Source organism: Petaurus breviceps, unplaced genomic scaffold (assembly GCF_028583685.1).
Source record: "Petaurus breviceps papuanus isolate PSGF00001 unplaced genomic scaffold, PetGlider_PUasm1.0 90721, whole genome shotgun sequence".
Classification (NCBI taxonomy): Eukaryota; Metazoa; Chordata; class Mammalia; order Diprotodontia; family Petauridae; genus Petaurus; species Petaurus breviceps.
This window is the reverse complement of record NW_027187322.1, coordinates 4,393,915-4,454,488: the sequence shown is the minus strand read 5'-3', so window position 1 is coordinate 4,454,488 and position 60,574 is coordinate 4,393,915. Positions and strand designations below refer to the sequence as shown.

Below are 60,574 nucleotides of genomic sequence, written 5' to 3'. Positions count from 1 at the left end.
ACCCTGAGCAGTCAGGAAGGATCCTTCGCAGCTTGGATGCTGGCTGAGAAAGTGCCCCCTCACCCCACTCCTAGAGGGGGATGCAGGGGCCGCGGCCAGAGAGCTAAGTACTGCACCTGCCATCTCCCATCCTGACTGGCCTCCAGCCTCCACTCTCCAATGCCCTGCCTCCCCGATAGCCCTCATAAACCTCCAAGGCACATTATGCAGAATTACTCAAACCATTTTTACAAAGCAAGAAATCAAGCCTTGGAGTAGAGGGCCTTGTTCAGGGTTTCACAGCTAATGTAGGTCTCAGTGTTCCATCTCCTCCCCATGATACAGTACCTAGCAAGCCAACAGGCTTCAGACCTCTAGAACTAAGCAGCTGAGTTCTAACAGATGCTGGCAAACCTCCATTTAGCCCCCTCTCTGCTGGCAAGGCTCAGATTCCAGTTCTGCCCCCAATTCTGGGGGTCCCTGGGCCAAAATCATGCCGGGTCATGCCTTTAGTAACCATGCCTCTTGTAAAGATGAAAAGTTCTGGGTCAATGAAGGTCATTGCCTCCTGGCCAAGGTGTGCAGATGCACGGCCAGGGTATAAGAGGGGATTAAGAAACACTCAGCTGGCACCTGCCCAGTGACAACCTTGGTGCCTTACAGAGAAGCAAACAGGTCGAGGGGAATGTCATTACCGCTGGTGGGGGGAATCTGAGAATGGATGGGGAAGGGGCCCTTTGCCTTGGCACCAATTCAACAGCCAAAGCTGGGAAGGGAGGCCCTCCTGGCCAGTAGGTGGAAAGTCCTGCAAGGGGCCCATTTAAAGGACCAAGAGCTAACTCGGACCCCATTGGATGTCCCTCCACTCCTTGTCACTGGTCACACAGCTGAGGCTTCGACACCCAAACAGCCCAGGCAGACATGGGCCCCCCACCGCCAACCGATCGCACAAAAGAAGCTGGGCCGGATGCTGCGATTCTCCTTTATTGCTGTTTGGTGACCCTCTGGGGGGCATCGGGCACAGCTCTACAGGCCACTCTCCTCCACTTCAAAGGTGAACGGGCTCAGCTTGTAGCCAGTGCCGGCATAAAACTTGTTTTGGAACTCCACCCTGTGGGCCAAGCCAGGCCATGAGAGGGGCAGTAGGGAGAGGGCTCCCAGGCCAGGCCTGGCCTCAGCAGCCCTTCCCCCCCACTCACCAGTGCAGACGCAGGGCATGCAGGAAGGCAGACAGCCCCTCCATCACCAGCAGGATGGCCACCGTGAGCACGGCAAAGGCGGCGAAGACGGGCACCAGCACCACGCTGGTCACGCCCATCTCCCGGCCCATGCCCAGGCCGATGCGCATCACCATGGCCCACAGCACCTCCGAGAGCTCTGCAGGGGGCACAGAGGTGTTTGTGCGTTTGGCCCCCCGAGCAAACGTCCTTCCCGTTCTGATTCTGCAGAAGGGGAAACTGAGGCCCCAAGCACCCACACACATCAGCCATTTACGCTCCCATGTCCTTTGTCATCCATCCACTCCTTATCTTTTGTCCCTTGGTTTTCCCACTTGTAAAATGAGGGAGGGGATCTCCAGGTCCCCCACAAACCCCTCTCTGACCAGCCCAGTCACAGGGATCCACCCTGGCCAAGGACTGGGAGTCTCTACTGGGCAGGAAGGCCCATCTCACCTCCCAGCCTCTGGCCTCTAAGCCCTTCACAGGCTTTGTCTCCCCCTAACCACTTTGAAGAGCCTGGGAATTCCCCAAGGCTAGGGAGGTGTCTCCTGGTGCCTGGGTCTGCCCACACACAAAGCCAGCCAGCCAGTGCAGGGCACAGCCAGGGGCCAGGACCCAGGATGCCTGGGCCTTGGGGGCAGCTTCTGGACCCCCAGCCCCTGCAGGGCAATGGTACTCACGGGCATGGGCCAGGCTCAGGGCCCAGAGACGAAGGTAGGAGGCCGTGTTGGAGATGCACCCCAGACAGTACTCGATGGTGTGGATGGCCTGGTGCATGAAGACATCCGAGAATTCAAACTACAAAGGGTGGGAACAAGGAGGGGGGCTGAGGCTCCTGGAGCAGGGAGAATGACAGGAGCCCCGTCCAGGCTTGGCAAGCCCACGAGTGCACCCCCCCCCCCCCGGATGGGGACACTGACGCTCAGAAAAGGCAAATTCCCTGCCACGGGTTACACGGCTATGAAGTGTTAGGTGGGCGTCAAACCCTGATTGCCCGGCTCTGAGCCTGGGTCTCTGTGAAGCCCAGAAATCAGAGGCTGGCTAGAATGGGCCTTGATAGGGGCCCTGAGCCGGGGCACCACGGCTCGTCTGCCCCTTTTTACACACGAGGATACAGGTGTTCAGGGGGCTCACACAGCTGGGGGGCCCCAGGGGGAGGGGCAGCTGACGCTGGACTCACTGTGGCCTCCGCATGCCCTGCTTTCTCCTCATCTTCCTCGGCCCCATGCCCGTTGAGTGAGGGCTCATCCTCTGTTGCCCCCAGAAGGTGGGTCTTCTCCGAGGAACCCTGGTCTCAGGGAGGAGGGTTAGGCTGCATCAGGTGGGCAGCAAGCCTGGGCCCCCCACATCCATGCCCTCTGTCCATCTCCCCCACCACAGTGCCCACTCCCAGCTCCATACCTGCAGCTGGTGGCCAGGCCGTCTCCTCCGACGGTGCTGGGAGCACAGATAGAGGGGTGTCCCCAGGAGGAGGACGGGCACAGAGGCCAAAGCCAGGATCACCAGGAACATCTGCACGGGCTCCTGTGGACAAGAGAGCCAGGCAGTTACAATGCAGAGACCAGAGGCAGGGCCCTGGCCGTACTGACACCCGTCCCACACCTCCAAAGTCACCGGCGAGGTCATTTCAGCTGCGGTGGGCCCCCCGATGAGAGGAACAGGCCCCCAGATTCCCTGCCCAACCCTGGGGACCTGTCTGCCAGGCGGGAGTCTCCTGGCCCTGGGACTGAGCTGGCTGATCTCCCCAGTCCAGAGAATACAGCATCATTATGCAAAGGGGGCCTCAGCCCTCCCTCTCCTGTCAGATGTGGGCTGTCCAATGCTGAAGATCTGCTTAAGGAAAAGGAATTGTACTTTGCACCTCAGCCCACCTGATGATGGACATCCCCCGGGGAGCAGCCTCCCTCCTCTGGTCCTGACTCAGACCTCCAGGGCAGGACGGGGGGCTCACTACCCGCCAAGGCAGTGCATTGCTCCAAATTACTGGGGAGCTTTTTCTTACACCAGCTCTGTGATCAGGGTCTGTGGTATGGCATACCACAGGCATGCACGCCCAACTGTGTATAGATTGATGGTCGTTTGATGGACGGACCAGGTGGTTCTGCTGACTTTTTTTTCTTGTTAAAGATTCCTCAATGGGGAGGGGAGGAGGTGATTTGGAAATGAAGGTGATGGAAGACAAAAGGGGAAGGTGCCATGTTTAGCCTGAGAACTGCCCTAACCTTCCTGAAAGGCTTGGGGCGGAGGCATCAGCCTGGGCACAGTGTGGGGAGAGTCTAAAGAGGCCCCTCGGAGTCGATGTCAGGGGAACCTCCCTTGAGGAAAGGGGCTGCCCTGAGCAGGGGCAGAGGCTGGAGGTCCCCTTGTTGGGGATGCGCCTACAGGCTGCACTGAGAGTCTCACTGGTCCCTGCCAACCCTCAACAGGCTGTGATTCTTGTTTCAATAAAAATTGGTGTTAAAAAGGAAATGTGCCTGGGCTCCCAGGAATCAGCTGGAGGGAGCCCCAGAGACTGTCTAGCCCAGCTCCAAAGGTAAAGTGACTCATGGCAGAAGGAAGACTCAAACCCAGCTCTCCTGACTCCCCCCCAGGCTCCTCCCATTGCCTTCTGCTGCCAGAGCGCCACTTGGCTCTCACTGCCTGCCAGAGACCAGAAGCTCCCTGCGGGCAGGGACTCTTCTGTCTCTGTATGCCCAGCCCTGGCCTCGAGACCCCAGAGCAGGCCCTTGGAAAGGTGGTGGGCAGCCCGGCTGGGGGGCTCCCTCCAGGCTCACCTGGTGGGGGTACAGGGGCTTGTTGGTGGGGCTCCGGGAGAAGAGGAACATGTTGATAAAGTGAATCAGGATGCTGGGTGCCCAGGACGAGCTGTCAGCTGAGAAGCTCAGCCACTTGTAGGCAATCATGAACACCAGGTAGCCAAAGAGGCCCAGGAGGAAGAGCATCTCGGGCAAGAACTCCAGCAAGAGGCGGTGGGTCTGTCGGAAGTGTCTGTGGGGCGGGGGGAGGCAGGAGGCGCTGCAGGGGCTGGCCACTCCTGTGCCCCAGCTCTTCCCGCCAGCTCCCCGCTCAGCTCCCAGCCTGGCTCCGCTCCTGCCCCCGGCTCCCAGCCTGGCCCAGAACTGCCCCCCCAGCTCCCTGCTCAGCTCCCAGCTTGGCCCCGCTTCTGCCCCCAGCTCTCCACTCAGCTCCTAGCTCCCAGCCTGGCCCAGAACCGCCCCCTCCAGCTCCCCGCTCAGCTCCTAGCTCCCAGCCTGGCCCTGCTCCTGCCCCCAGATCCCAGCCTGCCCTTGCCCTGCCTCCAGCAACCAGCCTGGCCCCGCTCCCCCCAGCTCCCTCCTCAGCTCTCCACTCAGACACCAGCCTGCCCCGCCTCAGCCCTCACAGGTGATTGAAAACGCCCAGGATGACCCCAAAGGTCATGTGCAGGATGCCCAGGATCACTGACATCTTCATCTTGAAAGAGTTGAGAAAGCTCAGGTGGTTGATGGCCAGACTCCAGATCTGATGGAGATGAGAAGGCACAGTCAGAGGCTCTGGGGCTGAAGGAGGGAGCACGTGGGCGGGGGGGAGGGGCGCTGACAGGGCTGGGGGGGCTCCTGGCACCCCGGCCTCTTCCTGGGCCTCTCCCTCACCTTTTTCCTTTTCCTGCCCCAGCTCCACCTCTTAAACACCCCATTTCCTAGGTGACCAGTCAGGCAAGGCTGTATTTATAATTCTCTCCTAGGCTGTGACCTCCATGAGAGCAAGGACTGCATTTCTCCTGGTTCCCAGCATAATGTGTGGCATACAGTAAGGCTCTGATCAGTGCTGGGCCCCCTGAATCTTCTCTCCTCCTAGTGAGCACCCCTATTGCCTTCAGCAGTCCCTCCGATGGCACAGATTCTCTGGCGTCCGCCCCCCCATGACTCCAATGACCTCAGGTCATCTCCCTCTTTGGGTCCATCCTACACAGGCTGCCACAGTGGGCTTCGGGAGCAATGGGTCTGACCCCACCACTCACAAATGTCAGTGGCTCCCCATCACCCCTCAAGTCGGGCCTGACTTCCTGCCCCTGCCTTGGGTGGTTGTAAGCTTCTCCTCAGCACAGGCTGGACGTGCCTTTGTCAGGGACATTGTCGAGGTGCAGCTTGGCCAAGACCCCTCTCAAGCCCCTTCTATCTACGGGACTTCAGCACCCCAGAGACCTGCCTAGCCTTGCTTCCACACATGCGCTCCCCTAACTACCCAAGAACATCCTCTTCCCATCCTCTGAAGCCCAGCTTAACTGCCACAGTCACCATGAAGCCTGCCCTGGTCATCCTAGCTGGGAGTGGGGGTCTCTCAGCTCCTACAGGGTTTCGTATTTTGCTTCCTTCCCCTCTCTGGCCTCAGTTTCCCCATCTTAAAAACAAGGTGGTAAGGCCCTTCCCACTCTAACACTATGTTCTGTGACACATTCTAGCTCTGATATCCCATGTTTTAAGCCCCCCCCCCCAGTCCTATGGGGACATTCTAACCTCTAATGGCCCTCCTAGCTCTGAAATTCTCAGTTCAAAGGTTCCTCCCACCTCCGCCAGTCTGTGTTCTAAAGGCCCATCTGGCACTCACAGTCTAGGACTTACTGGGTCGATACCAAAGGGGTAGGCTCCCCGGAAGACATCAGTGACATTAGGATCCAAACTGAGGATGGGGTGGTCGGCCAGAAATGCTGAGCTGTAAGACACAAGATTGTCAGGGGGCGTGAAGAGGTAAGGGTGGGGATGGGGACCAGTGGGGCAAGGGAGAGCTTCACCTCCAGTTGGACTGGCTTGCCATGGCCCTGACACTCCAGCCCGAGGGGAAAATGGTGGTGGCCCGACTGAAACATTCGTTGTAGATGAAGCCAGTGTAGATAGAGAAGGCCCCCATGAGCAGAAGCAGGTAACGGCCTCCGAAGAAAGTCCTCCAGATCTGGGGAAGAGTGGGGGGCGGGGCTCTAGTGTCCAGGGAGACCAGCCCCCAGCCCTCCCCTGGCCCAGGCCCCTCACCTCATTTTGTGAGGCCTTCATGCTGGGCCGATTCTCTCCAAGTACCATGGCCAAGGCAAAGAGGAACATGAGGAGCCCATGCCCCACGTCCCCGAACATGACGGCAAAGAGGAAGGGGAATGTGATGATGGTGTAGGGGGCTGTGGGAAGAGGAAGGCCACAGCGCATCAGCCCAGGGCCACTGGCCCTGCCTAGCTGCTTCCACATCCACCCTCACAGACCCACGGACGGGAGATCGCCGAGGCATGGACGTGGTGAGTGGAGCCAGCAGGCACAGCTCAGACCCAACCCCAAATCCAAAGCTCTTTCCCTCTGATGCTGTGCTGGGTGGAGAGCCCAGCATCCAGCATACTCCCTAGGGCACTCCCCATTTCTCAGCACGTATCTGCCCTAACTCTGCACATAGCCGGTCCCAACAGGGGTGGCAGTAAGTGTCCCCCACTGAGAGAATAAGAGGCACTCTGGGAAGCCGGAGAGGACCTTGGGGCCATCTAGCACAAATCCCACATTTTACAGAGGGGGAAACTGAGGCCCAGGGAAAGCAAGAAGCTTGCCCAATGTCACACAGCTGGTGAAGCTGGTTAGGAGTGAGGAAAGGCTCATTGTCCTTCAAGATAGAAACACCAGCCGTTGGTCACTCTGGGGGTGTGGGGGTGTGGGCAGGGGATCCAGGCTGGAGACATGAGGAGGCTTAAGGACACAGACAGTGCCTGGCTGGTCTACACTGACTGTGCCTGGTCTACACTGCTCAGTTTTTAGGTGGCCCAGCACTTGTCTAGATTACATTCTTTGGAACAGTCACACCACTGGGTCCATGGACATGGCTGTCCTCATTGCAGCCAGAAAGTTGGTTTGACACCTACCCTTGGCTCTGGCACTCACTACTAGGTCCAGTCAGCTAAGGAAGACTGAGCCCCACAAACACAGTCCCTGTTGCAGCAAACACCTTGTGCTGTTCTGACCCACACTTCTCCTCCCTCCAGCCCCAAAGGGTGTCCCTTATTTGTGAATTTGGGGAATCAGTGTGAACCCCACTAATCTTTACCATTCAAACTTTGTAAAGTTTCCTTTTTACAAAAGAGAGAGATAGACAGATACAGAGAAAGAAACAGAGACAAAGAAAAGGAGAGAGAAAAAGACAGTGAGGTACTTTGGTCTAAAAAAACCAATCCATGCAGGGGCAGGGAGGCCTGGCTGAACACCTGTTTGTGCAAAAACCATCTGGGAGTTGGTGGGTGGTGGGCTCAATGTAGGTGACCAGGGTGACCTGGCAGCCATATGAGCTAATTAGATCCTGGGACAAAAAGTCCAGCTCAGACCCCAGCTAGAGGATAGTGGTCAGTCCCAGTACCACTGATGCAGGTAGGGAGGCCCCCTAGGGTAGCCAGGAAGGGCCTGGAGAGGATGTCATAGGAGCCACCTGTGGGAACCAGGACGTTCGGCTGGAGAAGAACAGGCTTTGGGTGGCCATGACTGAGGGTGCCCTGAGCTCCCTGGAGGGCTGTGCTACTGGAGGGAGGCTTAGCCTTGCTACTCGTGGCCCCTGAGGGCAGAGATGGGCTGCCAGTGACATGGTGGTAATTTGGCAGTAAGTCACATGGCATTCCTTTTTTTTTGGTCATGACCCCTGTTTCCATTTGTTTTAAGTGAAAGAAGAGAATTATGGGAGAAATGGTGCTGTGTATGACAGGATGATCCAGGGAAGCAGGTTTCACCAGCTCCGGGCAGGGATGCCCTTCCTAACAATGCATCTAGCATAGGTGGGGCTGGGCTGATTTGTCCCACGGGGGCTTCCCCATCCATAGCTGGAGGACTACCTGTCCCAGAAGCCAGAAAGGAGATTTCTTAGTGGGGGAAACTGGATTCTTTTCAGGTCCAAGGTCCTAGGATTCTACCAGGCCCTACCTTGGCAACCCAAATCCAAACCCAGTGAGTGAGAGCAAACCCGGGGAAGGATGCTCGGACCTCAGATCCAGAGTTGGAAGGGTCTTCAGAGGTCACAGAGTCCAGCCACTCATTTTACAGATAAGGAAACTGAGGCTGGGAGTAAAGGAATTGCCCACCCAATGTCACACAGACCATACTTGTCGAGTCCAGGTGTCCCTGACCATGACCTACACCATCCTGCCCCAGGGCAATCTGAGCTGTGTCAGGACATCACTGCCCAGGACTGTCCCTATGCCCCCAGCAGTCAACTGGCCCGACCTCAACAGATTCCTGACTGGGAGCGCTCACCTGGGTTCACCTCCTGGTAGCGTCCCACCCCGTAGGCATCCACAATGCCTTGGAAGCTGGCGGTAAAGTGGTTGGTACGGACGAGTGTGGGGGGCAAGTCTCTGGAGGGGATTCGGTGTACTACAGTTCCCACACCTGCCCCACTTCGGAGCTGGCAGAAGAGGAGAGAGAATGGGGAAACAGATGATTTGATGAGATGTGGTCACTGTGCTGGGCACCATAGATTTGGAGATAAAAATGACCTTGTCCTCACAGAGCTTACATTCTGTTGGGGGATATAACCTATACACAAAATACAAAGCATACACAAAAAATGCAAACTGGTGCCATGATGCTGGGCCTACAGTCAGGAAACACTGAGCTCAAATCCAGCCTCAGACACCAGCTGTGTGACCCTGGGCAAGTCACTGCACATGTTTGCCTCAGTTTCCTTATCTGTAAACAGGAAATGACAAACCACTCCAATATCTTGCCAAGAAAACCCCAAATGAGATCATGCGTAAGGACAAGATTGAAAAGAATTGAACAACATTAAATAATTTTTTTCAAAAAGGAGCTTCTGATCTTTAAAAATCATGCCCTGAAGGCAGAGGAGCTTTTTAACAGCTCTGTTAATTACACAGATGAAGGGGTTCATGGGAATAGAGACTGACAGAATCTGGAGAGAACAGTCTCTGCTCCAGTTTTCACTGTAGACCGTCTTAAGCCCTGACATCCAGCAAAAGTGTCTACACTTTCCATTGTTGGCAGGGAGGCACCACGGACAGAGTGCTGGGTCTAAGGTGAGGAAGACCTGGGTTCGAATTCTGCCTCAGACACTTATTAGCTTGTACAACTATGAACAAATCCCTGAAATTCTCTGAGCCCCAATTTCCTGTGAAAGGGGATGATAGTACCCACAGGATCTACTCCACAGGTTTGAATGAAATCATATCTATAAGGTTCTTTTCAAACCTTAAATCACAATATAATTGCTATTATTAAATTTATAGTAATAATTATGAATTAATAGTAATAAGCTGCATTATCACTGTTGGCAGTGAGAAGCAAGGAGGACTCTGAAGCAGGGAGTGCCACATTAAGAACCATAGAGGCACGCTGTTATAAGCACTGCGGTGGACGGGAGGCTTTGACCCTCTGAGCCTCAGTTTCCTCCTCTGTAAAATGGGGTAATAATCCCTGTACTGCACATATTGGATTGTTGTATGACTTAGTGCTTTGTTGACCTTAACGTGCTCAAGAAAGAACCGCCATTCTCTTTTTCAAACATGCTCTATAGAGGCACCTTCGTTTAATCTTCACAGCATGGACTGTCAGAGGCAGAACAGGGGAAGGGCTATGCCACCCATTAGAAGGATGAAGAAAGCAAGGCCAGCAGCGCTGCCTGACCATATGACCCGCTGAAGTTGGTGGGAGAAGGCGGCCTTGGGTGAGCTTTAGTCTCCCAGCTGCCTGAAGCTTGCCCTGCCCAGGCCGGGGACTCACCGAGCTCTCGTTCAGGGTCCGCTGCAAGGTTATGAGGTCGCGGGTGGGGCACCAGACCTCAGCAATGAGACACTTGTCCGTGACGCTGAGACTGCACTGGTTGAGCATTAAGTAGACGGCCTTCATCTTGCGGATCTGCACTTGCCATAGGGGCAGCAGGCCTTGGACTCGGTGAAGCACCTGGCCCAGGAACTGCTCTGTCTCCTGGAGCACCTGGGGAAGGGAGCCATGTGTGGACGGTTGCCGTGAGTCTGGGCAGCTTCCCCAGCTCCCAGACTTCCCAGGCGCCAAGCCATGACCTTCCTTCTCTGCACAAGGAGGAGCCTGCACTAGGTGCTCTTTCAGCCCCAAATCCCCCCCAAGAGACTGTGAGCTCCTGGAGGGCAGGAGCCGTCTCATTTCTGTCTCTTGATCCCCAGGGCCTGGCATGCAGAAGGTGCTTAATAAGCGATGGTTGGTTGATTCATAGAAGAGAGGGATTGGGAGGCAGCAGGAGCAATGGCGCGGCAGTGACATTGCATACAGGCGGATGGAGACCTGACGACGTCTCCCGGTGACATAAGCCACCCCTTCCCCTGCAGGTTTCAGGCAGAGGCTGGCCAGGCAGAGTCAAGGATGCTACAGAGGCTAGCTGGGCCCAACTCACCACACTCAGGTCCTGTTTCTGCTGCTGCAGGTGCTGCAAACTGGCCAGACGCTCCTCCTCACGCTCTGGGTACGGGAACACACTGCAGTGAAAACTGAAGGCACAGCGGGGTGGGAGTGGGTGACGTGGACGGGCTGGGGCAGGGGGCGAGAAGAGAAGGGCTGGGGCAGGAGCTCACTCACCAGTCTGTGATCTTGTGGATTTTCTGCCCAATCTGCTCTCCCCAGTAAGAGATGAGGAAGATCACCCAGGGCGTGCTCTCCCCCTGCAGGAGAGGTCACCACCGGGAGTTACCTTCCTCCTGGCCCAGCCCAACTCGGGGCTCAGATGACACTGCCCCTCATTTGCCGTCCTCAGGACACAGATCGGAGGCTGGGCAGGCCCTCCAGCCCTTGTCCCGGCCCCAGAGGAGGCTGAGTCTGTACTGGATCAGCCATACTGCCCTACAGTCAGGAAGCTACTTGAGGGCAGGAGCTCTTTCTGTGTTTTTGCCTTTCTTTGTGTGACAGCTGAGAGAAATGTGTAATACGTGCTTGTGGATTGCCCGATTTAGATCCAGGCATTTGTGAGCTAGTTGTCTGGGTCAAATAGTCCAGCTAGGCCTGGGGTTGAGGGTCACTCAGTGACTAGGTTAGTCAAGGACCCAAGGCCAAGTCAGAGTTGGTTTGGGGTCAAGGGTTAGTCAATGGTTAGGGTCAGGGGTCAGTAAGGGTCAAAGGATCCTGAGCTTGGCCTCATTAGCACCCTGCTGTGACCACAGAACCCTAGAGCCTCGGACAACCCCCCAAGGAGAAGCGCTAGGCCCTCATGTGACTGACTGGTCTAGAAGGGCACCCCAGCAAGGGCAAACAAGTCCTCTTGATTTGGTCTGGTCTCCCCAGGGCCTGTGCCAGGGCAGCAGAAAGGGGAGGGTGGCCCCTTACCGTCAGAGGGTCCTCAAGTGGCTCCTCCATGTCCACAAAGCTGGAGATGAGATAACCACGGCATGCCCGCCACAATAGACGCTCAAGGGCACCGGCTCGCCAGGGCTGGACGGCCCCTGCCACAAAACTAACAGAACACCCCATGAGAGTGGGAGGACCAGGGGCCCTGTCCTGCATCCCTGTTCACTCCTGGGGGACAGCTAGCCAAGTGGAGGCACAGATGCATGCCACCCACGGTGGGAACCCCCATGGCAGGTGCCAGCTTCCGAGAAACCAAGCTGGGGGTGGGAGGGCTCCCAGAAGCTTCTGCCTTGTTACATGAAACACCACAGTGGCAGTCAATGGGCAAGAGCCCTGCACCTGATCTTCAGCCTGACTGCCACCAACATGCCAAGGGCCATGGGCATTGGCTCTTCACCTTTCAGCTTCCTCTGCATGGAGGTGGTTTGGATTAGATGATCATCCCTCCCAGCCCTGACATTCCCTGTTCTAAGGGCCCTTCCAGCTCCCCTATTCCAGGTTCCCTTCAGGTCCACATCTGCCCTCTCAAGTACCTAATCCTGAGATCTGTTCGAGGTCCAATCGGAGGGTCAAGTAAAGGAGTCTCTTCCAAGGGCCAGTTGGGTGGGGCATCTGGAAACTATGGGACCCAAAGGACACTAGATTCAGGGGCCCCACCCCTAGGTATGGGAGCCCCCACCCCACTCAGCCCTGGGAGCCCCACTCCAATGGGGAGAGTCCACCCCCACCCTTGCTGCCCACTGTGGAGCCCTGGGAGGCAGGGGAGCTCTAACATGCTGGCCTCGAGTGTAGGGCCCCTGCCGAAGGACTGCAGTGTGCTGCTGGAGCAGGTGCATCCGAGTGCGCATGGCCTGATGGTTACTCCGGACTTCCCGAAGCTCCTTTGCCACCTGCTGGGTCTCCTCCTGGATGCGCAGCAGGTCCTTAGGAGGTGGGGCCTCTGGGTTTCCCTGGGGCTCCAGAAGAGTCAGGCCAGCTCTTCTCACCTCCTCCTGCAGGAAGGCTGGGGACAGAGTGGCTCTAGCCAGCTCATCCTAGTCCTGAGCCTCACTTCCCTTTGGGCTGAGAATGCCAGGTCACTCCCTGAGTCCCCTCGGCTGAGCTCCCGGACGCTCTGAGGCCAACAGACCTACTCCACAAGCACCCACTATGTGCTGGCTCCCAGAAGCTCTGAGGCCAACAGACCTACTCCACAAGCACCCACTATGTGCCGGCTCCCAGAAGCTCTGAGGCCAACAGATCTACTCCACAAGCACCCACTATGTGCAGGGTTCCAGACTGGGCTCCAGAGATACAGAGCCTAGAGAAAACCCTTACAGAAGTTTGATTCGTCAGGGCAGAGGAGACTCTTCAGCCCAAGCCCTGTGCTGCCCCAGCCCCCACCAGCATGGCCATCCCTCCCTTCCTCCATCTGCCCAGGCTTGCTCTCACAGACCACTCTTCTATTTCCTTCCTAACAAGCACCAAACCTGTCATGACCCCTTTTAAGGTACGAGTGGTTCACGTCACTAAATTGGCTCTGGACCATGCAGTGCTGAGACCAGACCTCAGAGGAGCCTTTCCAGGCGCTGTGGGCAATGTGTGATGTGTGGTGCCCAAATGCCCACCTTCTTCTGTCCAGCCCCACCCCCAGCCCTGACTGCCCCATCGCAAAGGGAGCAGGGACTCTAGGCATCACGGTGGCCAGGAGGGCTTTGGGGCTCGAGCCTCAGGTCCCAGAGGGAGCGCAGACAGTCTGTGCTGCCTTCCCCCTTCCACCTCCCTTTGCCTCTAGCCCTGCCTGGCTTGGCCCCAGCCCCAGCTCCCTTCCCGCACTTACAGAAGGTCTTCTCCAGGTCCTCACAGCGCCGCACCTCGCCAACATAGCGCCTCTGAAAGGTGCTCACCGAAGCATTGAGCTGTAGCCAGAAAGGCAGGGGTCAGCGATCGAGGGGGCCTGGGGACTGCCGGCCTGCCCCCAAAGCCCTTCAGGACCGGAGCTGATCTGGGGGTCTCTAGCTGCTTCATAGACTTAAGGGCTAAAGAAACTCAGAAGCCCCTTAGTCTAAAATCCTTATTCTACAAATGAGGAAACTAAGCCCTGGAGAGGAGTTCAGGGTCACACAGGCGTGAAGCACTGGAGGCAGAATTTGAAGCCAGGGCCTCCGACTTCCCCAGCACTGCAGTGACTTTCCTGAAGCTTGGGGACAGTGATGCCAGCTGGTACTGGCTCTGCTGGCTCCCTCCCATCCCATCCCCCATGAGCTGAGCCAAAATTCAGCAGTGTAGGAGCAAAGGCGGGGCTTCCTAGAAGACAGGGGACCTCGCTCTAGATGTGGCTGCATGACCTAGCATGAGTCATTTCCCCTCTGTGGCCCTTAGTGCTTTCCCCTGCAAAATGGGTATCACATAATTTATATAGATGCCAGTTATATAAATGTGTGTGTGTGAATATACGCTAGCTATTACTAGAGCTGTGCTTTAAAAAAAAGGCGAGGCATGCCTCCGACCTCCCAGCAGAGGAGGGCAGGATCTCAGCATGAAGAAGGAGGCGCATTTGGGGACACGGCCAATGTGGGAATTTGTTTGGCTTGATGTGTTTATCTGTTGCCCAAAAGGGGGGGGGGAGTAGAATCCAATGGACCTCACACCACAGAAACCAAGAATTTGGGAGCTGGAAGGGACCCTGGCGGGCTGCAGCCCCGAGGTTTGCAGAGGAGGCTCACAGGCTCAGAGAGGGGGAGAGACTTGACCAATGCCACAGAGCGGTGAGGGGTGGGATTCCTGAGTTCTGCTCACTGGCCCCTCAAGTCTTGGGTTAGTAATTTCCCTCATAGGCCAGATGGGGCACATCTGGCCCCAGATCTTTATAGCCACAGGTGCCAAGCTGGTGGCGTCCACCATTGACTCCCCTGGCATCCCAGTAACTCTGTGAGGCCCTCTCCCTCCTGGGGCCTGGGGAGCCCCTCCTGCCTCCCCGCCGCCTCCAGGGAGCAGCTCTGTGCAGCCTGACTCACATCTCGGAACTCCACCAGGCCACGCTCTCCCAGGTCGCTCACACAGGTGTAGGCAGCGGCTGTGGGCAAGAAGAGCTGGGCCAAGGCCACCTCCTCGCTCCTGAACATGGAGCCCATGGTTCTGTGTGCACAGAGAAGTCCGGAGTTAGTGGGACCTTGGCCCCCAAGAGAGGCACCCAAAGCTGCTGCCTCCTGGTCTCCCATCGGAGCTTGAGAGATGAAGGCTGCTTAAACTTGCATTCTTTCCTCGTCCAGGCTCAAGGCAAGTCTGGGGCCTCCACAGAGCCTCTCCTGAGTGCCTGGCCCACAGTGAGTCTGTTAGATCCCAGCCCAGGAGCTGGAGGGGTTGGAGGGACTGGAGAGGCCACCTGGGCCAAGACAGACCTACAGAGACTGAGGCCCAGAGGTAACTGCCCACGGTCAGTGAGGTCACGAAGGTCAGAGCGGATATCTGAAGCCAGGGCCTCCAACTCCAGACAGTAAGACTTTCCTTGGCACTAGCCAGAGCTAAGAGGACTCTAGGCCCGTTCTCCAGGGCTCCTTCCTCCATTGCTTCATGACATTCCCAGAATCTGTGTCAGGAAGGACGTCAGCAGTAACCCCTGCTCCCCCAGTTCTGTCAGGGGGTGTCCTCTGGGGTCCTGACACAGACAGCCATTCTTTTTTTTTTTTTTTAAAGCAATCGGGGTTAAGTAACTTGCTCAAGGTTACACGGCCAGGTGTTTCTGGGTGGGTGCTAAGTGTCTGAGCCCGGGATTCGATCTCAGGTCTTCTCAACACTGTAGCTCTTACTCGCCGTGCTACCTGGCCGCCCCTCAGACAGCCATTCTACATAAATGAGGAGGTTGGGGAGACCTTGGGCTGCATTCCAGCTCTGAGCTAGGCCACTGGGTCCTTTTCTCCAGGCTGGACACACGGAGCTCTGGGAGCCTGGCCCTCTACTCCTCTGCGGGGCCCTCATTACAGTAATCTTGCTTCCTCCTCAGGACAGACTCCCCAGTTTATCAGAATCCACTCTGTGCACAAGAGCCCAGATGCGGCCTGAGCAGGGCAGGGACAGCAGGGGGCCAACTGGCAGCTGGAAGTTGTCTGTGACCACAGCCTCTAGCAACCACTGACTCAGGGCCCTCACCTGAAGCCCCCATGGCCCCACTTGGCAGAGAGGAAGGAGGGGCCAGGCAAGGGCCAGGTCTCCACTTCTTTGCCAGCTGATGTAACATCTGGAAACAGAAACCATCTTTTCCTGGCTCACGGCCCTATTGGCTGGGCCTTTCTCCCAAACGGGACAAGTCAGAAGGGAGCTGGTGACCCAAGCCATGTGCCTAGCCAGGTCAGGGCTGGGTGGGTGGGGTTAAGGGGGAGCAGACTGCTCGGCTTCAGACAATTCAGAAGACCCCACAGGGGCCGGGCCCATGCTGGGCCCTGTGCCGGACCATGGACAAGGCCCAAAGAAGGAGCCCACATTTCACTGATAGGAACCAACGGCCCCAGAGAGAAGTAAAAAATTAACCACCAGTGTGATAACTGGCCTGTTTGTGCCTAGCTCTCACGGCATGCTAAGTGCCTTGCAAACATCATCTCACATTCTACACCCTCAGATATAAAACACATCATCTCCCTTCTGAGGGAATCCACACAATCCACACAGAAAGGGGCACTGGGGAAGGGGGTCACACTAGTGGGCCTCACTGAGGGTGCTGAGAGAGGCCGCAGCATGGTGGACTCAGGATTGGACCACGGGGCTCAAATTCAGGTCTGCACTTACTGGCTGGGTGACCATGGGAGGCCAGACCAGGCCGCCTTTTGGCTCTACAGCTGAGAGGCTGTAAGAGGTGGAGGAGAGGAGGAAGCACCTTTCTGTCCTGGGGCCCAAGCCGTGTAAAGGCAGAGAATGGAATTGGAGAAACTCAGTCTGAACTGGGGAAGAAGGCCCTCCTGGAGGGCCTCCCCAGCAGCATGGGACACGCGTGCCCACACAGGGAGGGCCAGGCTGCCCCCACCCTCGCCTCTTGCCACACATGGTCCAGCCAAGCCAAACTCTCTGAGGCACAGAGCCTGGTGCAGCAGGAGTAGGGATGGGGAAGGACGGGGCACAGCACAAGACCAATGCCCCCTCCTGCCTTCAGATGCCCACCCTCGGCCCAGAGGAGCCACATCTCCTGCCTGCCCCGATCCCATTCTCTCTGCCTTTACATGGACTGGGTCCCATGATAGAAAGGCACTCCCTCCTCCCCTCCACCTCTTATGGCATCTCAGCTCTAGAGCCATAAGGCGGCCTGGTCCGGCCTCCTCCGTGTGTGAGGCCAGAGCAGTGTGCCTCAGGTAGAGGAGAGGCGAGGCAGATGCAGAGGAACAGGAACTGGAAGGCAGGGGCTGGGCAGCCCCACTTTCCCCCATACCAGCTCTCTGGCTCCTACCCATGACCTCGGTGGCCTTCAGTGTCTGCCTCCAGAATACTCCTTCCTAGCCTACAATAGGGCTCAGATGGACAGTGTCGCCCCCCCTGCACCGGGCACTGCCCTGCAGCCCCCTCCTGGGAGGCCACTGCCCCCTGCACCGGGCACTGCCCTGCAGCCCCCTCCTGGGAGGCCACTGCTCCCTGCACCGGGCACTGCCCTGCAGCCCCCTCCTGGGAGGCCACTGCCCCCTGCACCGGGCACTGCCCTGCAGCCCCCTCCTGGGCAGTCCCCTTCACTCCCTCAGAATCACCTTCCAATCACGCCACCTCCCACTCTCACTCCTTCCTCTAAGAAATCCTGCTTGGGCTCAGGCCCTCAGCACATCTCTCCTGGGCTGTGCAGTCCAGCAGCCTCCTCACTGGTCTCCCTGCCTCCAGCCTCTCTCTCCTCTCCAATCCATCTTCCACAGCTGCCAAGACGAGATTTCTGCAGTGCCTGTGGCACCGAGCCACCCTTCCCCAAACTCAAGAAGTCTTCATGGGCTCCCTATTGCCTCTAGGATAAGATACAAAATCCTCAGCTGGTACCAACAGCTTCCCATGCACACGCCTTACCCCTCGAGCACTCTGTTACAGACACACTGGCAGCTGCTCTGATTTGATAGAACGTTCCTTCTTCACTCTAAGCCTTTGCCCAAGCTGTGCTCCTCCTGTCTCGGATCCCAGAACCTCTAAGTGTTTTCCCCAGCACTCAGGTGCCCCTGCCCCCCATCCCATGCCCTGAGACTTAGTATCTATTGCCCTATACTTTGTATCCATTTGCTGTTCCACATAATGAGATTGTAGTCTATGAGGCTTGTCTCTAACCCCAGCTTCTAGAACCCGGACCCCAAGGGGAGCTGCCCTGGGGCTTCAATGGATGTTCTAAGGACTGAGATGGCTTCTCTGCTCTGATGTTCTACATTTTAAGGTCTCCCCCCCAGCTCAGACATCCTACATTCTGCGTTCCAAGGTCTCCCCCCCCCCAGGTCTGACATTCTCTGTTCTAAGGTCTCCCCTCAGCTCTGACATTCTCTGTTCTGAGGTCCCCCCTGCTCTGTCATTCTCTGTTCTAAGGTTCCCCCCAGGTCTGATATTCTCTGTTCTAAGGTCTCCCCCCCCCCATCTCTGACGTTCTCCATTCTATGTTCGAGAGCATCTGAGCAACCCGTCCATGGGCCTTGGGCCTCGAGGTGGAGGATGAGAGTGGAGAAGTTTATGCGAGGGGAGGACTGGCAGAGAGTTGGAGAGAGGCAAGACAGTGCCGCCCTGGGTGGGGCTGGGGACTGGGGGGCTATTTAGGAGGGATGGCACAGGAGAGGAGTTCCCTTTCCTTCCTCCCCTTCCTGCCTCCCCAAGCCCACCTGGCCTAGACTTTGGTCTCTTTTGAAGAGCAAATGGCAAACACCCTTGGTGGTTTGTTTCCCAGCCCCCCTCTACTCCAGAGCCTGCCCAGGGCAGCAGGGACTAGGTCTCCAGAAGAAACACTGCCCCTTCCCCATGAGCCCCCAAGGGATGGGGGGCCAGCTCCCCTCCCTCCTCAGACCACAGGGGACAACCATCTAGTCTGATGAACTCATGTGGACTCGAGTAACCTCAAACTTCCTCCTCCTCCCCAGAACGCAGACCAAGGTGAACTGGGCTCTCTTGGAGCTACTGTCTGACCAGTTGGCCTGACTCTCTCAGAAGAGAAGGGGTGCCACAGAAGGTTGGTGGAGAAATCTGGGGGCTCCCCTGATCCCACTGGGTCCCAGTCTCATTCATCCATTCACACATTCCGGGCCCCACTTAGGTACTGGCTGCAAAGATGAACAAACTAGAGATCCTACCCCCAGGGAGCTTACGCTTTAGCAGGCTGCAGCCCAGTCACTCTAGCACCGGAAAACAGAGGTGACTTGGGTCAGTCACTTCCCCTGGGGGGAGGGGTCACTTCGTGTCCCCATCTCGAGACAGGGAAATGATGGCCACCCAAAGGGGGATGGAGAAACAGCATCACCCTGGCCACAAGAGGGAGGAAAAGGAGTGGAAGTGGAACCCCCCCCTCCCACCCAGGGTCAACCTCATGAGTCAAGGCCACAAGCGACAAGTTCATGCAGGGCCTGGGAAAGAGGAAGCATTGCTCTCATGGAGTTCACAGCTCAGCAGCTCCCCTGGCAGTGGGGCTGAAGGCCAAACTCCCGGGACGCGGCTGATGGAGGGGGCCCTTGAGGAGCAGCCACAACCAGCCCTTCCCCGCCCAGAGAGGCAGCCCGGGACCGCCTGCCTCCCAGTCCCCCCTTTCACTTTCGATTCTTCAGACTCCTTACATACAAAAAGCTGCGCTTGGAACTAGGCCTAGGGGGACACAGAGATCCCCAAACCTGAGAGTCTAGGGAAGGTTCTCAGTCTGAACAGTTCAAGCTTAGACAGCCTAAGCTGTCCAGAAAGCGGCTCTGACCTTCTGTGTTCCATGTTCTAAGGTCCCCCCAGCTCTGACATTCTACATGCTAAGGCCTCTCATTAGCTCTCCCCCCACTCCACAACGGGCTGCAGCCAGGTGGCTCTCACTGCCCACAGAATTCCCCAGGTCCTTTCCCATCTTCAAGCTCGGTCCTGGGAGGCCCCCTGCCTTCTGGCCTGCCCCCTCCGGTCACAGGGAACGGCCACTTGCTCCCTGCAGCCCCCATTCCCTTTTTCTGTGTCTCCTCAGCTCTCTGGAGATGAACAGAAAGTGAACCGTGTAGATCCATAGTCCTAAGGCTAAGGGTGGACTAGCTGGGGAGCTTCCTGAGGGCAAGCCCTCTAGCCAGGTTTGAAATACATTTTTTCTGCTGGTTTTTGCTCTGACATCGCCTAGAGTTTTTCTTGTGTCCCTCCCCCATCTTTGCCTCCCTACAGCTGCCGTCTGCAACAAAGACTAAAAGAAAAGTCCAGCTCAGTCACATGCCCCCCACATCCCCAAAGGCTGCCTGTCCCCCCGGGCTGGGGCCCCCGCCTCTAGCCAAGCTGGAGCATAGGCATTAAATCTGCAGTTGGGACGCGTTTGCTTTATCTTTCTTTTTGCGGTGAAGAGTGCACAGTGTGTGCAGACAGCGTTCCGCATGTCCCACTGTAGGGGACAGAAGCTCTGAGAGGGGACCACAGCCCAGTAGGTCCGTTTCTGTTCCATCCCAGTGGGAGAGGGCTAGAAAGCAGGAGAATGAGGACACTTGCCTTGGCTGGGAAAAGTCAGTGGCGGTCCTCCAGTAGCAGCAGGTCAGCCTGTGACTCACCCCCCTTGGGTCTGCCTGAGTCCTAGGAGGCGAAGCCAGAACAATTCTGAGAGATGGCTCTAGGACCTTCCTCTGGGCTCAGGTAACCCTAGTGGGCAGTTCTCAGGGTGGGGGTGGGGCAGTGCAGGACTGGGAGCCACAGTCCCTGGATTCTGGGCCTAAGGCACCACTGAGAGCTGAAAGTTGGGAAAGTCCCATTTCCTCTCTGTGCCTGGAGGGGCACAAACTTGTGTAAAATGAGGTTGTTTGGACAGGATCACCTCTAAGGGCCCTTGGTGCTACCAAGATGTCATCGCCTGGCCAAGGAGCAGCTAGGTGGTCTCCCAGGGCACCTCGAAGGCCATCTGGTCCTGTAATATCCCTGGCAGGGGCCCCAGCCTCCAGGCTCCTCACTGGGGGAGCTCTCCTAACACCAGCTCCACGGCCCCTGGAGCTCCAGAGACCCCAAAGCCCTGGGACTATTCTTTCCATTTTCGAATGAGGAAACTGAGGCTTACAGAGGGAGAAAGACTGACAGGGGCGCACATGGAGGAGCTGGCCCCAGGTCTCTGGATTCTCTCACTCACCCCAGGTCCCGGGGTGGGGCCAGGGAAGGCGCGAGGGTTAGGTGGGGGGCTGCAGCAGGGTAGGTGGGATGCGCATCCTAATTTTGCCCTGCTCCACTTACCTAGCACGCTGTGCCGGGCACCGGGCTCTGGCCCCAGCTCCGGCTCTTCAGTTCCTCCGAGAGATCTGAGGCCTCAAGAGGGAGGATCCAACTTAAGGCTGGCTACTTGGACAGCTTGAGGGCGGGGCAGGTCCCGCGGAGGGGAGGGGAACAGGGCGGTCCTGCCAACTCTGCTTCCTTCTGGGGAAGCTCAGCTCCTCCTCCCATCCCTGCCCGGCCCCTTTGGTAAGGCCCAGGGGCCCCAATTGCTACAGCCACTGGCCCCAGGACTGGTTCTCTGGCCCACCTGGGGCCATGACAGTGGTCAGAGCTGGGAGGGCACTTAGGGGCCATCGAGTCCACAAGAGGAAATTGAGGCCCGGTGATGAGAGGTGGGGAAAGGTGGCTGGCAGAATCAGGTAAAGCTGAAGGAGTCTGGGGGACACACCCAGAGCCAGGAGGGAGCTCAGAAGGCATCTAATTAACCCCACTCTCACCTAGTCCCATTCAAACAACCATGGAGTACTGATTAAGCACCTACTGTATGCCAGGCCCTGAAGATAAAGGAACTGAACATTAAGTGGACCCGTTCATGGGGAGCTGCCCATGTAAATACATATAGGAGACACACAGACACAGGCGTGCACGCGACACACACAGAGCGCTGCTGCCCCTCTTGCAGCTGCAGTCCCCATTGTCTTGGGGGTTCGAGGATCTGCCACCCTGTCCTTTTCCCCAGGAGCCAGGAGGGCACCACGTCTCCTCAGCAACCTGGATTTCTACAGTGCTGTTACTGTATCAGTCATTCTCCTGGTTCCTCTCCCTGCCATCTGCATCAGTTCATACAAGTCTCCCAGGTTTCTCTGACACCATCCCTGCTCATTATTTCTTACAACACAATAAACAGTATTCCATCACCTTCATCTGCCATAATGTTCAGCCATTCCCCAGTCGATTTCCAATTCTTTGCTATTACAAATAAAGCTGTAAATGTGTTTGTACCTATGGGTTTTCTTCCTTCTTTGATCATTTTGGGTTTAGACCTAGAAATGCTTCCACTAGGTCAAAGGGTATACACAGTTTGATAGCTTCATGGGCCTAGCTCCAGAAAGACCCTCACTACTGTGCTGTGTGTGTGTGTGTGTCCTTACTTCAGAGAGGACATGAGACTTGGAAAGGGAAGTGACTCAGAAATAACCCAGCTAGTCTTTGGATCTCTGATTGAAATTCAGAACTCTTTCACCAAGACCACATCCTCTTTCCTCCTTGCCTGCCCTGCCCTGCCGTGTCCCCATTGCCTCTGGCCACCGACACAGACAGATTTGGCGGGTGTTATCACAGGGGTGCCCTTGCCCCTCCATCCCCCCCAGGTTTCTGCAGAAGGCACAGTGTGGCAGAAGGGGCCCTGAACTGGGAGGTGACCCTGGGCAAGTTGCTTCAGTGTTTCAGGACTGTTTCTTCATTTTTAGAAGCCAGATTTTTGGAGCCAGTCAACAGTCGGAGTCACTGAGTAAGTGACTTAGAGATCTTCTGGTCTCCAATTCCCTCGTGCTGTCATTTGGGAAAGTGAAGCCCAGAGTTCACACAGCTGGTAACTAGCAAGCTGGAAGCCAGGTGCTCAGTCCTGGGGCTAGGACTGCCCAAGGCACCATGACCAAGCACCAAACTCTGGGCAAGAGGCTGGGGGATGGGGCCCAGTGAAACAGAGGCCTGGGAGCCTGCACACAACCCGGAGGGCTCTTCTTAATCCAAGCTAGCATTTAGAAAGCACCTACAGGCCAGGCACTGTGCTGAGCTCCTTACAATTATCTCCTCAGTTCCCACAACCCTGAGGTAGGTGCTTCGCTTTACAGTTGGGGAAACTGAGGCAAACAGCTGAAGTGATCTGCCCAAGGTCACCCAGCTAGGCAGTCTCTGAGGTCATGTTTGTACTCAGGTCTGCCCAACTCCAGCCCCAGCCTCTCACCCCAGCTCTGAAGATGTCCCTTTTAGCCCTGCCATAGACAAGGCCTTGCATAAAGCCCTTAAACTTGCTAAGTCTCCATCAAACAAGGGAGCTCCCCTGGTGGCTCCTCTGAGCCTCTGGTCATTCTTCTGGGGGGTGGGGCACACAGTCAGCTGGAATCTCCATCGGGGACCCCCAGAAATCCCTTGCACTCTTTCTCTGCCTTCTGGGTGATTCCCGTTTGGGGTTCTGAACGTGTGCTCCCTTGGGGTCCCAGCTGACACACCTGTTTACCTTGTGCGTGTGAAGGGTGCTGCAGCACTCGGACCACCCCCCCTCCTATCCCTGCCGTAACTCCCATCTCCTGATCTTGGTTATTTGTGTATTGAGAGATAGGCCATCAAGGGCATTACCCAAGACATGGGGAAAATCGGGGCTCTGGTTCCCCTACAGGTCTCTCTGTCCCTGTCCTTTGTCCAGTGTGGGACCAGCTCCATAAGCCCGTCCAGGGGCAGCCTGAGCAGATGGGGGCCCCAGGTGATGACTGGCTATGGCCTTTGAGTTGGGCTTGGGCACGATTACAATGCACGGACCCGACCTTTACTCCTGGTCACTGTTGACACAAGCTTGCCTGCTGGCCCCTCTGTGGTCTAGTTACTGGACATACCCCAATTTGGGTTTCCAGACCAGCCTCTAGGGCAGGAAGCTGAGGCCACCATTCCACGTGGGGGTCCCGGGTGTCGGCCCAAGGCTTTCTCCCTCTGGCTCCGTGTCATCCCCCCCCCCCACAGGCCCTACTGCTCCCCTCTCCTCTGTGCTCCCTTCTGGCATCTGGCACTGCCTCACCCTGGGGCAACGCTCTCCCCTTATCTGCCTCCAGTCTTCCCCCAGAGCTCTCGCTAAAGCCCCACCTGCCCTCAGGAAGCCCTGGGTTCTGGGGCCTTCCCTCCTCCTCCTCTTCAGCCTGGCCTCTGCACATTCTCCCCCATGGGACTGAGCTCCTTAGGCAGGGACTGATATTTGCTTCTTGGAGCCAAAGCCTGGCGCATAGTAGGTGCTTAATAAAGAAGCTTGTGGATGGATGGGTTTTCCCTGCAGGGTCTGGCTCCCGGGCTCTCCCGTAGTCCCGCTGGCCGCTTTCATTACCCTTGTGCACGTCACACCCAGAATTGCAGAATTAGGGGATGACAGGGTCTATAAGTGGCATTTCTATAGCAGCAAAGCACTTTACAGATGAGGAAGCTGAGGCCAGGGTCAAATGACTTGTCCAGGGTCACACAGCCAGTAAGTGTCTGGGGCTAGATTTGAATTCAGGTCTTCCTGAGTCTAGACCAGTGCTCTGTCATCTTCTAGGTCCCCTAGTTAGCTGCCAATCCAACCACGCCCAGAGAGAACTAATTCCCTATTAGAGTACAGCCATGGTCATCTGCTCTATGCTAAAGCCCTGCAAAGGGAGGAGCCTTCCGCTCTGGGCAGCTCCAGCTGGCGGGGCACCCCTCCTGGCCTATGGCCTACGGCAGCCTGTCTGCACCTGCCCCTCATTCTACCATCCCCGCTTTGAGCCCCGCTGTGCTCTGCCCTTGGGATACCTGAGGAGGGCCCATCGGGCCCAAGTCTGCGCCCTGGCTTCTCCAGGCCCAACATTCTTTCCCTGTCCTTAAGGTGGATGAGCTTGGGGCCCTGCCCATCTCCCGCACTAGACTGGAGGCTCTATGGGGGCAGGCACTGAGTCATTTAAGTCTCTGCTCCCAGAGAACCAGGACTACAGAGCAAAGAATTACCCCAGGTTTCTGGAGGGGTTTCCTCTCCCTACAGCTTGTGTGCCCTAGCCACCCTTCAAGGCCTCGATGACACCCCTCACTCGCTCCTTCCAGATGCTTTTGCGGGGCTGCCTCACATAGTCAGTGATTTTCCCCTGGTTCTGACCCTGGCTGGACGGCCTCATGCCCATTTACTTCCCACTCGCTGGTGTGTCAGATCTTCCTTTACTTGTGACCTCCCAATCTTGCTCTGAAATTAGATTTCACGGATGTGGGGGACCCTCTCCTCTCTCCTACCCAAGCACATGGGCCTAGAGCACACAGTAGAGCCAGGCCTTGCGATTCTAAGGCATCCTTGACTGACTTTGCCCAGCCTGCCCCTCCTCCCACACCTGAAAGTGCTAAGTAAGGGTGGCCTTTAGGGGAGAGTGGCCTGTATGGGCCCATCTCCTTTCCTGCTTTGCAGGCAGCAATGAGGAAGTACCAGCCCCAGGAAAGGGGAAAGTGGGGGAGGGGCAGCAGCTATCAAGGACTCCCCAAATGGAGAAGTGGGGCCTGGGAAAGGGGGCCAGCGGAGCCCAGGCCCACAACTCGACGCGTCCCTACTTCCATCAAGTGAGACTCTCATCACCCGTTTGTAGGCTTTATTCTGGGGGCCCAGACTGGGCGGGAAGGGAGTGGCCAGGAGTCCGGCTTCACCGGTACAGGAAGTCGGCCTGGATGTTGGCGGCGATCTCGGCCTCCCACTTGTCCCCATTATTGAGAAGCTTCTCCTTGTTGTAAAGCAGCTCCTCGTGGGTCTCCGTGGAGAATTCAAAGTTGGGGCCCTAGGCAGGGAGGGGGAGCTGTGAAGGCCTGTGGGTGCCCCCTGCCCCCACGCCCTGTGGGGACCCTGGAGCCCTCCTCTGACCCCTGCCCCAGCTGCTGACCTCCACGATGGCGTCCACGGGGCAGGCTTCCTGGCAAAAGCCACAGTAGATGCACTTGGTCATATCGATGTCATAGCGGGTCGTCCTGCGGCTGCCGTCCGCCCTGGGCTCAGCCTCAATGGTGATGGCCTGAAGAAGGGAAGGGTTAGTGGCAGAGCCCCCTCCTGCCCCACCAGGCTGGACAGCGCTCACCTCTCCCGCCCGGGTGCCTCACCTGGGCTGGGCACACAGCCTCACAGAGCTTGCAGGCGATACACCGCTCCTCCCCCGAAGGGTAGCGCCTCAAGGCGTGCTCCCCGCGGAAGCGGGGGCTCAGTGGGCCCTTCTCAAAGGGATAGTTGATGGTGGCAGGTTCCCGGAACAGGTAACTCAGAGTCATGCCCAAGCCTACAACAAAGGGGAAGGTCGCGAGCTAGGCTGTCTGCCTCCACCCTGCCAGGGCCTCCCGAGGAGCCACCCCCAGAACCCAGCACGCACCTCGGATGAGCTCTGTCCACAGCAGGGTCTGGGCTGCTCGGTCAGTCACAGACTTCATGTCCATGGGGGCCTCCTTCATGTTCACATACTCTGGAAAGGAGGCGGGTCAGTTTGTCAGGGAGAGGAGGGGAGGAAGGATGAGCAGAGCAGACGCCGACGTGAAGGGCTGCAGCATCCCTGGGGACCCACAAAACCCACTAGTGCAATCTACTCTACTTACTAAGGCAGGAAAGTGAACAGACATTTTAGGAAGATTTTTCATCAAAACCTCAGTTCACCAGAAAAATAAATCAACAAAATGACCAGACAACAGGGTTTCTGGATAAATTAGACTTATTGCCTGAAGATGCCTTGGCCTCACCACTGGGTCAGCTGTCTAAGGATGTATCGGAAACACCTCAAAGGGGTCAGGAGGGGGCCCCCTGCTGAGCGAGGTGCTAGGAATGAACCTCAAATAAATCACAGGATAGTGTGGTTTTCTTCCAGGGAAATATTCAGGCCCCGCTCAGGGCAGGGGACCCAGGCTTGCAGGCAGGGGCTGGTCTGGTGGGGAGAGGGCCGGCACAGCAGGCCGATGGGTCTGGCACGTCTTGGTCGGTGCTCCTCAGAGCATCGGGACGCCTTCCTTGTCTCCCTCATTCCCAGGGGTGTCTGACACACATAGGGTCTCCCTCTGCTTCGTCTCCTGCTGTTCCCTTAGTGCTGAGGCAGCACTAGGCTAGGCACCCCATCTCTGCTCAGGCACATCCTGAATTCCAAATGCCAAGAACCTGGAAACATCTGCCAGCTGTACCCAGAGGAAGAGGAGGGGCACAGGCCGAGTCTGCTGGAACAACAAAGCAGTCGCTCACTGAACTCTGACTGCAAGTCCCCTCTTCCTGTGTGCAAAGACCCTGCCTGTGCCTGGCCCAGCACATTCTTTCTTTGAAGAGGCTGCCACAGGTGTGCACACAGACATGCAGACACAGATACGCGCACGCACACACGGCCTGGGACATACCATTGTTGCTGCTGCCGTGGCTGAACCAAAGGAGGTGGATCTCTGAGCACCCCCAGAAACAGGCGGGCTGGTGCCGTCACCTTCCAAAAGACCAGCTCGAGGCTGGAGAAGGAACTTGGCCCCAGGGGGTCTGGGGCTGCATGGGGATGTGGGCGAGGGCCTGGGACGCCCGCCACCTGTTCTCTGCTGGGATGTCCAATAGCTGGAGCAATACTAGCTCACATCTTGTGGGCCTGTGAGGGTGCAGCCCAGCATTGTGTCCAGAGGTCTCTGGGCACCCTCCGTGCCAGAGGACACACCAGGCAGCAGGCTTCTACTCCCCGAGGGCCCTGGGCCCAGACAGTGCTGAGGCTTTCTTCCTCATCAGCAGAGGAGCAAAGCCTGAGGACCTGCAGGGGGCTGGGTCCCCTTGTCCCCCAGCCCTGGATGGGAAGAGCAGGGCAGAGCCTCAGGGCCTTCCCCCAAGTGCCCTGGTAGCTCCCAGAACCCCTCTGGCCCTGAGCAAGTTCATGAGTCCCTGCTTCCTCATCTGCCCCCAAAAGCACTAAGAACATCAGCACCAGGTGCTGTCCATGAGAGGTTTGGAGGAAGCACCCCACAAATGCTCCAGAAATGGGCTCTAGGACACCTCTCTGCTCGGGTGCCAGGCACACAGAGAATGTGGCAGAGACCACCCTGGACCAAGCTACAGCTGCACCATCTCTGCCCTGAGGGTGTGCCTGTACGGGATGGGGGGTGTGTGTGTGGCTAAGTCAGAGGTCAAAGGTCCCTCGGGGCAGAGAGTGGAGAAAGACCACGCAGTCTGAGGACCAAGCCTGGGCTACTCACTGTAGGAGGAGGTAGAGGAGGGACTGCTGTGTAGACCTCTGGCCAGGCCTCGGCAACCGGCTGCTCCTGGAAAAAGAGGCAGCGATGTGACCGACCAGAGTCCAGGTGGGAAGAGCCTCCTGCCCCCTCCCCTAAGGCCCGTGCCCCAGGGCTTGGCCTACCTGCTCCCCTGGCCCGGGAAAGGACATGCAGCAGAGTCATGTTAGGGCCAATCATCTGCAAAGAGGAGGGGAGCCACCGTCAGCAGCATGTCCTGCCCCACGCCCCATCCTTCCCCCCTCCTCCCAGAGCCGGAGGGCCCGGAGCTCGAGGACGTCGGACCACGGGGAAGGCCCCGGGGAGGGGGGGAGGGGCCCCCAGGGGAAGGCGGGAGGGGCGCGGCTCCGCTTGTGACCTTGGACGGGTCCTTTCCAGGTCCCCGGAACCTAGCCTCTCTCGAACAGAGAGGCAGGGGGAGGAGCGGGAAGGCCTGGGGGGTGAAGGGCGTGAGGGACCGGAGGAGCCAAGTCGTGACCCTTGACCCAGCCTCCGCCCCCAAGCACGGCCGTGCGCATGGCGCATGCGCACCTTCAGGGTGACCCTCATGCTCACATGCTGAAGGACGCCTGGAGCGGCCTCCTGCATGGCGCAGCCGGACTGGCCCGGCCTCACTCCCGGTCCTAGGCCGCTCCCTCCCCTTCCCTCCCCGGCCCGCTGAGCCGCGCGCCCACCTGGAGGAAGCGCCGGCGCCGCCGCCACTGCTGAACCTCAGAGCCGGGTCACTCGGAGTGGGCGGGGTGGGGGAAACGCTGTCATCGCCAGGCAACTCCCATTGGGGCGCTGGCCCGTCACTCAGGCGCGCAGGGCGAAAATGGAGAATCTTGATTGGCCGAGAGGCCAGAAGCGGGACCACAAGCTTAAATCCGCGGATCATTGGCCGGATTCGGAGCCGCGCAGGAAGCCGAGCAGGGCGGCGCCATGTTTGTGCGGAGGAACCAATGAGCTAAGTTAGCGCTGCCGTCACGTGAGGGGCGGTGCCAGGATGCATGTGGGAGGGGCGTGATAGGCGTTACGGGGGTGGGGTGGGCGGTTCAGTTTTCTGGTCTGTGAAGTGGGCCCATGGATGGACCTTGCTGGGTGACCTAGTGCAGGCGTCCAGGCTGCTCCAGCCTCAGTTTCCTTAATTGAAAAGTAAAGGAGAGGAAGGGGTCTCTAGTGACCTCGTGGGGCGGGGGGAGGGGTCTGCGGCCACGTGGGCTCGCATGTCCAAAGGTTCCAGCCCCGCGCCCGGCCCTAGGCATGTCACCCCTCCCCTCATCCCCAGAATGCTTGCATTAAGCGGGTAGGGGGTGCTCAGCCCCCGCCTCTCCTGTCTCGGCAGAGATTCTGGAGGGTTCACCATTGCCTTCTCCAGCTCATTGTGCAGATGAGGAAACTGAGGCAGGGAGAGTGAAGTGACTTGTCCAGGTCACAGAGCCAGGAAGCGTCTGCGGCCAGATTTGACCTGAGTCTTCCTGGCTCCAGGCCTGGCTCACAGTGTGCGCGGGCCTGTTAATCCCTCTTTGTACAGGCACTGTGCCAGCCAAGGGTCCGAGGGCAAGCCGAGAGGGCTCCTACTCTGGGGGAGTCCGCATTCTGGGAGTGGGGGCACAGGGCGTCCTAAATGGCAAGTCATTGGTGAGGAAGGGGGCGTCCTGAGCAGAGCCTGGAAGCTCAGCCCTCCAGTGGGGCACCCGCAAAGGCTGGGAGGTGGGAGAGGAGCGATGTGCAGTCAGCTGGGGAGGGGTCCGTGGGGAGCCCCGAAGTCTCCAGCTTCCCTCAGATGGCCGGGCGGGGCGGGGGTGGGGTGGGTGGGGAGGCTGTGGCAGGAGGCCAGGGATTGATCAGGGGCGGGGCTTGTGAGGGGAGGGCGGAGTCAGGAAGGTGTACTGGAGTGGGGTGCTTTGGGAGGGGCTGGGTCTGAAGCCCCCTGGAGCGATGTTTTTGTCAGTGGTCACCTGACCTCTGCTTAGGGCCCCCCCCCCCCCCAGCCCTCCTGGCGCGGAGCCTGGAGCTCCCTCTCCAGCGCCCACCTGCCTCTCTGTCTGTCCTCTGGTCCTTAGAGGTCACCCACTCCAGCCCCCTCCCATTACAGATGAAAACCCAAGGGAACCTTCCGCTCGGCCCCACGGCCCTTGGCCCTCTTCAGTCTGCCCCAAGCTGAATGCCTCCAGCTCCTCCATCCGTCCTCAAGTGTCCAGCGAGTCCAGTGTCCGTCCAAAAACGTGCCTAGGCTGAGCCCAGCCCCAGCGAGCCTCAGCGCAGTAATCAGAGAGCTGGATTTGGGGTCCCCACAAGCCTTTACTTAGAAGCACCAGGGAGCCCAGGTCCCCGAAAGCCAGACAGCCGGTAGGGCTCTCTGGCCCCGGCACAGCCCTCACTGCAAGTCCATGTGTGCCCTGCCGCTGAGGCCCGAGGACGGCGGTGAGGGCACGGGTCAGAGGAGCGTGCACTGGCCCTTGCGCCTGTTCTCCACCAAGGACAGCAGCAGCCCCAGGCTGCGCTGGGCGTAGGGCGGGTACCGCAGGGAGTTAAGCTTCTCCATGCCCGCGCTTCTCAGGAGGCAGCTGCGCTGATGAGAGAACGTGTCGAAGCTGAACTTTCCATGGTACATGCCCATCCCGCTATTTCCTACAAGACAGAAAGGCAGGCAGCGACTGGATTTGGGCCTCCTGGGTCAGGCAGGCCTCCTTCCCCCTCACCCCCACTTTTAGTACAATCCGCATCCTGCCATCTGGGAGTGGGGGGAGGAGAGAGATTCAGCAAAACCCCTCAGCCCTAGGACATGGAGTTGGGTAAAATGTCTTGTGTCGGATCTTCGTGAACTGATGCAAAGTGCGTGGAGAAGAGCCTGAAGGGGGCTGCACAGGAACAGGAAGCCTTGGCTGCTCTGACCAGCACGTGCTCAAGGCAATTCCAAAGGACTCCTGAGGGAAACTGCCCTCCTCCTCCAGAGAGTGCACATGGAAGTAGGATTTTCTTGCTTTCTGGTTTTTATGGGGCTAATATGGAAATAAGTTTTGCATGGTTTCACGTGTATAATTGATAGAATTTTGCTTGCCTTACCAGTGAGTGGGGGAGAGGAAGGAGGGAGGGAGAGAACTGGGAACTCAAAATTTGAGAACCAAAGAATGTTAAAAAAAATAATTAAAGGGGCTAGGTGGCAGTGAATAGAACACCGTCCCTGGAGTCAAGAGGACCTGAGTTCAAATCCGACCTCAGACACTTAACACACACAAAAAAACTAGTCATGTGACCTTGGACAAGTCTCTTAACCCAATTGCTCTCCAAAAAAAAAAAGCAAAAAAAAAATGTTTTAAAAGTCTTAATAGTTCCTGCTGAACTGTGAGTTCCTGAGGGCAGGAATTGGACCTTTCTTAACCTTTGTGCATTTTCCAGGACCCAGAAGGGTAGTTTGATTCAATAAGCATTAAAGTGAGACACTGATACAGTGGAGAAGGCTTTGGAAGCAGGAAGAACGAGGCTCAAGGACCACTTGTGACCCATTATAGCTATTGTGGAGGGAACAGGAAAGGACAGGGTGTCTACAGCATCTCTCATGACTTTGGAGAGAGCTGGGGACCACAGGGAGGGCTGCTGGTTGTGAGGCAGGGTGCCAGACCTACCCACTCCTCCAAAGGGCAGCGTGGTCAGAGTCATGTGCATGAACCCGTCGTTCCCACAGAAGCCCCCACTGCTGGTCTGCTCCAACATCCGGTGTACCACCTAGAAGGAAGCTAAGAAGGCTCAGGAGATGCCTTGGCACACTGCTGCAGGCATTTGCAGAGGGGCTCCAGCAATCCTGTTGCCCCTCTGCCCTCTGCTGCCTGAAAGGGGCTGAGGCACACATACCTGAGTAGTGCCTGGGAGAGATGCCCTGAAGACCTCGTGAATCTGCCTTAGTTACTGCAGAGTGCTGAAGCATTAATATCAAGGCAGGAGCCTGAAGGCAGATTGAGGGTGAAGCCCTTCTCTGAGTCCCCCAGATTCTTCCCTCTCCCCTACCCCTTGCACCTAGCTAGAGGTTCATCACTTCTGGCTTGGACTGTGGCAGAGGCCTCCTCGGCTTCCGGTTTTCCACCCAGTTGCCAAAGGAGGCTTCCTGAAGCACAGTCTATATATGCCACTGCCCTGCTCAAGAACCTTCCATGTCTCCCTCTTACCTTTAGGATAAAATAGTATAATAGATTTGGAGTCAGGAGGGACAGCCAGAATGATCTAGTCCAGCCCTCTCCCCCACCCTTTTACGGAAGAGACTGACCAGAGCTGTAGCAGCATTCTGAGACTGTAAAGTCCAACTCAGTTAGGAATCCTCTCAACAGCAATAGGGTAACTGGGTGGTACAGACACCCAGACCTGGTGTCAGGAGAATCTGAGCTCAAATCCAGCCTCAGACACTTATTACCTGACCACTCTTTGAGTCTGGGCATTCAGGGAGTTCTAAATGGACTCAGAGGTCATCTGGCCAGTGTCGTTGTATCCAAGAGAACATGAGAGACTGTGTCAAGTACTTTGCCAAAATCTGGGTGAAGCAGATCTGTAGGGTCCCCTGGCAACCCAGTCAGAAGAGGAAATGAGCTTGCTTTGGAATGCATGACCTGATGGTGATGAGGGCCGGCCTGCTTCTGAATCATCACTTCCCTTTCTAAATGCCCCCAAATCCTCCCTTCAATGAGACATTCTGGAATTTAGCCAGGAATCGGTCATGGTCGCCAGCCTCTGCTCCTCGCGGCAAGACCTACAGCTCTCTCTCCCAAGACGCATGGGGCTCACTTTGGCGCTCCCTCTCCCAGTCAGATTCTGGGCTTGATTGCGCTTGGAGTTTGGATTTTGTGTGTCTGTGCAGGGGCAGCTGCCTTCTCGCCTTGTTCTTCCTCTGCTGAACGTGCTGGGTGAACATTGGTGGTGTTGGACTTGGTACATCCCCGAGGCCAGTCTTGTCCTTCACGCTCCCTTTCTAGCTAGAAGCTTTTTGTCCAGACTCACAAGACCTTATGAACGTGTTTCCATCTGCCCTCACGAGGGCTCCCCACCCCTGAACAGCAGGTCACATATGTGTGGATGCCTCACTCATGTCATAAACCAACAAAAAGATCCAGGGCCTCAGATCCTTAGCAAGGAAGGAAACTTGCTCAGCAGAATAAAGAAAAATATCCACCTTAACAGCTCTAGAAGATATAAATGCACCTGAGATCGAGGTGGGAGGGGGAGTGTGGGAGCTGAACAAAGACAGAGGACTGGCTGCTGGAAGGGGAAGCCAGAAAGGATGGGTCAGTAAATGCTGCAAGGCTGCAGTCAGTGAAGAAACTTTGTGGTGAAAACTGGCAGCATTGGGCTTTAGACAAGGAACTTCGGTCCAGCCTCGGGAGCAGAGCCATGCCTGACTGCCCCCACTGGTCCCCTTTGATTCCATTCCATGGTCCCCTCCCCCCAGGCTTCACTGACCTTTTGGTCCCCAGGCCCTCCCTTAGGCTCCACTATCCTGTCCCATCTTTCTCTGCCTTCCCTAGCCCTAGACCTGCCACTCAGACCTCTGTTTCTTCCATTTTCCTGCCACCATCACCACCTTCCTTTACCTTAGAATCATTGGAGAAGGCATACAGGGCCAGGGGCTTCTCTCTCTTCCTGATGAAGGCAATGGCCTCCTCAACACTCTGCACATTCAGGATGGGTAAAATGGGCCCAAAGATCTCCTCCTGCATCACTGGGTCCGTCTCCTTCACATCCACCAGCACCGTGGGGGCTGCCTCAGAGCACAGGGGAGACCTCAGGCCGGGGTTCTCAGAGGGACCCAGGGCAGGGGAAGCCGGGGTGGTGGGGGCGTGAAAATGTCATCATAGGGCAGGGGCTAAGGCAATGCCTGCTGGGCCATGGAGACACCAGGAGTGTGAGGGTCACCCAGAGGTCAGTGGGGACAAGGAAAGCTGCCCACAGCTTGGCTCCCTGCGGCTCCTATGGAGTGACCAGCACCAAGGACCCGGGGGAGGGCAATACAGGGACCACTCACCAATGTAGCGTTCCTGCTCGTCTGACTGGCCACCAATGGCTGCCCGGCCATTGCCCAGCAGGCCACAGAGCCTGTGGAAGTGCTTGTCATTGACGATGCGGGCCAGGTCTGGGGAACTCTGGGGATCCTTCCCATAGAATTGGGTCACTGCCCTTTGCAGGGCAGGCAGCAGCTTCTCCTGTGTCTCCCGGCTGCACAGGATGTAGTCTGGGGCCACACATGTCTGTCCCGCATTGAAGAAACGGAACCAGGCCACACGGTTGGCCACGTTCTGGGGGTCACAGTTGTCATCCACGTAACAGGGGTTCTTACCTCCCAGCTCCAGAGTGAGGGGGGTCAGGTACTTGGAGGCAGCAGCCATGACGATCTGCCCTACCCGGGGGCTTCCTAAGGAAGTAGAAGAAGTGTAGACTGTCTAAACACCTCTCCCTCAGACCAAGGAACCTTGGGTTTTCATAGTGTCATGGGCTTTAGATCTGGAGGGACTTGAGAGGTCATTCAGTTTAACCCTTTCTAACCCATCTTCCACGGAGCTGCTCTATTGGGAACCTGACTGTCCCCTCCCCTGAAACTTCAGAGGCTCCCTGCTACCTGGGATGAAATACAGAAGTCTCAACCAGACCCTAGGGCCCTCCACTGTCTACCTCTCCCGCCTTTCTACTTATTTCTTATTCCCCTACACTCCCTCTTCCCCTCAAAGCAGCTGACTCATAAAGGGTGTCCCCTTGCTGGTCTCCAAACCCAGGGCTGTCAGCAGGTTCCCCAGGTGCCCCCTTCTACTCGAGACCTGCCCTGAGCACCTCAGCTGTTAGCTCTGTTTCCCTCCTGACACCATTTTCTATCCTCTGTAATTGTTTATGTGTGTGTGGCTTAAATTCTACCTCATCCCTGCTGTAAGCTCTGTGAGGGCAGGGATCCCCATGGAGGCCAGAAAGGAGGAAATGCAAGGAGAGCGAGGATTGGAATCCAAGTCAGGCCCTTCCAATGGTTTTCCATCCAGGAGTCAAGCTCATGCTTTTCTCCAAGGCCCAGAGAAGTCACTGCCTTGGGGGTGGGCAGATCAAGCCTGAGGCATTCCACACCTTCCCAGGGCTGTGCTGGGTCAGCATTGCTAGCTGTGGGGAGGGAAATGGGGATCCCCATCTGGCCCCCATCCTGGAGGAGCTCTCCAGGAGACCAAGCCTCTGGCCCTGACTGAGACTTTAGACAACATCCTTTCCCCTCCAGGCCTCTATTTTCCCCATCTGTAAGATGAAGAGGTTGGATCAGAGGGTCTCTAAGGTCCCTTCCCTCTCCAGAGTTCTCTTTTCTTCTCGTCTGATCAGGGAAACAAGGCATGACCATTATCTGCTCCCTTCTCTCCACTCCCATTAACCCCACAAGTGTCCAAGCCCCAATCACCTCTAACAGGGTCATGGCTGTGGCTTTGTAACTATTCTCAAGTTTCCTGCTTCTAATTCTGGCCTACATACTCCTGCCTGGCTCATCTCCCCATCATCCACTCCACCCTTCCCCTAGCCCCATGAACATGACACACAGGGACTTTGTCAAGGATCTATCTTTAACTGGCCTCCCCAAACCATCCAACTGGACCTGCCCTGTTGGGCTGGACTCACCTGTGAAGAAGATGTAGTCGAATTTGTTCTCCAGGAGGCTGGAGGTCTCTTGGGGTCCTCCCAGCACCACAGCAAAGCAGCTCTGTGACACAGGAAAGACGTGTTTGATTAGGGCAGCCTGTGGCCTTGACCTGGACGGCCCCTTCTCCCCTCCCCCACTTCCTAGGGCCCTGAGCCCAAATGCTACCCTTCCCTGTCCCTCCCACCCCCAGGGGAGGCCTGTCCTGATGCCCCACTCCTGACATGACCTGGTGGCCACTTTCAGTCTCTCTTGTCTTTATGGGGTGGGTACACAATGCTTCCCTTATAGAATGGAGGCACCTTGGGGGTAGGGGCTGTTGGATTTGTCTTTGTATCCCCTTTGGTACCCACCTGACACACTGTAGGTATTTAATAAATGCTGATTGACTGAATGACAACTGTATTCTCTCCCCTGTCCTGGCACAGCCAGGCTCCCCAATACTGTATATGGGAGTGAGGGAGGGTGGTGGAATGGAGAGGGTCAGAGTGTGTGTGTGTGTGTGTGTGTGTGTGTGTGTGTGTGTAATGGAGAGGGTTGGGGTATGTATGTGTGTGTAATGGAGAAGGTTGGTGTGTTTGTGTGTGTATATAATGGATAGGGTTGGAGTGTATGTGTGTGATGGAGAAGGCTGGTGTGTGTCTGTGTGTGTGTGTTTGTGTAATGGATAGGGTTGGGGTGTATGTGTGTGATGGAGAAGGCCGGTTGTGTGTGTGTGTTTGTGTAATGGATAGGGTTGGAGTGTATATGTGTGATGGAGAAGGCTGGTGTGTGTATGTGTGTGTGTTTGTGTAATGGATAGGGTTGGGGTGTGTGTGTGTGATGGAGAAGGCCGGTTGTGTGTGTGTGTGTGTTTGTGTAATGGATAGGGTTGGGGTGTATGTGTGTGATGGAGAGGATCAGGGTATGTATGTGTGATGGAAAGGGTTAGGGAGGGGTGTGTGTGTGTGTGTGTGTAATGGAGACTGTTGGAGTGTATGTGTGTGATGGAGAAGGCTGGTGTGTGTATGTGTGTGTGTGTTTGTATAATGGATAGGGTTGGGGTGTGTGTGTGTGTGATGGAGAGGATTGGGGTGTGTATGTGTGATGGAAAGGGTTAGGGAGGGGTGTGTGTGTGTGTGTGTGTAACACCCAGGATGGACCCATAGCCTTGGAAGGCAGGATGTGGGCTAGCTGGGGCCTGCAGACTGGGGAAATGAGGGTCCCAAGGCCTTGACAAGAAGGCTGTATTGGCCTCGGTTGCGCAGAGATTCACCTTTTGTTAATGCTTCTTCACCTCTGCCTCCGCCTTCTCTCCTGCACCAAGGCCCCTCTACACATCAGGTGAGCCACCCACAAGCCTTCAGCACTTGATACTTCCTGGGGTCTCCCAGGGTCCTTGGGGAGGGATGTAGGGACTTAACTGACTGTTTTGGGGGGACATCTGGGGCTGGCTGATCCCTGAAGGGAAGAGCCCTAACCAAGCAAGTGACCCAGGGATGGGCTGGATGGGCCGAATGGGCCTCTAGGGCAGGGGCTGCCTCCCCAGCTGCTTTCCAGGGGTGGCTTGCCCTGGGTATGGAAGCTGGCACCTGCCAGGCCTTTTCAGTGCATTGGCCCGTTTTGTGGAGCTGCTCTTCTCTTTCCTTATCCCTTGGTAGAAGGGGTGGCCCTCGGGAGAGGGGAGGCAGCGAGATAGGCTGGGAAGTGCGGGTGATAAAAAACCAGTAGCCAGAGAACATTTTTTCCAAATGAATTGGGGATAAATCGACAAAGACTCTAGATGGATACTTAGTGGGAATGACTAATAGAGTAGGCATTAAGCTGACCCATCTTTCGAGAGTTTCTGTGATCGCACAACCTCGGGAGCTGTCTCCAACCATACGGGTAGCCCATCCAAAGCCAGCCTTCCTGAGTGTCTCTTGTGCATGCCCTCCCATAAGTTGGTGGCAGAGAGTCCACCCAAAGTGCTACAGGCCTTCCTCACTGTCTCTGGATGTCTCGAGGGTACCAAGGAAGTGCCCTGGCTTTCCTCTCCATCCCTTGCTCTTACCAAGTGACCAGATCATCCTCTAGGCATCGAAATAAATGTGTGTAACTGTGATAGCAATGAGCTTGCTGAGCAGAGCCCCTGTGACCTCGAGAGTTACCCAGTGCAGACTAGAGAGAAGCCCTGTGACCCAGCTGGGTCTTCCCTCCCCTTTCCACAAAGCCTTAGATACAGTTGGAAGATCTAGGTCAGAAGCCAGACAGAACAAGTCCCTCATTTTACACCTGAGCCTACAGAGGCCCAGACGGGCCATTACACTGATCACACAGGGAGGGAGGGGGGACTGGGGCTGGAATTCGGACCCAGATCCTTTGCCCTAACTCCCTGCAGGAATTGCCCCAGGTGCTTGGGCAGATAGGGGTGCTGAAGACATTGGAGGTCTGGGGGACCTATAACCCTGGGCCATGCTCCCTCACCTTGTCTAGGTAGTTGGGCAGCACCTCACTAATGATCTTCTCCACGTTCTTGCTTATTTCCGAGGGCTTTAATACCACGCAGTTGCCTGCAGAGAGGGGCAGGAGAGGCATGTTCAGCCATGGGGGTCCCAGTCAGAGGTCAGCCTGTCGGAGAGGTCCCAGCAGCCAAGGAGATGGGGCTGAGGCTTTCTGAGCCCCTGGCAAGGCTGTGTACTCCAGGGTCATGGGGCACTTCTCCCTTCTTCTCAGTGCTTGGCTCTGCCCCTTCCAGAACCCAGAGTGTCATCACAGAACATTGGCTGAACCCGAGATCTAACCTGCTCATTCTCAGGGGGTGGCCTTGTCCCCAGGTTCCATGGGCCTACACTTGGCTGCTGCCTGGTACTGGACCAGCTCCAGTCTCTGTATAGGGGCAGGGTGGGTCAGGGCCAGTGGGCAAGGACAGGTCTAGGAGGGCATGAGATAGATGGTCAGAGGAATGAGGAGGGGAGGAAAGGGAGATGGAGCCAGGGCAGAACAGATCTTGTTCACTCAAGTATTTCATAGATTTCTAAAGCCTGGGAGGAACCTTAGAACATAGAAGGTTCTAAGAACTGAGCCTTAGAACCCAAAAGGGAGACTGTTGGAGGAAGGCATCCCCAGGAGAATGTGGAGAGAATGGAAGGACAGGAAAGGGAATAGCTTATTGATCGCTATTCCTGGGACTTTGGTATCTCTGGGTTTTGGGGGGACGTGTGAGTGTCATTTATAACCACTCATGCCACAAGCTCAGTTTCTTTCCTTTAAGGTTCTTTTAACCCAGCCTCCAGAATCTTAGGATAATGCTTCTCTCCCCCACAGCCAGATCCCTCTTCTTCACTGCCTCCACTCCCCATTAAGGGGCTTTAAAGCTAGAGGAGACCTTAGGTAGATCTTTGTTTAACCCCAGATTTTTCAGTAGGAAGAAAACAAAGCCCAGAGAGGAGTCTTGTCCAAGGTCCCTGGGTATGTTAGGGTCCCCTCCCTCACACTGGCTGCTCTCCTCTCATCTCCCTCCCTGCCACTGTGGGGAAAGAGCCAGCTCTGGCAGCAGAACAGCAGAGCCCAAGCAGGTAAAGACGATTCTGGGGAAACAGTGGGGATGGGATGTCCGGCCCTCATTCCTTACCTGCTGCAATGGCCCCAACCAGAGGAACCAGCACAAGGTTCAGAGGGTAGTTCCAGGGAGCGATGATGAGGACCACGCCATAGGGCTCCCTCCGGATAAAGGCCGTGTCCAGCTGGGTGGCCTGGTGGCAAAGGAATGAAAGCCTAGGCCCTCGGCCGGGGGCTCAGCTTGAGGCCCTCTCCCTCAGGAGATCCGGGGAACCAGAGGGAAGAGAAGCCCAGGGTGGGCAGGAGGGGAGGAAACACGTGCGAGAGCCTCCCCCCAACCTCAGCTGCCCCATCCTCCCTCCCCAGTCAGCCCTGGCTCACCAGGTTCTTAGACACGTATTCGTCCTTCATCCACTGGTGCAAACTGTTGAGAGCCAGGTTGATTTCACTCTGACAGATGCTGATTTCAGATATCTCAGACTCAAAGGGAGGCTGGAGGAAGAGGTGGTCATGGGTCAGGCCCCAGGGCCCTCCCCATTATCCCAGGAGCCTGGCATACACCTGACCTCCACTCCAAACCCCTAAACGTCCTTGTCTGAGGCTGCCTCCTGTGTGGAAGGAGGGATGGGGATGGGGACGGGAATCCTTGGAGTCTCTGCCCCTGAGCACAGATCCTAGCCAGCTGGAACTAGGAACGGCCTGGCTTGGAGCCCTGAGCTTGGTCCTCTCCATAGGCTGCCTATGGCTCAAGGACCAGCAAGGCCATTAGAGTTCAGAGGGGCCCGGCCCCAAGCTGGCCACAGCGGGAGGAATTTTGTAGCCACGCTACTGTCAAAAACTATTTGATAAGTCACACAGGGAACACCTTCCAGCAACAGGCTCACATAGCCTTGAAGCCTTGGATCGGTCAGTCAGCAAGCCTTTATAAAGTGTGCCTCACTGTGCTAAGCCCTGGAGATACAAAGGCCAAATCAGAGAATGCCCTCAGGGAGCTCCCTCTCCAAAGGGGGAGATGGGTAAAGAACCGGGTGTACATGATTGATGTATGGAAAGTAAATGGAGGGCAAGCCGAGACACGAGGGAGACGCTAGGGGGCACCAGAGGGGCCCAGAGAAGGCATCCTGTCCAAGGGGAAGATGAGAGGAAAAGAAAATCAGGGAAAGTGGGGGGAGGGGGAGCCCTAACCTGGGCAGAGGCGCAGAATGAGGGGGACAGCGCATGCTGGATGGAGGAGAGTGACATGGCCTAAAATGAACCTAAACTTGGCAGCTCATTTCTGGGGGCAAAGAATTAGAAATTGAGGAGATGCCCATTGATGGAGGAAGTGGGGCGTGAGTGTGATGGGATACTGTTGGGCTGTAAGGAACGATACATAGGATGTTCTGAGAAAAACCTGCGAAGACTTATATGAGCTGATGCAAAGTGACATGTGCTGGGTACAAAGTAGCAGCGATAGGGTAGGATGATTGCTATTCTCAGACAGCTCTGGACTTGTGATGAAGAACGCTCTCCATCCCCAGACAAAGAACTGATGGTGTCTGAATACAGACTGAAGAATGCGTTAAAAAAATGAACTTAAACTTGAAAGGCTGCATTTTCTTCTTAAGGAATAGGGAGCCACCGATGGCTTTTGAGTAGGAGTGGCACAGTCAGATCTGTGCTTCACAAAAATGATTTTAAAAGCAGGGTGGAAGAAGGGCTGAAATTATCCAGAAGAGTGCCGTGAAGGGCCTGGACCAGGGTGGGGATCATGGCAGTGGGAAGAAGGGGATGGGTGAGTGGGAGAGATTCTGTGAAGGCTGGACCAGCAAGTCTTGGTGACTGATTGGATATGGGAGATGAGGGAGGGAGAGGCAACGGCCAAGGATGATTCCAGGTCATGGTCCTGGGTGTGTGGAAGGATGGTCATGTCCTTCAAAGAAGGAGGGATTTGGAGAGGTGGGTGTAGAGGAAAAGGGAGAGGAGCATAGCTTTTGTGATGCCACACTCGAGATGCTCATGGGATGTCCAGCAGGCTCCGGTGGTGAAGGAACAGAGTTTAGGGGAGAGACCAGTACTGAGTGTGTAGGTCTGAGACCCATATGGGCAGAGATGAAAAAAGATCCCATGGAACCCTAGGTCACCAAAGGAGAAGAGAATATAGAGAGGGAACCAAGCCTTGGGGAACACCCCCAGTGAGAGGGAGGGAGAGGGGTGATGAATCAGCAGAGGCTGAGATAGAGTCATCAGATGGCAGGAGGAAAATCAGGAATGGACAGAACACAGAACCTCAGAATTTAATTGAGGCGGGGTGGCTAAGTGGCACAGTGAATAGAGCACTGGCCCTGGAGTTCAAATCCGGCCTCAGACACTTAAAACTTACTAGCTGTGTGTCCTTGGGCAAGTTACTTAACCCCAATTGCCCCACCTTCCCCCTCCAAAAAGCAAAAAAACAAGCAAACAAAAAACAAAACCCCAAAAGATTTCATTGAGGCAAAGGATCCTTGTGGACAAGACTGAGAAATGTGGACTGGATGGCAACAGAGTGAGGGTAGTTTATAGCTGAACTGTGTTGAGTTGTGCTAATGGATGCCAGCCTGGAAGGAAGTCTTTGGGGTTGGGCCACAGGACTCTATCCTGTGATCTGACCTGTTCCAGATTTTCATCAGTGACTTAGAAGAAGACCTAAGTAGCTTGTCATTTAAATATACAAATGACATAAATCTGGGAGAGATGAAGCTGACACTGGATGGCAGAATCAAGATCCCAAAAGATCTTGATGGTTAGGATGATGGGTCCAAATTAACAGGGATGCATCTAAGATCTTGAACCTGGATTCAAGAACTCAACTAAGTACAGGATGGGGAAAGTAGGGCTAGGAAATATGGCCTGGGAGATTTGGTGGCCAAGTCTTCAACATGCACATGATATGGACGTCAGAACAACGAATGTCGTTCTTGGCCGCATGGAGAGGGGGAGTTCCCAGAGTAAGGCAGTGAGACCTCAGCCTGGTCAGGCCACAGTGAGAGTCCTGCCTCCAGTGTCCTGTGTTAGTGGGACATTAATGCTGGGCTAGATCCAGAGCTAGGGGAGGAGAATGGGGAGGAGACTGGAAACTGTCACATGAAGTAAAGAAAGTAAAGCAAAGTAAAAATGGGGTGAGACAAGATTCGAGGGCGTGGCATAGCTGTTCTTGCCTTCTGGATGGTTGTCTCACAGGCAGGAGGGACTTGGTCTATTCTGGGTGGTTGCAGAGTATGTAACTCAAACCAAGAGCTGGGAAGTACAGTGGGGCAGACATTAGGAGAAGCTTTCTGCTAGGGCAAGGCCCTGGATTGTCTTGTGAGGTGATGAGCTGCCCATCCCCTGGAACGTTCAAGCAGAGGCTGGGGGCCCCTGGCAGGGAGGCTGTCAGAGGGATTCACACACAGGAGGGAGGTTGGATAAGATGCTTTTAAAGAGCCTCTCCAGCCTGGGGTTCTGTGATGCTCTCCACTGATCAGTCTCCAGAGAAACCTTGCAGTACTCACTTTGTGCAGATCCTGGGCCAGGGCGGCCAGCAGCTCCTCTCGGTTCTCTTTCAGGAAGCGGTTCAGCCCCTCCAGCTGGGTGGTTCGGAACTCTGCTGGGCGGGTTCTCCCAGAGCTGAAGGCATCTTGGAGGCTCTGCAGAGTGTCTGCAAAGGGATTCATCCTGATTTGGAGAGAAGCAGGGGTTGGGTTAGGGGCTTGGAGCTCCCTGCACACTGGGAGTCCCCAGACACAATGCCCTGCTGTGCCATGGCTAAGAGCATGTGCCCCGAAAATGCTCCAATACCAGCTCTCCCATGAGGCCTTCCTCAGTGTTCCCAGCCCAAAGCCATCTCTCCTTCTGCAGGTCCTTCTCAGCACACTCTCACACTTGAGTCACAGAACTAGGTTATACAGCCTTGGGTCTAGAACCCGAGACCATTGCGTCCAAATCCCTCATTTTACAGAGGAGCACACTGAGGTTCAGGGATGGCAGTGGTCTTCCCCTACAGCTGGCAAGGGCATGAGCTGCTGCTTGGGCCTCTGGCAGGAGGCTTTGGAGGCTTGTTTTTAAAATACCATGACTGGAATGAGGAGCCCAAAGGGCCCAGGATGCAGTGGTAGCTGTCACTGATACATCTCTGCGAAGGTGAGAAAGAAAACTCAAGCACCTTAGAAAGGTTCATTAACTAATGAAGCTACGTCCTCTTAGTGACCTCGGCCTCCTCATCTGTGAGACAGAGGAAACAATTTCTGACTCACAGCTGGGTGGGGAGAGCCCGATGAGAATGCTGTTTGGGTGTAGACTCCTGCTAGGAGAGATGCCAAACAGGGTTTCAGGCTAACAAAATCCTTAGCCTGCTCCTCTGGCTCCCCTGACTTCCCAGCCACATTGCAGACTGCTTCCCTTCACACTCTCACTGTTCCAGACAGGTCTGCTAACTGATCTCTGTCTAACATATCATCTCCTGCTACCTCGCCTTTGCATAGGCTGTGCCCTATGCCTGGAATGATCTCTTTCCTCCCTGATGTCTCTTAGAATCTCTGGCTTCCTCAAGACTCAGCTGAAGGACTGGCACCTCCCATAGGCCTCAAATGACCCACCTTAGCCTTGAATGTTCTCTTTCTCTTTTTAAAAATTGTATTTATTCTATTTTTAATTTATGGAATAAAACAAAGCATTTCCATGACATAGTATAATAAAAAAAAAGATGATTGCACTTGAAACTGCAAATATTTTGTACAACTTACTATTCCCTCAAAATATATAATATTATTTCCCTCTTGAAATTCCTTTGTATGGTCTCCATATTTTAAACCTGTGTCCATGTTGAATCCCCTCCCCCCCTTAGAAACAGGGCCTTTGTCATTTGTTTTTTTCCTTCCCTCCCTCCTTTTTTCTTCCTTCCTTCCTTCCTTCCTTCTCTCAGTCCACATAGGAAATCATATCCTTACCTGTGGGTGTTATGCCCAAAAGAATGCAAATTTTGATCAATGAAACCTTACAACCTCTTGTACTAGATTTTTTTTCAAAAGGACTATACCCTAACACCAAATCACTCCAGCCAACCATAGGTCACAGGCCAAGCCCTGCTTGGTCATTGTTTGGGCCCAGATTAGCTCAGGGTGAGTATAGCAACTGTTTCTGTTTAAGCCAGAAAAGCTGACAGCCTTCCCCATCCCAGATAGGGTTTTTTGGACTAGGTAAAAGAGGCCATTCTCTGCCTCATTTCTTACCTATCCTTAATCACTGAATGCACATTGCCTCAGTCAAACTGAGACCTATTAAAGACCGTAGTTTAAAAAGTACAGGATCTCCCACTGCATCCTGGGCTGTCTGCCATTGTCCTAATCAATATCTGGCTACTGGAACCAGATGGCTCTAGAGGAAAAAGTGAGGCTCGTGACTGCACAGCCTGCCTCACTTAAATCCAACTCACTTGCCAGTCACGGCATCACCTTCCTTATGTCATGGTCCTCTTTGAGAATGAAGGACAAACCACAGCCACAAGTCCCACAGGTCTAGCTAGAAACAGAAGTAAATGTTTGCTACATTGAACCTTCAGTTCTTTAGAGAATTGAGTTCAAAGGAGCCCTTCCTCCCCATTTACAGAGACTGAGATACAGAATAGGCCAGGTTTCCCTGGTATTATGAGTCACAATCAACTTTAAGGAATAGGCCAGGACTCTTTACCATGGAAATAAAATACCCAAATAGAGAGACTGCCAAGTCCAGGCCAGAGAGCCCAGGGTGTACACAAAGGCTTAGTCCCCACCCCCTCCCTCTCTCTCTCCCTCTCATACCTGTCTGCCTAGGTCTGGCTGAGGCCAGCTAGCAGTGTAGACACCGGGTGCAATAACTATCAGCGGCCAGCAGGGGCTTCTTTCTGAAATAGATCAATGATAGAGACATGAAATTGACAAGCAACACAAACTGGGGATCTCCCCCCTTTTCCTGGTGGGTGATTCTTCTGCATTATCAAGAAGGGTGTGAGATGGGGGAAAGGTTGCTGGGAAGCCTTCTCAACCCCTCTCCCACTTCAGTGAAGACCCCTTACCCTAATATAGCTTTGCCAATTTATCATCCTGCCAGAAAATCCACCACTAAATCCTGCCTTGGATTAGTGACCTTATCTCCTGTTAAAGTATACTTTCCCCTCTTCACACTATAGTAGAGATGGGTTTGCCAAGCCCTATCCAGGTTGAATAAGGGGAAATTACCCTCCCAAGTACAAAACAGAAGAGATATCATTAGACAGCAGTTCCTATGAAAAAAATCTGTGAACTTTAATGGATATTCCCCATTCTCTTCACTTGCACAGCCATCCTCACAAGTCCAGGCCCTCATGACTTCTTGTCTGGACTTTTGTAATATCCTTCTAACTAGTGTCCAGGCTCCCCCACTTCAATCTTTCCTTTAAACAGCTGCCACAGTGGCTTTCCCATGTCACCCCTTTACTCAGTAACCTCCAGTGGCTTCCTATTACCTCTAGGACCCAAAATAAGCTCACTAACCCTCCTCTTCATGACATAACTTCATTCTATCTTTCCATTCGCCTCCACATACTCTATGGTCTAGTCTTGTTGGCCTGTTTGCTGTACCTTGTACATCATGCTTCATCTCCCATCTCCAAGCCTTTGCAAGGGCTGTCCCCGTTCCTGGCACGCTCTTCCTCCTCACCTGCACCTAACAGCTTCCCTGGCTTCCTTCAAGACCCAGTTAATATCCAGATCTTTCTTGTTCATCCCCCTCAAACTCCTAGGTTAACCTCCATCTACTCTCTATAGATCTTGCAGGTGCCCATTTATAAGCATATTTGTTTCCCCCATTAAAATGTAAGCTTTGTGAAGGCAGGACTTGCATTTGCTTCTTCGTTATCCCAGTACTTAGCTCATGCCTGGCATATAGTAATTGCTTAATCAAGACTGAATAATGATTGCTTGTGGACTGCATGCTGGGTGTGAACGGCTGAATGAGGGCCACATTTGAAGGCAGAGGTCCTGAGTTCAGATCCTGGCTTGGCTATTTAGGTTTTGGGCAAAAACTTAACTTCTCCTTAGGTCTCAGTTTCTTTAATTGCAAAAATAAAAGAGTTGGGCTAGAAGACCTCCCAAGTTCCTTCTATCTCGAAATCTATGATTCTACCCTCATAAAATAGCAAACATGAAGTCAGGACAAAGGAGGTGGGGAGCTTTGTCCCTGACTTTGGCCCTATTGGGCTACATATCGAGGACTGGACTTTAGTTTAGGAATAACATTGATAAACCAGAAGGTGTCCAAGAGATGGAAGGAGGAGTGTGTGAGGAGACTAGAAAGCGTGACCTGGTAGGGGGACGGGGGAGAGCAGATGAAGAACCTGGGGAGGTTCAGATTGGAAAATGATGAGAAAGGGTTGGAAGTGAGGGGGAGATGATAGAAGAGTTGTCAAGTAAGACAATTGGAGGGTAAAACTAGAAGCAACAAGGAGAATTGCAACCCATGGAGGAATGGGGAAATGACTTTGGCATCATGTAGAGAAAGACTTTCTAACAGTGAGGGCTGTCCCAGATTCCAGTGGGCTAATTCCAATACTATAAAAACTATTTGAAAAATTAGGCAAAGAAGGAGTTTTATCAAGGACCAGGATGGATTTACAAGTAAATTCTACCAAACAACTAAAGGACAATTAATTCCTTTTGTGACAGAAATATGGTTTTAGTACCTAAACCAGGGAAAGCAAAAACTAAGAAAGAAAACTATCAACCAATTTCCTTCACAAATATTGATGCAAAAAATTTAAATAAAATACTAGCAAGGAGATGACAGCAATATATCACAAAGATCATACACGATGACCAGGTGAGATTTATACCAGAAATACAGGGTTATTTCCCCTTTTTAAGAAAACTATCAGCATAATTGACCATATAAATTTTTTAAAAACAATAAAAATCATGATTATCTCAACATATGCAGAAAAAGCTTTTGACAAAATAAAATCCCCATCCCTATTAAAAACGTTAGCGAGCATAGGAATAAAGAGAGCTTTCCTTCAAATGGTGAATAAAACCAAGAGCAAACATTATCTGTAATGGGGGAAAGCTAAAAGCATTTCCAATAAGATCAGGGTTAGCAAGGATGTCCATTCAAGGATGTCCATTATCCCCATTATTATTCAATATTGTCTTAGAAATTCTAGATTTATCAATGGGACAAGAAAAGGAAATTGAAGGAATAAGCATAGGCAACTAGGAAAGAAAAATATAATTCTTTGCAGATGATATGATGGTAGACTTAGAAAACCCTAAAGAATTAACTAAGAAATATTTGAAACAATGAAATATTTGAAACAATGAAACTTTAGCAAACCCACAGAAATCATTAGCATTTCTATATACTACCAATGAAACCCAGCAGGAAAAGATTCCCAAAAAATGGAATTCCATTTAAAATAATAGCAGACAGTCTAAAATATTTGGGAGTCTACCTGCCAAGACACACACAGGAATTAGATGTATACAATAATAAACACTCTTTACACAAATAAAGACAAATCATGGGTAAACCAAACCAATATGATAAAAATGAGAGTTCTACCCAAGTTGATTTACTTATTCAGTGCCCTACCAATGAAACTACAACAGAATTATTTTATAAAGGTAGAAAAAAGGAACAAAATTCATCTGGAAGAAGAAAAAGGTCAAGAAGATCAAGGAAATCAATGGAAAAAAAAGTGAAGGAAGGTGGCCTAGCAGTACCCCATTTCGTATTCTATTATAAAATGGTAGAGAAGGAAATGGCAAACCACTCTATTATCTTTACCAAGAAAACCTGAAATGGGGTCATAAAAGTCTGACATGTCTGAAAAGTGATTGAAGAACAAGGAAATTGTAAGATGGTAATCATTAAAACAATCTGATAATGGATGAGAAACAGAGTGATTAGCCAATGAAATAGATAAGGTACACAATATATGGAATTAAATGACTCAGTAATCTAGTGTTTGATAAACACAAAGATCCCAGTTATTAGGGTAAAAACTCACTATTTATTGGGAAAATTGGCAAGTATCCTTACAGAAACTAGGCAGAGACCAACATCTCACACATACCAAAATAAGATTATAAAGTGTATGTGATACATAAAAAGCAATATCATAAGGAAGTTAAGGTAGTATGGAAAAAATTACCTACCAGATCCATGGATAAGGGAAAAGTTTATGACCAAACAAGAAATAGAGTGCACTGATCATGGGAACTAAAATCAGTAATTTTGATTACATGAAATTAAAAAGGTTTTGCACAAACAAACTCAGTGCAGCCAAAATTAAAGGAAAAAAAACTGGGGTAAAAATTTTATAGGAAGTTTCTCTGATAAAGATCTCATTTCTCAAATGGATAGAGAAATGAGCCAAATTTATAAAATTGAGAGCCATTCCCCAAATTATGAATGGTCAAAGGATGAGAACACAGTTTTCAGAAGAAGAAATCGAAGTTACAAACAGTCACATGAAAAAATGTTCTAAATCACTAATAATTAGAAAAATGCAAATTTATACTACATAGGTATTACCTCACACCTATCGGATTGGCAAACATGACAGAAAAGGAAAACGGCAAATGCTGGAGGGGACAATGGAAAATATGGACACTAAAATATTGTTGGTGGAGTTGTAAATTGGCTAACCATTTTGGGAAACAATTTGAAATCATGCCCTAAGAGCTATAAAACTCTTATGTGTCAAACTCTTTGACCCAGCAATAGCACTAATAGGTCTGTATCCCAAAGAGATAAAAGAAGACCAAAGGGTACAAAAGTATTTCTAGCAGCTCTTTTTGTGGTGGCAAAGAATTAGGAATTGAGGGAATGTCCATCAATTGTGGAATGACTGAACAAGTTATGGCATATTGTTGTGATGGAAGACTATTGTGCTATAAGAAATGACGAGGGGTGGCCAGGTGTAATAGTAATGGAATTCAAAGATCCCCCTGTATTGGCTTGGATTGATTGTGTTAAAACCCAGAGCTTGTGAATTCCACTTGTAGGATGGACTTGTTGCCATGAAAAGAGAGGGCTGAACTGGGAGGAGCTGGTGACATAAAGTTAGAGAGACACAAGAAAAGAGAGAGGCAGAAGAACTTTTTGGAAGCAGGACCTTGGAGGCAGAGAGAGACTGAGAGGATTGCTGAGGGCCACTTTGAATTGCCCAGGACTTTTGAGAGCTGCCACCCAGAGCTGCCAAGGACTGAGGAGACATGGCTGTTTTGCTGGTACTTTGTCTGTCTGTTTTGATGTTGTTTTGCCAGATCTGTCCACTGGTGAAGGACAGTGCTGTTGTTGCAGAGGTTCTGGAACCTTGCTGTTGGTTCAGAAGCCCTGAAGAAGGATTTTCTTGTTCTTTGTTTACAGAAATCCTGGAAGAGGGTTTTGCTAATGTTTTGAGGGGTCCTAGGACTGTTCTGCAGACAGAGAATGAATTAATGAAGACACTGGCAATGTATCTTGTGGCCTCGCTAAACTTTGTCTCCCCAGGAACAAAGATTGCTGAGAACTTGCCTAGGGTCAAAATGAAGAAAAGACCTCTCTTTGGGTATTAAATGCTGTGCTTAAGCTTGTTGTAATTCTGGGGTAGATTCAATTGCAATCCAAGGGTGGGGAACTTTTGACCTTTTTGTGCTCTGTGATTGAACAAATGAATGTACTTTACTTATGATTGGAAACTAATCTCCATTTGAGAAGAGGGGCTTTGTGATGGACTAAATGAAGGTACAGCCTAGGGGCGGAGTAGTATTTAGAACAGGGACTTTGTAATTGATTGAATGTAAGGTCCTGGGGTGGGGTAGTACTTGGAGATTATTTAATCACACTTAGTAAATGCTGCATTTTGAATGATGTCATGTTTTGACCTTCTCTGTTCTTGATTTGTCACTGAATAAAATGGAGAGCAGCTATGCTGGTATTTTGAACCTTGGGAAGTTGCCTTTGCTTGGCATTACACCAGGTGGCTCAGTGAGTAAGAGCACCGTCCCCAGAGTTGGGATAACCTGGGATGGAATCAGGCTCTGATATTTAGCACCACACCCAGAAATAACCGAGCAAGTTACTTAACCCTGATTGCTTAAAAAAACAAAAGAAATGACCAGCAGGATGCTTTCAGAAAAACCTGGGAAGACTTAAACGAACTGATACAAAAAGTGAAGTGAGCAGAACCAGGAGAACATTGTACAAAGTAATAGCAACATTATAATGATAATCACCTGTACATGACAAATGGTCCACCACAGTTCCAAAAGACTCATTTTGAGAAGTGTTATACCCCCTCTCTAGAGAGGTGACGAACTCTGAGTGCAGAGTGAAGCTTTTTTTCCACTTTTTTTCCCTTGCTTTTTCCTTCCACAGCATAATTATGATGGAAATGTTTTGCATGTGTATCATAAGTATTATGTTTTTCCCCTTCTCAGAGGGTGAGGAAGAGGCTGAAGAGAGGCAGAGAATTTGGAACTGAAAATAAAAAAAATGTTTAAATAAACCCCAAAAAAGGGGGGGGCAATGGGCTGCCTCAAGAGGGAGTGAGCTCCCCATCACTGGAGGGCTACAAGCAGAATGTTTGGTTGGGGATTCCAGCTCAGGAATAGTCTGGATTTAGAGGGGTGGGACTCTTAGGCTGAGATAGATTAGGTGATTCCAGAAGGTAGCTCTGAGTGTTTGGGGAAGAGAGGGTGGAGAGAGAGGGAGGTCCTGAGCCTTGGGTAGGGAAGGGTCTGAGACAACCCCAGAGGGGCACAGGACCAGTGGGATTCGCTTCCCAATTTTGCCTCTGACAGTTTCAACTGAATCATTTGATTGTTACAGAGGGATCAGACAGTGTTTGGGGTTCTCAGATAAAACAGTGCAGAAGCTCTGAGGCTAGATGCATCCTGTCAACAGCATTTTGTAGTGACCCTCTTGGCTCAGCTAGCCCCTAAGCCCAGTAGGAAGTGGACAGGAAGGAGATTTGTAGTCAGAGACTGACTACGGAAGAGGCTATTGGGTCTGGAGCCAGGGGTCCTCAATTTGAATCCTGGCCCTGGTCCACACTACTAGTGTGGCCATGGCAGGCGCTTCACTGTCTGCGTCTTAGTTTGTCATCTCTGAGAGTTGGGCTAGATGACTTTGAAGGCCCCTACCAGTTCTAAATCTTTGACCCTCCTTTCAAATCAATATACTTGGTGACCTTCTCAAGGAAGGCATGAGCCAGAAGGCCAAGCGAAATTTGAGACAGAAGGCAGCTCTGCTTACGATGGTGGTTGGCATTAATCTGAAAACTCCTGCTACTCATACTTATCAAGAAAAAAAGCGCCTGGAGGAGGAGGCGAGCTGGGGGCTTGCTAAACTTTTCCATTGCTATGAAATGAAACACATTTTTTTGGGACCCCAGGAGATGGTGCCTCCAAAGGTGCCATCAGGAAGGTTTGCGATTTTCCTGGACAAGGCACTTGGCTGGGTTCTCTACATTCCAGAACAAGGGTGCCCAGAAACCTTTGGCTATTGTTGAAAAATGCCATTGCCACTCAAATGACAAAGGGAGCAGGGAGTAGCTGATGGCATCTGGAGAGGTTGGTAGGTGACCTGCTGGGCTGTAGTGGGCGAGGCAAGGGATGGAGCCTTGCTTTTCCTCCCCAGTGTAGGTAAATCTATGCAGAGGTTAATCCAAGATTGATTAACAACCTGGGGCAGAGATCACTAATCTGAAGCCTAGCAGTTTACCCAGGATCACAGGGCTAGTTAGGAGCAGACGCCTGGAGGGTGAGGCTGTGTGGTCTAATGGAGAGAGCTCTGGATGTGGACTCAGCAGAGCCTGGGCTTGAATCCCCCCTTTGGCATTTACTGGCTGTGTGTGTGCCCTGGGCAAGCTGCTGCAGCTCAGCATAGATTTGGGATGATAATGCCTGGGAGGGTTGTCTCGGAGTCTCGGATGAGCATGTGCGTCAAACCCTTATGCCACTATGGAAGTGATTCTTTCTGATTGTTTTTTATCTTTGTACACCCAGCGCTTGCCATTGGGCCTGGTGCCAAGGAGGGGCTGATAAATATTCTTGGCATTCTTGCCTCTCAGCAGCATGCCCCTCCCTCTACCCATCCGGCCTGGGAAAACAGAGAACAAATTCCTGCTGGAATTCTCCAGCCCAGCTCAGCTCCTCAGCTCCAGGGTCTGGAGGTATTTCTCTCCTTGCACTTATTTGCCTCAAGATTGTAAACTCCCTGAGGGCAGGGATGGGGTCTTATTATTCGGCTGGGGGCTTCCCAGCTAGAAAATGGACCTGACCTTAGAGGTCATTTCATCCAATCCTCGCCCCAGCCCTCTATTTGTACAGAAGGAGAAACTGAGGCTCAGATGGGCCAAAGGGACTTGTCCTAAATACAAAGCTGGGATGTGAACCCAGGACCTCAGACTCCAAAGCCTGGCCCCTGCTTCGGGCTGAGGAAAGCTCTTTGAGTAAATCGCCTGGTTGTACAAAACAGTGTCCGCCCACAGCTTTCCTAGTGTTTTGTGGGAAAATGGCTAAGCCCATCCTGCCTACCCGTACCCTCCCTCTTTCCCTCCTCCTCGGGGTTCTCACCTTTTGGGGGAAGGCAGGGGTGTTGGGGGTGGCTGAGAGGTGCCATGGAACATGGGACACAAGTTCCTTTTCTCACTTCCCTTCCCTGACACTCCCACAACTGGTTGGGGCCGAACCATGAGAGAAGAGTCAGGTGCCAGGGCATGGGCATGGGGATATGAGAGTGGCCACCTCCTCGCTCAGCCCACCCACACACACCATCCCCTAGAGCAGAGCCCCACCCTGACTCCTCTGAGTCTCACTGAAGCCCACTTCCTGCCTGCTCCTGTCCCAGCACCCAGTTGCAGGATGAGGGGGACGCAGGGGACAGTCCCCAGAATACCATACCTGAAGGTGTGGCCTAGTTGACTAGCTCTGCTGTCTTCCTTCCCCCTCTCCCTCTCTGAGGCCAGGTCTCTCCACAAACCTTCACCGTCTGGTTATGAAATTCTGCTGGTAGTTAGCCCGGCCCCTGGGAGGCGGGGTCATGGCCCTCTTCCCCCAGGCCAGTGAGGAAGACTCTGGGCTGGGCCCAGACACTGTCCCAGCTGGGTGACCCTAGAACCCTATGTGGCTAACTGATGACCTGTAGACCCAGATAGTTCCTGAGGCAGAGCCTCCCTCACCCACCCATAGACCATGGCCCACGGAGGAACACTGTGTGTCTTGGTTATCCTGTGCTGGCCTGGTCCGGGTGAGTGGTCTGTGCTTGGCTGGGATCAGGTTCCAGGCAGCACTGGCCCCCAGCGAGGCCTGTGCTGGCTGGGGTCCAGTTCCAGGCAGCAGCTTCAATCTGTCTTGTCTCCCCCAGGCCTGGGAGCCTGGGTATCAGAGCCTGGGACTCATGCCAGGTTGTTACCCTGGTCACAGTAACGCCCCAGGTCAGGGCCAGACTGGGCTCTCTTACATCACAGGCAAGGTCCTTGGGGAGCCCCCAGCCAGGTCCCTGTGGGCCCCTTCTATAGAGAGCAGGAATAACTCTCCCCCCACAACCCATTGCCAGGGGGCTAGGTGGCTAATACAGGCAGACCTCATGTCCTCTGGGGACATGGACAGAGGGAGCAGGGAGCCAGATCTCCCTGGAAGATGCCCACCCTTCACAGGTTCTCCTTTCCCTGTCTGGCTCTGGCCACCTCTGTGGCATCCCTGAAGAGCCCAGGGTGGGGTTTCCTGAACATACATAATCAGCTCTAGGCTGACCATACAACCTTCTGAGGCTCCCTACCCCTTTCAAGGCCATCCACAATCCAACTCCAATCTGCCTTTCCAAATTAACCAATTAACCAATTAAGCCCCCTCAGCTCAAGGTGCCTGTCCCCCCATTCCAATCCCTGATCTAAACCTCGGGGTTCCCTGGGCTCCTATGGCATTCCAATCAGACCTCAATGCAGAGGAGGTCTTTCAGATCACATCATCTCGCTGCCCACCTGGGCAGGCAAAGGAGAGGTTCCTGTCCTCAGGACCTTCTCCTCTATGGAGGGCACAGAACACAGGTGCTGCCTCAGGCAGGGTTGACCAGAGTTGTCTGAGGCTGAGGTGCAGAGGGGCAGCCTTCCCAAACAAACAGAGGCGGGGATGGCCGTCCATCCGGTGTGATCTGAGCGCTGTGAAGCAAGCCAAGCCACCCATCACTTGTTCAGCTTAAAAGGAGGCTCTAAATGGGCTGGGGAGGGCCTTGAATGCCAAGCCTAGGAGTCAGTGTTTTCTCCTAGAGGCAGTAAGGAGCCCTGGCTGGAGGGGAGACTCAGATTTCATGAGCTTCCTTCAAATCCCAAAATTCTACCCCCAAGAGGAAGCTCCCTTGTTGCTGTGGTTGGCATCGAGGGCAGGCGGTGGGCAGCACCCAGTAGGTGCTTTATACTGTTGACTGAGTGACCAAAGCTGGAGGCCAGGAGATCAGTAGGGAGGCTAGAAAGGACGAGGGCCTGAAATGGGCTGTGCCTGACCTCCTCCAAGAAGCCTGCCCTGCCTGCTCTCCAGAGACCGCAGCCATCTCCCAGGCTTCAGCCCAGGTCCTCACCATCCTCACCTCCTTGTCCTCACTGTTGGGGTGTGGGGAGGAAGGGCTCAACAATCTGGGCTCATCTTGTCTCACTCTTTAGCCTTACCTGGGGCCCTGTCCTTTCACTTCCCCTCCCCCAACCACATACAAACACTGAGCTCCCAGAAGGCTTGGCCTGTGTCAAGTTCATCCTTGTCTCTTGAAGGCATTTGGTACCTGCAAGGTCTCCAGATTCAACCTCCAGAGATCTGGAGTGAAAGTGGGTCCTGTGAGGGGCGGCCAGGTAGCACAGCGAGTAAGAGCACCGGCTCCAGTGTTGAGAAGACCTGGAGATCGAATCCCGGGCTCAGACACTTGGCACCCACCCAGAAACACCTGGCTGTGTAACCTTGAGCAAGTTACTTAACCCCAATTGCTTAGGGGCGGCCAGGTGGCTCAGCGAGTAAGAGCCCCGGCTCCAGTGTCAGGATGACCTGGATCAAATCTGGGCTCAGATACTCAGCACCACACCCAGAAATAACTGGCCGTGTAACCTTGAGCAAGTTACTTAACCCCAATTGCTTAAAAAAAAAAAAAGTGGGTCCTGTGAATGTCCCAGCCCATGCCTTTCCCAGGTCAGCCCCTCCTGCCTATGGCCTGGATGCTCCCGGTAACCCCAGTCTGAGATTTTGGGACCCAGGTTTGGGACCTGAGCTCTGTGACAGGGTCAAGGTATTTACAGCTGGAAGGACCACTCCCCCATTCACAGAGGGGCAAACTGAGGCCAAAGATGGAAAGGAATTTGCGTAGGGTCCCCTGACCCCCAGATCTTTCTGCTATAATTAACTATATATAGTTTCCTTGTCTATAAATGAAAGCTTTAATCACAACTGATGTTTATAAAGCCTCACTTTACATCTGCTGTCTTGTTTGATTCCAATAATAACCCTGTGGGACCTTGAATACTAAAGCTGTGATTAGCCCCATTTTGCAGATAAGGGAAGTGAGGCTCAGATCCTTAAAAGGCCACACAGCTGGTAAATCTCAAGCAGGATTTGAACCCTGATATTCTGTCCTGAACCTAATCCCTTCTGCTTTAAGAAAAAAAATCACGCCTTTGGATATCCCTGGTCTATGCACGGTCCTTCAGTTTGGGGTCCCAGAGGAGGGACTGGGAATACAGAAGGGCCTCCTTCCCTACACCATGAAGCCACCCCTGGGGAGGCCCCAGGAGAGATGGAGCCCACTGCAGCTGCCACCCTGGGCCGAGCCTGGGTTCTTTTCACTACTGGCTTTCGAAAGGTTTTACTAGGCCAGAGCTTGGCTCTAGGACAGCAGTCCAGGCTGGAAAGAGCCCTAAACCCTTTGCCTGGCGGGTCAGCAAAGACTCCAGATTGTCCTCTGAAAGTCTTGATGTCCTCGGTGGCCTTGTGCACAGTGTGTGCTAAATAAATGCTTGTTAAATCCAGCGGAAGCCTCCGAGTGCCAGGTTTGCCCCCTCTTGAGCCCCAGATCACATTCTGCCTGTTGGGGGTCTATGGGAAGTAGACAGTCCTGGCTTGGGAGCCAGTGGACCTGGGCTAAAGCCAGCCCTTCTACATCCCTTCATTCCTTCTCCCAGACTCTCCTTGTCTTGGCTTCCATGACAATGCTCCCTTGGCTCTCTCCCACCTGCTGGACCTGACCCTCCCTTCTCAGGCCTTGTCTCTGGCCTTTTCTTTCTGAGCTTTCTTTTGCTTTTTTGGGGGGGAGAAGGCAGGGCAGTGGGGGTTAAGTGACTTGCCCAAGGTCACATGGCTAGTAAGTGTTAAGTATATGAGGCTGGATTTGATCTCAGATCCTCCTGACTCCAGGGCTGGTGCTCTATTCACTGTGCCACCTAGCTGCCCCTCTGGCCTTCTAACTATGGACATCCCACAGCTCTGTCCTGGGCCCTTCTAAAGTGACCTCATCAGTTCCCAGGAGGCTCATTATTCTCTCTATGCAAATGACTTCTGATTTCTCTCGAGAGCCCATCCTAAAATCTCCATCTTCTACCTGCCACCCAACATCCCTGGGCATCTCCAACTCAACACGACCAAAGCAGAATTGACTCCCCCTGCCCCAATCCTCCCCTCTTCTAAACTTTTCTCCCCCCAGGCCACAGACTCAGAGTGAACCTCACCTCCTCACTAACCCCCTCATCCAGTCAGCCACCAATTCCTGCTGATCCTGCTCTCACACCAGAGCCCCTCTGTCCACTCACATGGCCCTCATGCCTCCACCTGAGCTATTGCCATAACTTTCTCATGGATCTCCCAGCCTCCAGCCTCCAGTCGCTGCCGGGGGGCCCTGGCTACATCCTTGGTCCGACAATAGCATTACTTTACTCAGAAATCTTGGGTGAATTCTGGTCACCTCCGATGAAACACAAAAGCCCAGAGGTTGTTTAAAGCTCCCCAGGGGTGGCCCCCACTGAACTTTCTTGGTTACTTAATGACTCCCCTTGCCACATTTCCCGTTCCAGTTAGACAGGCTTGCTGACTGTTTCCCACATCCCCCTTCTGCCTTTCACAACATGGTTCCCTGTGCCAGAAATAGATTCCTTCCTCATCCCCGAATCTCAGAACCCCGGGATCCAAAGCCCAGCTCGAGCCTTCCCCTGGGGGAGACCTTCCCTCACCCCCTAATTGTCAGCAATTTCTCCTCCTTGAAGGTCCTTTTGGAATTAGCTGTCTGTGTTGACACCTTTCCCCCAGTAGGCTGGAAGGCTCTTGAGGGCATGGGTGACTTTATCTTTTGACTTCGTATCCTCAGTACCTGGTACGGTCCCCAGTACATAGTGCTCAGTTGGACTGAGCTCCATCATTGCTGAGCTGTGTGACTTTGGGGAAGGCTCTTACCGTTTCTGTGCCTTAGTTTCCTCTGATGTCAGATGGGGCTAATGACCCTTACACCACCTGCCTCCCAGGGTCGTTATGAGAAAAGTCTTTTGCAACCCCTTGAGCTGGAAAAGAGGGAGCTCTTATTGGATGGTGGAAGGCCTGGTTCTGGTGCTTAGCCCTCGTCAGACGTGTTCATCTACAGAGGCTGGTGCTTCTGGATGGGATCCTGGGGCTGCAGGGATGAGAAAGGGAGAGGTGGGCTCTGGTGCCCTCCCAGGAGGCTGCACCCCACCCCTCAGCATCTCTCTCCAACCTTCTGGAAGCCAAAACAAAGAAGGGAGATTTCTCTGTGCAGCTGCAGAGGATAGGTTACGAGTGGGTGGGGCAGAGAAGCGCATCTTTCCTTCTCTCCGCCCTCCACGCCCAGCTGGTACCCACTGCCACCTGCTGCCCCCGTGCCACCTGCCCTGGCCTGGGGTTCCTTGGATGACCCTCATGCCCAGCTTTGCAGCCTCCTACTTACCTGGCCTCTCCTCCCGGGCATCATCTCCTGGAAAGGTACCAAGATCCCAGGGGAAAGCTGGAGGCGGCTTGCCCACTGTGGGTGCAGTGAGGAGAACGGACAGCTCTCCTAGTCTTCTCTGAGAGACCCACAGCTCTCAAGCTGCCACCCTGTCACGTGAGCCCAGCATGTGACAGAACTCCATCCTTGCCACCTGGAGAGGAGCCAGGTGGAGATAGGAGGGTTGGGCCAGGGAGAAAGGTGCCTGACAGCTCCCTGGCCTGGTGGCTCCTTCCTCTTCCCCAGCAGGTGCAGTTTTTCTGCCGCTGCAAGGGCTGCCTGGGCACATGATGGAGCCCTGGGGCTGGCCGAATCCTGGCCAGGGGACAGGGCTTGCTGACAGCATTTGTGAGAGGGCTACCCTTCTCCCAGTGTGGTGTGGTGGGCAGCTGGGGATGAAAGGGAGTGTATATATAGAAGGGAGTCTTGGTTCAAGTCTGGCCTGAGATAGGATCCTAGGGTTATAGATGTAAAGTATCTTAGAAATCATCTAATTTAACTCCCTTATTTTACAGGTAAAGACGTGAAGTCTCTTAGACTCCAGACTGGCCTAAGGACACATAGGTTATCAAAGGCAGAGCCAAGCTCCTGCCCAGGAGTCCTGCCTCCAAATGATGGCCCCTGTGCACACTGGACATGAGGCCGGAGCTCTCTGAGCCCCTGCCAGGATTGTCAGGTGGAGCTGCCCTCTGATCTCCATCATCATGGAGAGGGCTTTCACAGCTGCCACCACGCATGGCCAGACCTGGGAGGGGCGGATTGGCGGACTGGCGGACTGGCGGACTGAAGGGTGCTGATTGTCAGAGCCTGGCTCTGAATTTCTCCTGAATCTCCAGAAGCCCATCTTCCTGAAAGGTCGGACATTGACTCTGAAGCTCCCCCATCCTTGGTGCCCCTGCTCCACCCCCTCCCCACCCACCCCTCTTCCTGGAGAGGGTGGAGCTCCCCTAGGTCCTCCCCCATTTAAGGGGGGCCCAGAGAACTCAGCTACCTCTGGCCCGCCATGGCTCGGCCTCCAGGCTCCCTCCCTTCCTCAGACCCAATGATCCCTCTTAGAGGGGACCAACTTTTGCCTTTTTTTTGTACCCTCAGAATTTAGCCCAGGAGCCCAAATACTGAAGATGCTTAGTAAATGTTTAACGGAATCCTGGCTACTAACTATGTGCCCAGGACCGTGAGTCACTGACCTCTGTGCCCTCAGTTTCTTTAAAGGGGGAGTCAGTTGGATTGTATGTTTTTCTAAGGTCACTTCCAGCCCTAGCTTAGCATGCTTTGGTAAGTGACTTACCCAAGGTCACACAGCAAGAGTGATACCAACAGAGCCGGAGGGGCAGCCCTCCCATCCTCCCAGCCCAGGGCAGGGACCATAGTGCCTGGCAGGAACTGCTCTGCTCCCTTTGGTGGCTTCCAGGTGCTTGCATCTATGGCCATCCTAAACCTTCCACATGAGCCCAGGAGGTGGCCTAGTTTCATCTCTACTGTCCTTCCAAGGCCTGCATGGCCTCCCAGAATGTGTGCTAAGATAAAACACTGCTGAGAACACCCCCCGCCCCAACACACACCTTGTCTGACGGGCTAGACCTCAGCGCTTGGCTCTTCACCAAAGACATCTGAGTACGGGAGCCCCTGCCCTAGTACTGGGAGGGCTGTTCCAAAGGCTGGGGGGGCCTAACCAGCACCTCTCCTGCCAGTACCTTCCCTTCCCACCCAGCTCAGACATAACCTCTCTACAGCCCTTTCAAACAAACATTTGTGCAGGTGAACCTCAGACAGCTCGGAGAAGGTCACTGTTTAGAAGAGGGCACTGGGATCTCAGCTCGAGCCCCCCTTTTGCAGGAAGCCTGTGCCAGCCCTCCCTGATCTCTGTGCCTTCCCTCTTGGACTCTCTCCAGTTTAGCTGTCTGTATCTGGTTTGGCCGCAGTTGTTCCAGTGCCATTTTCCCTTAGACTGACCTTGAAAACAGGCCCTGGGTCTACCCACAGTGCCTGGCACATAGTAGGTCCTTGCTCAATCATTGACTGATTGAGGCTTAGAGAGAGCAGTTGATCTTCCTGCGGTCACACAACTTGTCAGGGTCAGAGGAAGATTCGAACCCAGCTCTTCCCAGCACCAAAGCCAGCACTGTAACAACCATGCCAGGCAATCGATCAACCAGGACTGAGCAGCAGTGGTGGTGGGGGCACCTAGGTGTTGGCTAGATGTCTCCACTTGGATGTCCCAGAGACATCTCAGTCTTCATGGCCAAAACAGACCCTGGTATCTTTCCCCAGAAACCTTCCTCTCTTCTAAACTCCCCTATTTCTGTCAAGGCCACTGCCATCCTTCCAGCAACTCCCAACCTTGGTTTCATTCGCAGCTCATCACTTTTATTCATACCACACAGCTAGTCATTTGCCAAGTCATGTTTCTACCTTCCAGCATCTGTCACATCGAGTCCCTTCCCTTCACTCACATAGCCAGCACCCTCATTCAGGTCTTCATCCAGGCTCCTGGACTCTTGAAATATCTTTCCTAGTTAGTGAGCAAACATTTATCAGGGCCATCACTGCTGCCCAGAAGCCAGCGAACCCTGTCTATCTACAGCCACCACTACTCCCTTGCTCTGGCCCCAAAAAACCCAACCATGGATAAAAAATGAGCTGGGGCAGAGACCAAA

At 54.0% G+C, this 60,574-nt stretch overlaps 3 protein-coding genes across 10 annotated transcripts; all 3 read right to left on the bottom strand.

Moving 5' to 3' along the window:
* Nucleotides 1–947: 947 nt before the first annotated feature.
* TCIRG1 (T cell immune regulator 1, ATPase H+ transporting V0 subunit a3) lies at nt 948–21,012 on the bottom strand. The gene is made up of 21 exons (XM_069066521.1): nt 20,867–21,012; nt 20,141–20,221; nt 14,512–14,632; nt 13,335–13,413; nt 12,289–12,518; nt 12,049–12,134; nt 11,495–11,621; nt 10,754–10,836; nt 10,572–10,665; nt 9,926–10,138; nt 8,441–8,591; nt 6,206–6,345; nt 5,971–6,128; nt 5,801–5,891; nt 4,582–4,700; nt 3,974–4,187; nt 2,601–2,723; nt 2,380–2,487; nt 1,880–1,997; nt 1,179–1,356; nt 948–1,090 (listed from the first exon to the last, which is right to left on the bottom strand). The coding sequence occupies exons 3-21, from the start codon at nt 14,626–14,628 to the stop codon at nt 1,006–1,008; spliced, it is 2,514 nt and encodes an 837-aa protein (XP_068922622.1). The 5' UTR covers nt 14,629–14,632; nt 20,141–20,221; nt 20,867–21,012; the 3' UTR covers nt 948–1,005.
* Nucleotides 21,013–25,179: 4,167 nt separating this feature from the next.
* Nucleotides 25,180–28,598, bottom strand: NDUFS8 (NADH:ubiquinone oxidoreductase core subunit S8). Of its 4 annotated transcripts, none has more exons than XM_069066519.1 (7): nt 28,495–28,598; nt 27,946–28,000; nt 27,785–27,850; nt 25,957–26,046; nt 25,694–25,866; nt 25,480–25,608; nt 25,180–25,377 (listed from the first exon to the last, which is right to left on the bottom strand). In XM_069066519.1, exons 2-7 carry the CDS (start codon nt 27,998–28,000, stop codon nt 25,246–25,248), a joined length of 645 nt encoding a protein of 214 aa, XP_068922620.1. In that variant the 5' UTR covers nt 28,495–28,598; the 3' UTR covers nt 25,180–25,245. The 4 variants fall into 4 exon arrangements, with proteins under 4 accessions (XP_068922620.1, XP_068922618.1, XP_068922619.1 ...); XM_069066517.1 differs by lacking the exon at nt 28,495–28,598 and adding an exon at nt 28,352–28,423; XM_069066518.1 differs by lacking the exon at nt 28,495–28,598 and adding an exon at nt 28,376–28,423.
* Nucleotides 28,599–29,837: 1,239 nt separating this feature from the next.
* On the bottom strand, nt 29,838–58,018 carry ALDH3B1 (aldehyde dehydrogenase 3 family member B1). Of its 5 annotated transcripts, XM_069066514.1 has the most exons (12): nt 57,879–58,018; nt 57,374–57,587; nt 44,756–44,838; nt 42,473–42,635; nt 39,345–39,455; nt 39,037–39,157; nt 37,890–37,975; nt 35,426–35,507; nt 33,810–34,196; nt 33,379–33,545; nt 31,429–31,528; nt 29,838–30,433 (listed from the first exon to the last, which is right to left on the bottom strand). In XM_069066514.1, the coding sequence occupies exons 4-12, from the start codon at nt 42,632–42,634 to the stop codon at nt 30,240–30,242; spliced, it is 1,410 nt and encodes a 469-aa protein (XP_068922615.1). In that variant the 5' UTR covers nt 42,635; nt 44,756–44,838; nt 57,374–57,587; nt 57,879–58,018; the 3' UTR covers nt 29,838–30,239. The 5 variants fall into 5 exon arrangements, with proteins under 5 accessions (XP_068922615.1, XP_068922614.1, XP_068922616.1 ...); XM_069066513.1 differs by lacking the exons at nt 57,374–57,587; nt 57,879–58,018 and adding an exon at nt 52,859–52,981; XM_069066515.1 differs by lacking the exons at nt 44,756–44,838; nt 57,374–57,587; nt 57,879–58,018 and adding an exon at nt 52,859–52,964.
* Between the last annotated feature and the right edge of the window lie 2,556 nt (nt 58,019–60,574).

Coding starts and splice junctions, on each gene's coding strand:
- TCIRG1 (XM_069066521.1), bottom strand. CDS start 14,628: ATGGGCTCCATGTTCAGGAGCGAGGAGGTGGCCTTGGCCCAGCTCTTC. Junction 4,188..4,581: donor CTGGGCGTTTTCAATCACCT/GTGAGGGCTGAG, acceptor CCCGCCCCACAG/ACACTTCCGACAGACCCACC. Junction 2,724..3,973: donor AGCCCCTGTACCCCCACCAG/GTGAGCCTGGAG, acceptor TCTTGTCCACAG/GAGCCCGTGCAGATGTTCCT.
- NDUFS8 (XM_069066517.1), bottom strand. CDS start 28,408: ATGCAGGAGGCCGCTCCAGGCGTCCTTCAGCATGTGAGCATGAGGGTC. Junction 26,047..27,784: donor CTCCTCTACCTCCTCCTACA/GTGAGTAGCCCA, acceptor CCTCCTTTCCAG/AGTATGTGAACATGAAGGAG. Junction 25,867..25,956: donor GTGGACAGAGCTCATCCGAG/GTGCGTGCTGGG, acceptor CCTTTGTTGTAG/GCTTGGGCATGACTCTGAGT.
- ALDH3B1 (XM_069066512.1), bottom strand. CDS start 43,137: ATGAACCTTTCTAAGGTGCTTGAGTTTTCTTTCTCACCTTCGCAGAGA. Junction 37,976..39,036: donor GGTTGGGGCCATTGCAGCAG/GTAAGGAATGAG, acceptor CCCTCTCTGCAG/GCAACTGCGTGGTATTAAAG. Junction 33,546..33,809: donor CGAGCAGGAACGCTACATTG/GTGAGTGGTCCC, acceptor GCTCTGAGGCAG/CCCCCACGGTGCTGGTGGAT.